General features: G+C 42.2%; 1 protein-coding gene and 1 long non-coding RNA gene across 3 annotated transcripts; both read right to left on the reverse strand.

The window, feature by feature from the left end:
- Positions 1 to 885: 885 nt before the first annotated feature.
- aipl1 (aryl hydrocarbon receptor interacting protein-like 1) lies at positions 886 to 4,810 on the reverse strand (the record flags this gene model as incomplete). The annotated part of the gene is made up of 6 exons (XM_079165944.1): positions 886 to 1,085; positions 1,891 to 2,032; positions 2,101 to 2,277; positions 2,383 to 2,571; positions 3,727 to 3,906; positions 4,706 to 4,810. 6 exons carry the CDS (start codon positions 4,808 to 4,810, stop codon positions 886 to 888), a joined length of 993 nt encoding a protein of 330 aa, XP_079022070.1.
- A 15,593-nt stretch (positions 4,811 to 20,403) lies between these two features.
- Positions 20,404 to 34,616, reverse strand: LOC306701262. 2 transcript variants are annotated; one of them, XR_013767227.1, is made up of 3 exons: positions 34,565 to 34,616; positions 33,129 to 33,231; positions 20,404 to 21,947 (listed from the first exon to the last, which is right to left on the reverse strand). It is a non-coding gene; the product is annotated as an uncharacterized lncRNA (long non-coding RNA). The 2 variants fall into 2 exon arrangements; XR_013767228.1 differs by lacking the exon at positions 34,565 to 34,616 and adding an exon at positions 33,893 to 34,164.
- Between the last annotated feature and the right edge of the window lie 16,853 nt (positions 34,617 to 51,469).

A 51,469-nucleotide genomic window follows, 5' to 3' on the forward strand; every position in this document is an offset into this window, starting at 1 on the left:
GTATTGTTTTCGTGACATTTGGCTTGAAAAAACTACAATAATGGACAATTTGTTTTCTATACATGATGAGAAAATATACCAAAAACAATATTACAAATCACAACAATAGCAAAGGAATAGTTCAACATTTTGGGGCTTATGCGCTTCTTTTCCTAGAGTTGTATCAGAAGATGTATACTCCTAGTGTCTGAGTGGTGAATATGTAACTAAGTAGCTTAGCATAAACACTGGAAATGAGGGGAAACGGCTAGCATGGCTCTGTCCAAATTAATGCAAAATCCACCTACCAGCACATCTGAAGCTTGCATGTTATAATGGTGTTGGACAGAGCCAGACTAGCAGTTTCATCTTGATTAAAGTATTTATGCTAAGTAAGCGGGTGCAATCTCCAGATACGTGTTTTGCATACAACCATGTGAGTGGTAGGCTATCGATCTTCACATCTACCTCTCTGCATACTAATAAACAAACCTGCACCCGCATTACATTTACATCTCCACATCTGTCTATATGCGTTACATTGATGCATATCTTTTTGGGCTGTTATCGCATATTATTTTTATTCTCAATACTGTGAATATTTACACATTCCCTGGATTTCTTGTCCATGAACCAAAGCAAACGCCTTGCAAGCTTCACCTTAAGTGAGATTATAAGAGTGAAACGTCCTTAATTTAATAGGTTGTCTCACTCATTGTTCGGAGGAAATGGAAAGACAAGCAGAAAGGGAGGGGCTTATAACTTCCTGATTTAATGAACCTGTGAAAGTCAATGCAGGGAGTGGGTTAAAGGCAAAATTGAAGTGTGGAGATTTGTGATTTACCAACGTTGCTCTTCTTTAGCTCGTGGCTTCTCCGGTCCTCAAACCTCTGCGTCAGTCTCCTGTCAAAACATGCCTTTGTACTTGTTCCTGTCCTCCTGGTTCTTCTCCTCCATGCGCATGTTCAGCACAGCCAGCTCCCTCTTGACGGCCTTCTTCATGCCGGGGTCCAGGTCCAGCACCCTGCTGAAGTCCTGCCGAGCCTCCGCCTCGTTCCACACTTCCGCGTGGGCCTTCCCTCGCAGGTAGTAGGCCTTAAAATCACCTGGAGGCCAAATACAAGCATGTTTGTCAGCAGCTCTGGTCAACAAGACAAAGAGTGTATCCTCGATGTTCTTAACTGATGTGAAATATCTGCAAAAATGTAATAATTTTATGTCTTTTACTTATGAACACGTACACATATAGGGTATTTCTCAAAGTCAAGGATCTCCCCTTGACTTTTACAATAAATCAACCGGCCGGAATGGGATATTGTACTTGGTAAAACCTTTTTTTTTTTTTACTTTATGGACCCCTCACTCCACCATGGTAGAAGCACACCATCTGTATATAGTAAGTGGACGTAGTCACCATGACGTCACCCTTTGTTTTAAGGAAACCGAATAGGGTCACAGGCAGTATAGCTTGTCCCGAATCGCATGTTTAGCCACCAAGATGTTAGAATTAACTTTCATTAGCTGAAAACGCAATGTGAAAGGGTTAAAGTTGTAAGACAAAAACATTGACAACGTCCAGGCTGGCAACCTGTCAATCACAAGGTAGCCCCGCCCTAAACCACACCCTGCTTTGTGGTCTATTTTACTCTAAATGGGACCATAATTTACTAAATGAACATCATGCGGCGTTGCAGAGGACTTAAACTAGTAATTGAAACCATAAACTCTTATTTACAATGTTTACTCGGGTAATAAATCGAGTGATAAGTAAGGTCATTTTCTCATGGCCTTCCATGTAATCTGACTCGTTAGATGCTGGTTTAAGACTCTCCCGCATTGGCTTCACTTTCCAGAACTGGAGGTTGCCGCCTGAGTCGCACACGTCGCACCGGTCTCTTGTCGGTGCCAAACCTGGGTGCTGGTTGATGATGTCGCTGGTGTGCTCGATGGCCTCGTAGTATTCTTCCATGCGGAGTAGACACTGGCAGTAGTTGAGCGTTAAGGTGTTGGCCATCTTCTCCAGCTTCAGCCACGGGACCTCCCATGCTTTCTCCTGAAGAGGAAAGTGGTTTAGATCCATGTCTATACGTACTGTTTTATAGACGCAATGATTCGATGTACCTTCGTCTGAACGTTCTTGATGCAGATGATGGCCTCCTTGTACTTTTGTGTGGCCTCCTGGTAGTGTCCTTGTTTGTAGAGCTTGTTGCCCTGGCCATGCAGCACGGGGACCACCTTCAGCCTCTCCTCATCGCTCAAAGCCCACGTCTCCCTGTTATACTCACTCGGCTGCTGCACCTACCAAACACGCACATTGTTTAAAAAACAACCTTCTCTCTTGTAAAAGCTTTCCTTTGACACAGATCCACACAAATCCGTGTGTCCGACTCTGTTCTTTCTCACCCGGATCAGCTCCAGGACAAAGTAGAGGGGTTTTGGTTCCTTCATCAGCTCATCCAGGTCGTCGTAGCCGAGGCTGTGGTAGGCGAACATGTTGGCCATACCACACGTATGGATGTGCCAGTCCACTGGGTCTTTGCCCTCCGCAATGCGCCGCATACTCTTCGCCACAAGTGGATAAACGCCGGTGTGCTGGAGTGGAGAGAGGATTGCAACAGTCAAAATATAAAATGGAATTAGACTAAAGGTGACTTTCGATATTTAAGCCGCTTTCAAATTCTGTCTTATGCACTTCCTTGGTGATATAGATCATACTTCTCCTGCTGCGGTTACCCTAAACAGGAATTCTGATGCAGCTTGCATCAAACTGATTAAAGATTGATTGTAATTCAAATGAGTTGTTTCACATTATCTCTAGTCCATCTCCTCAGTCTAACGGGGCAAGTTTGCCCTCTACTGGATGGAAGCGACATTGCACAACATATCCAGTGGTGTGTGTGTGTGTGTGTGTGTGATGCAGCCATGTTGTTCACAGAGGAGTGAATACACGCTCTAAGCCCCATCAAATCTAATCAGAGGAGGCGAGTCACTAGTGCTGATTCAGCCAGAATCGGAGCCGATTAGGGAAAAGTGAGGCTGCTGCAGATTAATGACAGTATGCCTCAACCCATCTGTCTCTGACACACACACACACACACACACACACACACACACACACGAGCACTCTCACACCAGAAAGAACAAATGATAGATTGCATAAGATACACCTTCAGCGACACATTCAGAGAAGGTATGTTTGCTTCATAACACCTGTCTCTGGTATAGGGGCCTATATATCAGTATAGTCTATGGGACAACATTTCATTACAGGAGGAGGTCACACAGAAACCACATTCATTATAGTGAAGTAAAACTAAACTGAAAGTTAATCAAATGTCCCTGAGGCAGTTTTCATGAATGCAAACCACGTTTATCATTATTAGTGTTATGCAATAATTGTTTTTGCTTCAGATCGCCTGTTGATCCAGTTTTGAAAAGAGCACCCCTTCTCGATACATCTGTGTTCATTTTCTATTTCACGAAGAGCAGAGTAATCAAGGGGGGGGGGGCATTATACTCTGCCGTATGCTTGAGCTTTAAATGTATAAGTGGGGCACTTACAGCACTTGTTACTAAAAGCAGGGTCTGTAACTTCCACAGCTGCAGTGTGACGTCGTTCTGAATAAAGTGAACAGTCTAACTTCTCAGAAGGGATTTGTACGAACAGACGATGCACGGTGCTTAATAACAAGCAAGAAGGAAAACAAGGCAACACTCAAAGCAGCTGGCACTTCTTTTAGCACTCACAATGGTGTCACACCAGAATTCAGCCACCTCCCCAATCCTCATGGAAGACAACAGGGTCTCCCAGATGTCCAGTTTAAACATGTTGCCGATCACTATCTCCATGGGCGTCCCCACCACTTTGCTGTCATCTATCACAGTGCGTTCATCATCGCACAACTGGGTGCGGAAGTGGAACGTCACCTGGAGTAAAAAGAACCATAGAGAAGGAGAACCACACGGAGAGAGAAGAGCTACACGAAGCTAGCTCGTTAAAACTATACAGCGTGGACAGAAAGTTGGGAAAATAAATGAAGACACTTTCAGATAACATTGTCTGCCCCGGGAAATTGCAACTACATGAATGTGCCTCCCCTCATAACAGTTGCAATAGCTTCAAATTGGCACATAAATGAAAATAAAATCCATAAATCTCAAAGTAATGAAGCCATGCATCATCAAACCGTCACAGATCATAGTCTCAGCAGGCCAATCACTTTACTGTTCCTCATTGCTTCTTAATTTGGGTTTTATTAAGAGGAGACACACCAAACACATCAGAATTAACCCATTATTAGATCATGTATCGGAAGCAAATAGCACATCTGTTATGCTTAAAATCGAGTCTACATGACATTTATGCTCTGCAACCACCGTCTAGAAAAAATGGTTTGCTCTTTTGTCTGCATGCTCAAGATGCTGTGCATAATTAGTGCGCATGTTGACTTCTATTCGCACCTCTAATTAGATTTAGAACATTTGAAACTAGCTTTGTGAGACACATTTTCAATCATTCAGCCATTTTTCCAAAGTACAGACAATAAATTTGTTATTTTTCTGAAAATTGCTTCAGTTAGATTAATTTACGACACAGCCAATGGGCTGTATAGTGAAATCGCTGTGCACTCAGACCACTTAGTCTATAACTGTTGACGGCTAAGTTGGTTAGCAGTCCAAAAGGTGAACGTAAAGACGCAATTCATCAGAACATGTAAATAAATACCTTTGCCCCAGTGATGAGTTTTGGGATGTCTCCGGTGCCTCCATGCAGGATGTTTTTTTTGATTCCCTCCAAGCCCAGCAACATTGTATCCTGCATATCCGCCATCTTTTTTGTTTTAGTTTATTACTGTGGATCACCTTATGCTACCATGCATGTGTATATAAATATCTGTGTGTGTGTGTCACAATGATGTGTGAGGTACTACATGGGTATGGATTACTTGGAGGTGTTCCTGGTGGATTAGTTTCGGTGGGGATAATGAGATTGGAGACTTCTCCTCCTCCTCATGTTTCATAATCTCTCTGCTGGTTTGAGTATTTGTCCTCATCAGCACTTTCTCTGAATACTGCCGGACCCCAGAAACATCCTGAAAGGACGAGGACCTGTGTCTTTTTGGAAAGATTAAATTCGTTTTTTGTGTGTGTGCACGTCAATGTATGTGTGGTTGACTCCCAACCCTGTTGAATATACCACGAGACCAGAATAAAAGTGTTTGAGGGGAAGAAAAGAAACACAAATAGGTCTGTGAGAGGAGGACATGGTTTCCATTCCAGAGGAAATTTCCTGGACTTATGTGGATGTGGTGATCTGAACAATGCCGAGAATACTGAGAAATGGTGGAGGAGACAATCCCTGTATGGACTCCTTGACCTTGTCTGTTAAACATCTGTCTCCCATCTGGGCTGTGTGTGTGTGTGTGTGTGTGTGTGTGTGTGTGTGTGTGTGTGTGTGTGTGTGTGTGTGTGTGTGTGTGTGTGTGTGTGTGTGTGTGTGTGTGTGTGTGTGTGTGTGTGTGTGTGTGTGTGTGTGTGTGTGTGTGTGTGTGTGTGTGTGTGTGTGTGTGTGTGTAATCCAAGGCTCCTGTTGTGTTTGCGAACAAAGTCTGCAAGCAGTTTGAGGGGGCAATTATTCTAAAACATTACCCAGTGTTAATGCCTTATTCTGTACTAATTGCGCAAGTAGAAAACCCCATAACTGCACCATTGGCAGTGCTCACAATTGTATAACTTAACAGCTTTGTGCTTTCTCTGTGGAGGAATATGTATCATCAGGCAAGGTTGCAGTCTTGCCTCTATTCAAAAAGGACCTTGTTATCCTTGGAAAGTGCTGAAACGTACCATAAAGTAAGCCTTTTCTTTCCCACTGATGTGACAAACAGGATTGGGCAACAGCTTGCTATGTACTTGGCAGCTCTCCGAGCACAGGCAATGAGGAGGTGCTGCGCTCTCCTGTGGAAGAGATCGGTACTGCAGCAGCAGTTGGTCTTCTTGAACATTTTGGGCCTGATTTTGGAAGTGCTGCCAATGTGGACGTGTGAAGCCCCTTTTGAGACATTCATGTGGAATACTGGGCTACACAAATAAACTTCATACGACTTAATAATTCATCTATAATAGTCGCAACAAATTGTGACTCCTCAGAGGTGGTAGGGGATGCTGGCTTCATGAGAAACATCGTTATTATAATAATAATGATCCTATATTAAATAACAGTAAAAAAACAGGTAAAATATTTTCTCCTTCACCGTGGAAACACTGGTCACATGGTGGGGTGCTTGGATGACAGGTTTGTGTTGCTATAGTTACACCCTTTTACATAACTATCATATCTGTGAGTTTAAAAGGAGGAAAAGTGCGACGTAATCGTTGTTGGGACCCCTGTCTGTAATATAAACCGGAAAGAACATTTCATGAGGTTTGGACTGAATAAGGTTCTGGTTTGGTGATTTTAAAGTCGTCCGTGTCTTCACATCAAGTCAGTTTTCATATCAGTGAGTGGAGGGAGAGCAGCAATAAATTCAACCTGTCGGAGAGGTAATACTGTGACAATGGTGTGTGTTCTAACTCGGGCTTTGTGTCAGAGTGACTCATAATGCTTGCGTCAGACCGCCTACATTTCTCTCTACTGCTCTGGCTGTGCGTGTCTAGCTGCATTTGTTTGTGTGTGTGTGTGTGTGTGTGTGTACGTGCATGTGGATTTTCTGTATGTACATTGTAGCCTAGGCCTAGGGAATTGAATGTGCCAGTTTGCTGAATTGCATGCACACACATCTTTGAGAGCAGCTTCAGCAACAAGCAGTCCTTCCAGCAGGAGGTACACACCGGTCTCCGTCACATTTAGCGCTGCTGGCAACCCGTCTCTGATGCATTAGTTCCACTTTGAGCAAGTCATACTCTATTTTTGGAAAGTACAGTGGTGGATTTCCTGGGGAGGAGCCATTCGCTGTGTAGAAGCCATTCATTCATATACATAACCCACTGAGGGAGGGCTCCTTCCATGACGCACAACATATACGCACATAGCATAATGTTTATGAATGTGTAAACCTTTTCTGCTTGTGCAGAGAGCAGCCATCTTTCTCTCCCTGTCAGACTGATGTGTAGAGCTGACCGAGCAGATCTAAAAGGAAGAGGAACATGCAGTAAGAGCAGTGTGGGGCTCACTGTGCAAGGTTGGAAGACAACACCACTACATGTATTTGGCAGATGTAGTCACTATGTATTTTCCTGATTTAAATTTGTAAAACCTACAATGATAAAATAATTAGCACCACCTAGACCTGCTACAACATGAAAATGCTGCATACATGTTAAATTGACAATAAACATAATCCAACTAACAATGAGTGCTTTTACTTTAAATTGCATTAAATGTTTGTTTTTTTTGCCACATGAGGGCAGTGTGACAAGCTTTAAAACAACTTTTAACATTCTTCAATTTTTGTATTTGATAGCGGTGCCTTGTAACCATGTAAATGTTTTGCATGAAACTGAAATAAAACTGACTAATAAATGAGAATGTGTTGGCAAACTGTTACATATTAACACATTTGGCGTCCACCAACTCCTGAGGGATATCTAACTCTAACTTCTAGATGCTCCACTGTGTTCACCAGTCGCTAAGTGTGTCTGTCTGTTGTTTGGTGCTGAGCAGTAAAGTGGGTATATCAGTTTTCTTTAAATGCCTGCTGCGGCTGGAAACGGGTTGATTGCTGAGAGTGAACCAACACAGTGAAGTGATGGGCCGTAAAACCAAAACGACGAGCTGAAAGATGCTAAAATGCACCAAAGACTGCACACAGTGTGATACTATTCTTTGGATCTGTCTCCACCTCTTTAACATACAAGTTTACTTGAGCAGCTGTAAGGACACTTTTGAGAGCAAGACTTATACTATTATTACTTGTATTAAAGTAAAGGATGTGAATACTTCAACACCGCTGCACTGACGCACGCACATCCGCAGATTAAGACCAAGGCACCATCTCCTCTGTGTTTGTATACGTGTGTCGTTGCATAGTGTCAGCCACGCCCTGTTCCTGCACACACACAATGACTGAGTGCTCTCTGAGAAGCACAGGCATGTGCACACTGTGCTGCCTCGCGGCTGTATCCTCAGCTGGAAATGTGGATCTCGCACACAAGCGCTCATACTCACACATCAGTAATGCATATAACAGAATTCCTAACATCAGTGGAGACATTTTGCCAGAGGTTTCATCTGCTCTGACTTTGAAAGGAAAACGGCTTCCAACCTACAGATGCTTTCCAACACTCTTTACATTAATTATGTTGTCTTGCTTGGAAGTCTTTTATTCTTCTTTTTATTTAATCAGTTTGAAGTTTTTGGATCATTCGCTGGTTTGGGGATAGCCTGGCACAATTATTGCTTTCGTTATTTTGGTCTAGCAGGGCCGTGGATTAAATACTTAGACAGATGTAATTTTAAGGGTTCTGACTGTATAATAGATGATTCGCAGTTTTCTCCTTAGGTTACATATCAATATTAGCCCTTCTTGAATTGACGCACTATATGCTGGACTGGTCATTGGTCTTTTAAATATATTTTTAATCAGGAAAAACACGGAGGCTGCTCTGGAAATGTCAATTTGCTCCTGAACAATCTGGAGAAAATCCGTCTCTGAATAAAAGTAGGGGGAGAAGATGCAGAACACACTTTCTTTAATATTTACTGCTTTGTGATAAATTTACTATCGGGAACAGTGAAGAAACGTTCCTCAACTCAACCGTCATTTGAGCATGCATACGGTAATAAATGTCTGTTACTAGAAGTAATCCAGCAGTATTGTCATGTTGATGTATGGATGCTACACCATTCTGTATTGAACAGGAGAAGAATCAGAGATTGGACAAAATAACAGCAACACAACATAATGCAGTTCTTTATTTAATGTCAATGAAGCACAAATTCATCCCTCATTAAATGAATAAATGATGCAATGTTTTTTAAAATCTTTTGATAGAAATTGCAGCAACAGTTTTTTTTTGTTACCTGCACCATTGCAATGTAAGTATGTGGTGCACAGATGTGTACTATCAAATTATCCAAAAACTAAAGAGTCATAAGTCACTTTCTTCCAATTTTGAAAATCTGGCTTTTTGATGTAACACTGCTTCTACAGTCACTAAAAAAAAATAGAAATAAATCAGTTATGCCTTTGACTCTTCTACTCCACCAGATTAGGAAGTGAAATGTGGAAGGTTTCCAGTCCATCCCTCATATTTCCTCCACAGATTTAAAAAGGATAAGCAACATGGCAGCAGTTCTATCAAGCCAGTCAAATCCTCCAGGCTCAAGATTTCATATTTGGATCTTCCTTTCCACTTTTTAAACTCTGTGTGCGCCTTATTTATCAAAGAGACCGAAATGGAGGAAAGCTGTGCACACAACTTTCATTCATACGTTACAGATGTCTGTGGAATTTGAACAATCGCTCGCTCGACTAAGCTCCCAAACAATGTATCTACAAAGTAATGGTTATATATGCCGGTCCTTCAATTGATCCAGTATTCATCACCAGATCATGCAGGTGTTCATGGTATTGTTTCTAACCCTGGTAATGTTCCACAGGCACACATTTCTAAGTCTAATTTCCTTGTAGGCTTTGCAGAACAAGGGCACAGATCTGAAAGATTGCATAACAAATGGCAGCCTCCCAAACATTTCTTACAAATTCTGCAGTGAGTCAACAAGACAATGATAATTTGTTCTGTTGCTAGTTATTCTCGGAACAAACCTAACATTAAAAAAAAGAAGTTTTTTAAACACTTAGTGTTTCCATATTTAGCTTGATGCAATCTAGGTCATGTGATAACTACTTAATTCTCTCTTCCTTGTGTAAATCCAGTCTATTCATCCAGCAAAACACAGCCCTGAAGTGTGTGTAAAGCAGACTGCCTGAGCAGAAAAGGTCAGAGGTCAGAGTCACCGTTCTCTAAACCGCTGAGGCAGAAGACTTTTGACCCTGCAGTACCGCTTATGGCCAAAAGGAAGACTGACGCATGGCTCATGATGTGTGTGTGTGTGTGTGTGTGTGTGCGCTGTAGCTATCTCGACTTGCAGCATTCTCAGGAACAGCTTGTGCGTGAGCCCTGTGAACGCATGCAGTGAGTTAATGACAGGAGAGAAGTTTCTGGAATGGCATAGCTCACATTTCTGAGATGTTGCTGCTCTTAAATTACACCCACGTTTTACTTCAGTCTCGGTAGAGGGATATTAAATATACATGGTGCACTAACAGATTACAGGCTATAGAATGCAAGAGGAAATAATCATTTAGCCTGTGCACAAGGATCTGCATTGTTTTGCTCTGATATCCATGGCTCCGTCCTAATCCTCTCTCTCTTCAGAGCTGCTGGCCTTTGGCTCTGCGACTCTTCCCAGCTCACAGCTCCCCCTGACCGGGCCCCTGTCGTCCTGCTCTCCGTCTGGCCCCGACCTTTAGCTACATACCAGAACACATAGCAGCCAGGACAAAGGGCAAATGCACACGCCACTTAAACACACTCGTACAGTACATACCGGCTCCCGGTTTCTTAAGCGCATACTAATGCAAAGGTGATTGCTGTGCCCCCAGGTCTGTGACGTGCAACAAGAGGGGAATAGATGGAATAAAGTGAATATACACACAGGGTCGCACAGCATGGTCGCTTACACAGTCTCAGGAGCTGGGTTACCCAGCGGGTACCATTCAGCTATAAGGGGATATTTTGGGATTGAACTGGGCACCTAAAGATAAGCCATCTCACACACATACAATTATATGTAAATGCATGGATCGCTGGATGAACAAGTGAAGGATCAGTGGAAGTAGTAAGAAGTGTCTTCTATAAGGTGTGTGTGTGTGTGTGTGTGTGTGTGTGTGTGTGTGTGTGTGTGTGTGTGTGTGTGTGTGTGTGTGTGTGTGTGTGTGTGTGTGTGTGTGTGTGTGTGTGTGTGCGCGCGTGTGCGCAAGTGCAGCAAAATTACTTTAAAATAATCTGGCCCACTACCCATCAGCAGGACTCCACTATGACACTTAATACACTCCTATTTAAGCATCGTTTAGCCTCCTTTTGATTTATCGTTCAAGATTTTAAGTTAGAGAATACATATCTGTTGCTGGAACTTATCCTGGTGCCTGTAAGGTGTCACTGGTATCGGTGGTGTCCGTGGTAATTGCAGTATAGTTTTGATGAGACACTGACAAAGACAAGGCAAATCCGTCTGTGCCCATGCTGCGAGCTAATGGAGCCAATTTACCTAACGCACCTAACGGCCCTGTACACAGACAAACTTAATTCTAGCATTTAGAGGTCATGACACTACTAAGACATCCAGATCTCTTTTTGTTTGCCACCTGAACGACAAACAAAATGCAAAAGAAGCCTGTATACAGGAATTTAAGACATTTTTCATGAGAACATTTGTGCCAATGCCAAATAAATGTAGAATTAACAGGTCAAAACATTAAGTATCAGGCCCTTTACGGCCTTGTTGCACCAGTAGCACGTTAACACGCCCTGATGTCTTCGGCTGTTTTTAATTTAGCATCAATTCAGCTTTTGATGCCCATCAGCTGATGACTAATATAACCCTGTACCATTTAGCTTTGTACATAAAATGGTAATAAAAATTAATTGCATATGAAATGAAGAATAGTTGCATGACGTGCATTGCAGTTGTTGTTCAACCACCTGCAGAATTACGGTAATGACATTACTCTGTCTGATGGTTTCATTGTCTCTAACAGTATCTTTTGTTCCTATCTGGTTTATCCAGTACGAAATGCCATGAAGTCACCCTATCATAAAATCCCGCCTGTGCTACCGTCATTACTCATTGTGTTGTGCGCTGTGATCAGGCTATGTGACTGCGCTGTATTGACCTTTTCTGCCGGGCCTGCAGTGGGGATATGAGAGGGGGAAATCGGATATTGAATATGATTGAAGTGCAGCCAGCAGAGAGTGACAGGATGGACCTGAGTATTTCCCCCAACAAGCTGGTCTAATCCCTTGACCTGGTCCAACCAACAGATTAAACATGTGCTGTTCAGCGGCCATCCTGTCTGACCTCAATACGCTTAACCTGGCTGGTACCTGCTTAAAAGCAGACGGATAAAGCTACAGAAAGATGCCACAGAAAAGTGTGATATTTAACTTATAAAAGGCTCAGTTGGGGGGGCCATCTATAATCAAATATCAAATGATATAATGTAGCACACCAGCAACTCGGCTCAACAATGAGCTTCGTACCAGACAAAATGTAGACTGCTTACAGGACACCTAGTGGATAAATCATCATCTTGCTCTTTGTAAAATGTGCAACCTGTAGATTGACTCCTGCACAATTTAGTTTGATTTTTGACTTACCACCTTGTGGTGCTCCATACAGCTTTAAAAGAAGGCTGTATTGATGTGGAGCTCTGGAGCTAAACCAAGTTATGTGAATAATGCATCAATCCCAGCCTTACAGTATCACAGTCCACTGTTACACTCTGCATGACTGAACACAAACCCAGTGAACTTGGAAGTCTCTGCTAACACTCCCGGGGAACATTATCCAGCCAGAAGCCGAATTTTAAATGCAATGTCATTTTCTGAGGACGAACTGAAACGGGCAGACGTTTTGACTGAAGAACCTGATGGCCAGCACGCCCTTGGGTGAGATTGCTTTAACGTGGACCATGTGCTCTCAGAGGGCAGGACGGGGCTGAGCTGGTCCTGGTCTTCATGAGCAACTATTGACAATTTCCTCAAGCATGCGTGAGATGCACACAGAGAGGCGGACACTCCCAGATACGCAAACACACATGCTCTCTCTCACAGACACACACACACACACTTTTTCCATGCTAGCGAGGTTGTCTCATACAGCTAAATTCAAAGGTCAGACTGCTCTCACATGGGTGCTGCATGTGGTGAGCAGACGCATATATATAGGCCAGACCGACATCACATCGTAAAGCGCCAAGGCCGTGGCCCCTTTTTCGGGGAAGCAGTCGAGCTGTCACATTAAGAAACAGTGAAAAAGCTGTTGTGTCGCTAACCGAGATTTGAGGCACATAAAATACGTGAATATTCACTGTCAGCGTGGTGAATCGCTGAACGATGCTGGTGACAGCTACTTTACTACTGATGGATAGCTAACGTTGCTTGAGTGGGAGGCTGCTGCAGTACAGTCATACACATTGTGGCATCAGACTGTACCAACTAAATCTCAGCCTAGCCAGTTGGCTATTAACACTACTAGCCTACGATACCTGGCGTTTCGGTCAAATATGTTTGGATGTCCGGATAAGGACAGGTCATTAGAATTGTTGGGTCATCGTCACACATGTCAAAATTACCACGTCAAATTACATTGACATCTATAGGATCTCAGGTTTTCTGTCCCCCAGGAAGGGGTGCAGCTTGGCGCTTGACTAATACACAAGATCACGTGAGAATTGCGGGATCACATATCAGACTTAAATCCATCTTGTCAAAGGGAAGACATTTTACGTCCATCGTTCCTTCTTCCCGTCTATCTTTCTTTATTTTACATTTTCTTGTAAGAAAAGAAAATACTGGTTACAGCTGATCTTGGTTGCTGAACCCTCCTGCTTAAAACCCCCGAAAGCTGCCTCTGGCCATGGGCATGCAGCCAAAGGCTGACACCAGAGGATGGGTTCAGCTTCCACTTTTTCACTCGAGTAAAATTAGAGGAAGCTTGGAGGCGGCCTACATTCACAGTAAGCAGAACAAAAGCATTAAAGATTGTAATATCTGTACAATCCTTTTGGTTGGATTGGTTGGTTGATGCCACTCTAGTGTCTTATGGTCGTATCAAACTTCTGAACTTACTCTCTGCAAGTAAAGTATATTGAATTACAACAGTTCTAGCCAACCCTGCCTTCTGTATTTGGCCATAACTTCTCATCCACATGAGAAGAAAAGAAGTCCTCTATGCTGTTGAGGAATAGAGAGTAAGGTGAAAGTCAAGGAATGAAATTAGGCCCTCGGTGTCCCTATTCCCTGTTCATGGAACTTTGTTTCTTTTGAGATGTAGATACAATTTACAGTGATTTTGCATTTATATATCTCATATTCACTGTTTTGAACGTGAATTTGGCAGTTTTTACAATATAGAGTTTTTGGTGTAGGTCGAGTTAGATTGTTCTGTTGTTTAGTTTCTGCAGGATTTCTGTTAGAAACATGTATTGCAGGTCCACATGTCTTGGAAAATGTCAATGGCCTGGACAAAAGGGAGAAATGTTGGTCAAATATCTGTTTATTGAGCTTAAAGCAATTGACAGGCAGGCTTTATAAAGAATGAGCGTCTCCTTGACTTCAGACTGTGCTATCTGAGACTCATTGTTATAACCCTAATGTTTTAGCTGCGGACGTAGCAGTGAAGTGTGTTTATAGTTGGGCCAAAGTTAGCGACAAATTTAGCCTAGGCTCACTTAAGGTGGACTGACCTTTTAAGGTGGACCAGCTATTCTCCTTTCCACACGCTGTTCCTTGTGTTGAGCTTTGTTCAGCTCTCCCCCTGAGACTGTGTGAAGTTTTGTAAAAGCAAAAGAAAACTGTAATTTGGGTAAGTAGGAAAGTATAGCAGAACAATGTGTTTGTTTCTAAGTGAATGGTTGGTATGCAACAAGCTGAACTGTATCCAAACAAGAACCTGTATATGCTGTGCTTCTCTAAGTGCTAATAAGCAACAGTAGCTTGGAAATCCCAGACAGCCCTGCCTCTCTCTACAAGGGATTAAGTTGTCAGGTTACATTGAACTCTGAGCGCTCTCCATCCAGACAAAACCGTCTTAAGGTGCCGGGCCGTCCAGTTATTTATAACTCTGTTGGGTAAGCCTCCACTCTCTACAGCCCACTCCAGCGTATAGACATGTATTGGCCTCTGTGTTCTGCTTTATTACGTGGACTCAAGGTGATCTCATTGCAGTGGTTGTGTTTTACTTGCACTATATTGTAAACCCCAGGCAGGAGACACTGTCAGCACTGTGCAGCTCCTTCAGTGACCACTGATGTCTCTTGTTGCACTGATGTCTCTTGTTGCACTGTCCACTTTGCTGCTGTAATCCTGCAAATGTCCCCGCTGTGGGACGAATAAAGGATTATCTTATTTTATTTTAAAAATGTGTGATACTGTATCGACATGTTTCAGTCTGTTAGTGCCCGTCACAGCCATTTAACAAGATTGTTTGGCCACTAATGGTCAGACTTTCAAAAGAATTACATGATAGGCCTTTACTGAAGAGACCAGACTGACAAGAGCACCTTTTACTGACGTCACCACACACACACACACACACACACACACACACACACACACACACACACACACACACACACACACACACACACACACACACACACACACACACACACACACACACACACACACACACACACATGCCTCATTTCCACTGCATGGGAATTAGTAGTAAATGCAGCAGATTGCAGACACACAATACCAGTCCTCTATTCCTTTTTGTTACACTATCTTGCGTCCCACTCTCCCACTTTCTCTCGCTTTTGCCTCCCAGCCCACCTATCTGGAACTGCCTTCTATTTTAGGAGCTCGGTGCCGGCCAAGTATCGGCTGCAATGTGTAGACTTCATCAAAGGTATAGCGGCCCTTGTGAGATGGGATGTGTTCTGGTTTAAGCAGCGTAGTCAGTGGTGGATGTAGGCTACTTTGTATGATTTCTCAATCCCTGACTTACTCAGTTTTACACCTTTTTAGGAGCATAAAGAATTACATTTTCATCTTTTATTTAGAATTAGACAACTCCTATGTTAGATATTCATGGGTAGATATGAGGTTTTTGGTGCAAATCCAACCTCCGTTTGATTTTTCCTTTTTTTTTTTTCTCGTCTCTGATGAGATTTTCACCTGTTTCCACATTCAAAACATTCATGAAAAAAATCATTACTTTGCCTTCAGTTTATATGAAGACTCTGCATTCTTTGCGGAGATGGTTGCCAGTAATGTGCTCTAGATCCTCATATGATTTATGATCATATCCATTACACAGTTAAATATGACAAAAAGCTCAGACAGTTATTGACCGTTTCAATACATTGCTTTATTCATTGTTAATTTATCAAAGCTTGGTAGTCCCCCATAAATCAGCTGAATGAAACAAAACAGAAGACCACGGTGATTGATTCCCGACATTTAAAATAAGACCGTGCAACCCCGAAGAAAGACGGGATGAGAAAAACCAGAACTCACCACATTTCAGCTGCTGACATTTCTACAATTACTCTTCAATTCTCTTGACAGAGAGTTGCTGACGTTTCTCTCCATCATTCATAAAGTGATTACTCGTATTAAATCAATGTTATTTTTAATGTATCTGGTTGGATTCTGTCATAGATCACATGAAAGCGCTCATGTGGGGCTTTCACTAAGCATTTAATTTTTGACTGTAGACCAGAACATCATCAACAATTATTCACATTTTCAGTAATGTACATAGACTTTCAATGAAAATCACTTGTACGTAAATAGGCTGTATTATAGCTTATTATGTATAAATAGTGAACTGTTCTATAATAGTTTTAATTACCATTATGGTTTTGTAAATGTCTTTGTACGCCTGGGTCACTTTTCTTGTCCTGTTGGATCCTGGCAGCTTTATACTTTGTTAAACTGACAAAATGATAAGTCACAATTGTTGCTGATTTTGTCCTAAAAACGATGGACTAAGAACAGATTAAAAGGTCATAAACAATGAAAAAACTCATGCATTGAAATATGAACCTAGACTCCATAAATATTAGCCAGTTATGTCTCTTCTATTGTGTACTTATCTTGCCTGCCAGGAATGAGACAGTGATTCATCTTTGCATTTCTCTGTTTTTACTTCCATATTCTTCTTTACTTTTCAAATCAAAGACCACAGCTGTCGTCTAGATAGTGGCGTTTGGTATATTTAGCTTTGTGGGTTGTGTAATGGCCCCTGAAATTGTAGGGTTTTTTTAAGAGTAAAGAGTATTCCAAAAGCTCCAAGAACCATAGTTTACCTCTGCTGAAAACAAACTGTCTGCTGCTGATATTCTCGTCTTCGGTTCCACCTGGCAAAGGCTCCCGTGTGAAGTATTCATTTTTAATAATACTAGCCTCGTTGGCTGAGTGTGATAGGATATGGATTTCATTGGAGCGTTGTGTTTTCATGATGCGACGGCGCACCTGAGATCTCATTGGAATAAACTTAGGAGACAGTTCTTCTACTTGTACCTGGACTTGATTTAAGTGTAAATGACCAGCTTGACAGCCTGACACATTTGAGCACACATGGCCAAAATTAACTTCCCCAGATTTAAAATGGCCAAAAGCAGCTGCCACAGATAAATCAAGAGTTTTCACATCTTATAACGGACTACATTATGGACAAAATGCAGTACAGTTGGGTCAACATAGATAATATTCTTATACCTGGAAGCTGGCAGAGAGCTGGAGCTGGACAGTGTATTCACACCGGTTGTCTTTTATGATATGGTTTACTTTTCGGGCATTGTTAATGCTTAAAAAAAAAAAAAATAAATAAAAATAAAAAATAAATAAATAAATAAATATAAATATATATATATATATATATATATATAAATATAAATTGAACTAAACACAAGGTTGGTGATGGAAAACAATCAAGGGAAACAGCATCCTATCCGTGACAAGTAAATATATTAGAATGTTGTCAATAATATGTCAAAATATGAGTTGAGTAAAATGTAAGGTTAAACATGGTTTACACAATCTAAAACACATTCATCGACAAATTAATTTATTATCTTGCTAAATTTCTTCTGTAATTGGACCACTTGATTAGTGTGATGTGTGTGTGTGTGTGTGTGTGTGTGTGTGTGTGTGTGTGTGTGTGTGTGTGTGTCTGATCTCCTGATTTAGTTCCTGCCTGCTTTAGGCCACAAGATGCACGTTTCCCTCCGGGGGCTAAAGTTCATGGAGGATTGGAAGAAGGCTGCTGTTGCGTCATCACCAGTATTGAGTCAGGTGCCCTCCCAAAGATCTCGCTGCCAGCTGCCATCGAGGCAGGGATAATCTGCCTAAGCAGCTTTCACATGATTTCACCCACAGGGAAGAATTTAGTGAAGGTTGTAAACCTCTTCAGACCTGGCCTTGGAGCTTCTTCCTGCTTTGACTTAAGAGGTGAACCATGGCTGTGCAACAAACACTACACCAGAGAATACAGAGAAAACAAACACCCTCTGCTTATATGCACACATACACCAGCCCTTGAGACTTATTTAGAAATCTAGGATTTGTGTCCTGTCCATTAGCGATCCGTTTTCTAAATTTAGCCATTAAATTGAAAGCACCACATTGAGACGGGAAGTGATAAGGACCATAGATCCGATCTCGCATAGATGTCCTGATGGAGAATATCTCTACAGCAGACATGAGAGCCCAGATATACTGTATCTTCTTGAAAAGACTGCAGGACGTCTCTGTGACCTTCTCTGTGAGGGTCGGAGGAACTTGATGAAGTTAATCTACCAACAGCCAGGGGTCAAAGTCAATGGCCTGATGACTATACATGCTGTGCAAAGATGAGACTGGTATTACATATTCCAAAGGGCACTGGCAACCCTATCCCTGCAGGGAAAGCTGTCTCGGTCAGTCGTATGCATTCATGCAAAGCTCAGACTTTTGGCTTCTGATGGCACTGCTGACATTTAAAGTTTTTGTTTTTAGAAATAAAGACCAAACTGACTTCTGTAAGACTGAAATATAAGTGAAAATCCTACTTTAATATGGCTTTGGAGTTGCTTTGGCTCCAATGCTGACATAAACATCTAAAATGAACAATCTATTGAAAAAAATAAATGTCTTTCAGTAGGCTACTTTTTTTTTTTTGTGGAATTATTTACTTATTTCTTTACTGATGTGAAAAAACCTCAGCCTCTTTCAGGCTTTCTTATCACTTACTGAGCTCAAACAGCTAAGACAGATTATAGCCTGCTGAGCTGTTGGTGCACTAACTAACCCTCAGCCTGATGTTGATCTAAAGACTGCATATGTGAAAAGGTTTACTATTCCTAAAAATGTCAGTTTTAGGAATAGTAAACCTTTTGCGCTGCAGACATTTTACCATGTCGTAGCTTGAAAAGCGTGTAATCAATAACACTAATTATGTCTTCATTTTATGGACGTATGAATACCTCAGTGATATATAGTTTGCTGTGACACCTGAACGAGCCATTGTTAATATTAACCTGCTATTAAAATGAATTGAGAACACTGTGTTCGTATGGTATCTGTGCAGGTGTTGACAGAAATTCAGCTTCAACAAAAACATCACAACAATTTTGGTCCATAAGTGCCACCTTGTTGTGCAGCTAACTGCACAACAATGCCACGTTATGGAAAAGTAGCTGTCAGTATTTGCTCTTCAGATACAGTACATTGCTTGAGTAAGGGCTTGCTATTACTGCTCGCAGAGAGGCTCACACCTTAAGAAGATTATTGTTTATGTTCCCTCTGGCTGTAAAATGTATGTCTCCAACAAGAGTGTTTGCTAAGTCCATTAGCCTGGAGCACTTATGTGCTGTAGTTCAGCTCCCACAGTCTAATGCAAGATAAACACAATATATTCACACGGGAACAACATATTTGAATTTCTTAATGGTTCAAGCTAATTGTACGTGTTTTGGCAAAAGTGTGCAAGAGATTAAGTACAACCAGCACAATCACTACTTGCACATGGCTCGCTGATCAAAATTGAGGAGTTGATTCTCAGTGAAATGGTCAAAGTGTTCACAACTTCTAACCATTCTCTCATTGTTTGAGCCATCACGGCAAGATGATTCATTTCAATAAACGAAACCTGTCAGACATGCATGTTTATGACTTCACATCCCAGGTGAATTTTCTGTTGCCACACAATTACATTTTCTGTATGAATGTTCATGTCTTCTTTCTGTGTACTACAGTATTATACAGTATTGATGATTTCAGTAAGCTTTCACAAACTGTGATAACCCCGTAAACGTATTGTCTCATGTCATTATTGTAGAGTTTTAGGACCCTCATGTTGTTTAAATGGATCACAATGAGTTGTTTTATTCATCAAAAGTTAAGTTAATGTGAGAAATCACAGAAGCTGAAAATCGACAAAAGACAAAACAAACAACTTGTGTACTTATAAGATATTTAATGTGACTGCAGCATAGTACAAATTATACATCCTTAAATCAATGATAAATTCTATGCTGTAAAATAACTAAGCCAAATAATAAATATATTATGATTGATGGTGTGACGGTTGACTCGGGGCTCCTTTGATGATGCGCCTACATCTCACCGTTTGCAGCAGCTGTCTGTTTATCTCTTTCTATGATGCTGTGCTGTTTGCTTACACATTCACAGCTGGCACAGCAGCTGGCACAGGTACAGGCCACCCAGGTCTACCGGCACATCTGGGAGGAAGAGAGGTGTGGATGCACACACATGTACACGTGACTTCAAATCTGTAAGCAAAATGGTCCCATCCTGTAGGGTCAGGTGGATTCTCTTTACTGCAGGTGCATCCCTCCTTTCACAATCTCTTAATGCACTCACAGGCAGATTCCCTGGGAGCGGATCAGGCAGGCGAGTCACTGGCCTGTAACTAACCGACACAAGGTCAATGCGTGACCCTTATATGCACTGGTGTGGCGCATTAATGCAGGTACTGGCAGTGCTTCCTGAAGAGGATGTACAGGAGAGAGTAGATTAATCCTGTGTTGGCGTTTCCTGTTTGTGTGTGTCTCACTGGAGTGAGGGAGGATTTGGGGGGGGGGGGAGAAATGTCTGCCAAGCATAAGGACAGAGACGGGAAAAAAGCAGACAAGAAGATAAGGAGATTGGGACACAGACAGAGAGCGAGGAGCCAGACCATGTTAAGGTAGTCGATAAAGAAGACGATGTACTTCAGGCAGGCTCAGGAGAGAGTCTGCCCAGTTCTTGCTTCCATCTGGGGTGTTAAGAGCTTGAGGAGTGAGAGAAGGCAACCGAGAGCATGTGTGCAAGGGAGAGTAAGCCGGGGCATCTGGTTTTGTTAAGGCCTCAAAACATTCCTTTCCTCTCTGTTCGTCTCTGGCTGGTAGCTTTTTAAAAGGGACTTGTTGGCTCTCATATCCTGCTCTGGGCATTGCCCTGTCTCTTGAAGTTTGCTTTACGACTGCTGAGGGTCACAGGCAAGATGTCTGTCTGTCAGTTTATATGTGCGCTCCTCTGCATGACACCCAGGGTTGTTACAGAGGAGAAATGTTCAATCCAATTCACTTGCATAGCATCAAATCACAACAGAAGTAATCTAGAGACGCTTTTCGTATGGAGCAGGGCTGGATTGTACAACATTCTTCTATGAGTAAGGAGTTGGGCGACGGTGGCGAGAAATAAAACTCCCATTTTAACGGCTACAAACCTTGGGCAGAACCGGGCGCTGAAAAGGCAGCGAAATGCCTCCAGCGGTTGGGTTGACAGAGAGAAAAGGCAACAACAATAATTCTAACCACAACCGCTATAATAAGAATACAAAAAGGACTAATACAAATTATAAAATAGCAGAAATAGAAATGTTTTGACGCAGACAAATGAAAGCTGAGGCATGTTGATTGTAGAAGATTTCAGGTGTCTGTTTTATTTCTTATTAGTTTTTTTCTCATTCATTAAGCAAACACGTACAGAGCACGACTAATGTCCATTGTCACCTCTAGCAATAAGGCATTTTAATACAATATTAATATAGACAAATAGCGTTTTTTAGCCTTCAACTTTATTTGCTTTGCATGTGATCAATGATCTATTGAGCTCCCAGCATTTGTGGACAGATTCTTAACTTGGAGGTTTTTGTTTGAACACCGAAGGAGTTATCTTCAAAAGAAATTGAAATCCATTTCAGATGTTTGTTTTTCCTTTTTTAAATTTCACCGAGGAGTTGTAGTCCAAATCTGAAATGAGGAAAAAAAGACTTGAATGTGACAGCTCAAGCTCAACTAAAACGTTTTTTTTTTTTAGGGATGATGCAAGCCAGGTGAAACATACAATTGTGCCAACACTGTACAACAGCATTGTAATAAGGTATCATTAAAAAGAAACCCTAAACTGCACAGCTATAGTGAAATCTAACCCAAAATGACAGACGAGTCTACTGTCCCATGATGCAATGCTTTTGTTACATGATACGGCAGGTGTCATGGTATGAATCTCAACACATGAACGTGCCGCATAAGTAACAGGGTTTCCATGCAGTGGCAGCTATGCTTATTAATTGATATGGCTGTACGAGGCTGGATTTGAAGGGCTCATTTTCCCCATGTCACTGTAGGCGATGGACGGGTCTTCAATGCAGGGAAGGGCCGACCACAACAGTTCTTCAGCTGGCAGCTTTAGCTGGTACATGAGGACATAAAGCTTGCCAGTGAAGAACTGCTGTAGGTCAGCCAACGAGCACCGTATACCCAACATGCAATTATGCACACCACGACATGAAGAAAAATACCAAAAGTAACACTTTGAGGCTTTGATTTCGGTGTGCTGCTTGCTGGCTGGCATCTGTGACTGTAACTGAAGCTAATAGGAGGAGACACCTGTCAATAAATAAAACACACCCCTAAACAAACTCCTGGTAAAGTCGTAATATCGCCTTAATGAAGCACTAATTCTTGAAATCGCCATTTAGCAAGCTGTTGAGGGCATAACTTTTTCCGACAACAAAATAATGACTTTGTATTTCCAGAGAAAATAATTTGGGACCTTTTCTATTGAATTCTATGCAGTTGGAGATTTTTTTTGGAGCCAGCATCTAGCAACCATCACTTGTACTCCATCTTAAGGCGCTTCCACATTGGCTCCAGCTTTTGGCCATGCTGGTAGATGCTTGGCACACAAACACGCACACACAAACACACACTCCTTCTTCCTGGGCTGGCTTTAAAGGGACTTTGTTGTGGTAGAGATGTGAGGAGGAAGGGACAAAGATACCAAAGAGGGAAAACTTTTATAACATTCCTTTGTCCTTAGTTGTGGATACTGCGGTTTACGGCGTGTTTAAATGTGCGTGCATGCTTAATCAAACGAACTGCGTGTGTGTAGCGGCACGGAGCTGGCCTGCATCAGACTTGCCAGCCTACTGTTTAAGCATTCTCTCTGCTTTTGCTATAATTGAACACAGAAGTATTTTGCTAGCTAGATAGCTTGGCCTCTGGTTACAGCCTGAAACGCCTGATAAAAAACAGCTCTTGTCCTGTGGGGCAGTTCAGTTTACAGCAGCCATACTGGGCTGAATGAAGGACTTTTCCTTGTTGTTCAGACACTTCCAGTCCTTTGGGCGTGTCACCACTTCACCAACATGTCAAGTATTTTGTTATTTCACTTTGAGAAAACCCCACAAATTTCCATCCAGATGAAAGTCAGTTTAAGACATTTTGGTGGAAGGATGAACCCCGAAGAGAAACTACACCGGGCCAATTTGTTCCATCATCTTCTTTGCTATGGAATAGTTTTGAAAGTTAAACCATGGCCTAATCAAGTGTTCGAAATTAAAAGTGACAAGAACACCCTTTTGTGTGATGTTCCACTTTAACATCCCCTTTCCGCTGGCCACTGTGTAATACTTGCAAGTAGCCCAGGATTTGTCTCGTCTGGCTTCCATTCAGCTGGCCTGACTTCAACTATTGCAGTCACTCAGTCTGAAAAGCCTTTCCCTAGCAGCATATTCTTACACAGTTCAAGGACAGGACTTTGGGCAAACTAGCTCTCAGCAGCATCGCAAACCCAGCAACCCCTGGAAACTCAATGAACGCCACGCTGCTCTGAGCAACAGTGGAAAGCTCTGGTCTGCAGAGAGAGACACACACACATTGAGACACACACTCAATGTGACCAAACGGTCCTCTCCCATAAAAGCTCTGAACGGGCGGTGGGTTTTGATCTCGTACTGAATCCAGTGGGATCCATTGTAGGTGTGTAATATTGGAGATGAGATCCAGGACAAAGGTTTATTTCCTTTTGTACTCAGCAAATTTGTAAAGAGGCACCTGATATCCGTTGGCCCTTGTTAGCAACGAGGAGATATGTTTCTTCTGGTGCTCAACAGATTGTATTTAAACTGAAAATGACAGTTGTGTGGAGAGAGAAGTAAACCGATAACAAAAGAATAAGAAGAGACAAAAAAAGATGATGGAAAGAGAACAGCAAATATTAACAAGGTCAGAGATCGGCACTGATACAATAAAACAAACTGGTGACCATGTCATAACCCCATTGTGACAAATGATGAAACGGCAAGACTCTCTGTGGCCAAATAGAACAATCTGGTCACTTGTCAGTTCAGCTCCAAAACACGATTTGCAACGACAGAAGCACGAAATAGTTCTAATCGAATTGCTTGCTAACCCAAGCTAGCATAAATATCTGCTGTACACTGAGGAAACAGACAATTTGTAGCATTAGCTAGAAAGGTAATCCTCTACAGGGCAGTATTTTCAACTGAACACACACATAAAGCACACTGCCCCGTTCCTTAGGATGTAGGATGGAAAAAGAACATTTTGACACCTTTTTGTTATTACCTGGTTCTCAACACTTTGTATATAATGTTAATTGTATTACATAGTTAGCCCGACGCAATCTGCGATCATTTTCACATGCTGCCACCGTAGCTTCCTCTGGAACATCAAATGCTTCTGCGTTTAAAATGAGTCCGAAAAACCTGTTTCCTGTACCATTTGGACATGCAAGGCTGAAGGGGGAATTGAAGGAAAGACAAGAATTAGCAGCAAAAGGTGAAAAGCAAAAAAAGGAACTATATGAAATATATTTGCATCTTCATTATACACCAATTGCATGCATTGGTTGTTCTTTCAAATAGCATCAAAAGTGAAGTTGAACCTCTTGTGCCTGCAGCAGCGGTTTCTTTTCCTTTTTAATATCATTTTCATCTTCTATTATTCCTTAACTGTGTTCCTTCTCAGCTCACGATATGTTAAGCATGCACAGTATACGCACGCAGAGGCCATCCCAGTGTGGAGAACACAGTGTACCAGAGGAGTGATTTATTACACAGAGCTGACTATTCCCAGGACAATTACAGCCAGCCTAAGCAACAGGCTGAAAATGGCTCCTCGGAGTGTGTACGCACAAATACGCAAACACACAAGAAGTACACAGTGTACTTGTGTATGAGCGATTCAAGCACAGTTGGCAGTGTGAAAGCGGTAACTTAAGTCGAGGAGAGCAAGGGCTACTGTCCCCAAATTGAGTCATTGTTCTTAATTAAACATGCAGAAAGAAACAACCCATATGTTTGCAATTCAGGTGTTTTTAAGCTGTTCCTGAGGCAACACAGTGACTGCTTAGGGGAAAGATGGACTACATATCTATTAAGCTCCAAATGCAGAAGACAAAGCTCTGAACACACACTTGTAATTTGATACAAATCTATGCCAAAGGGTGTGTTAAGTGTCGATGAGGTGGTGGTTAACTTGAGGTTAGGATCAGGGCAAACGTTAACACAGAAGGGAGGTTTGACTAAAGTTAAACTTTAACTAAAGTGCTCTAACATGCAAAGTCACTGTGTGACTTTTAAAAATAAACTGCAAGCTGCTGACACTTTGCAAAGCAGCCAAGTATCAACATACCCTCATAAAGAGAGTGATTTGACTTCACACAGAGTGCTCCCTCTGGGAGATGGGAAACACCCTCATCTGTTTCCAGTGCAACCTAAGTCGTTTGGGGGGGGGGGGGCGCTGGCTGGCTGTCAGTTTAGTTTGAGCCGTAATCATCTTTCTCAGGACATTTAACTGATGTCTAAGTATGAATTTTTTGGATGGAGGATGGATCAACTGTTTGCTAATAGCAACATATCCCAGCGGGCTATGCAGGGAATGACTTGGCAAACGCGAAAGAATGGGAAGCCCCATGAATCACTCTAGGAATGCCATTTCTTATCCAAAATCTCCCCCAAAAATGCATCCATCGTCTGTATTATGAGATTTGTACAATTCCAGTGTGATGGTTTTAAAGTAAGCTAAATGTTTCTCCTGCAACTTGAGCTAACAGCTAACATGGATACTAGAAACCACCATACACGGATCAAACCAGATTGCATGCCGTATGTAAATGTGGGCGTAATACCACAGTTGAGTATACCATACGGCATTTCCTATATGGGCAGGATAATCTTACATATATGCTTGTTGTGCTTTGGGGATGAGAGCAGCTTTGCAACATATTCTGACAAGCATCTTATCTGTCCTCAAAAGAGGTATCAACAATATTCGTTTCCCACAGCATCACCCTGCCCTCATCTTTTTTTTGGTATTGCAGTAATCTAAAATATTTCTCCCTTGAAAGCTGCAAGCTTGGCAGAACAGTTAATGTTAGCTTTTTGATAGCAACCTTAAGGCACACCCCAGAGTAATTAGTTCAGCACCAGCATATCAATCAAGCTGATCGCCGTTATAGCAGAACAATAAAAATAATACATTCAATTTATTTGTTGAGTTTGTAGAGCTTGAGTCCTCTGGCATTATGTTCTCCATTGTAGAACGTAATGTACCAGTGTAACAGTAACCGAGATTCTGTAAATTAATATCTGAGGAAGTGGCCATCTTGGTGATAACTAGCTCATTTACAGTTAAATTATCTGATCAATTCTTCACTTCTGTGCCATCGTCCCAATCTCAGCTGTTCTGCGCTTGATCATATGTGCACCCCCCCCCCCCAATAACCCTTCACCCATGCCAGGACAAATTGCTTTCAAGTCAAGGGTGGATCAATATATTTGCCAGTGCCTCCCTCCTACAGCCTTGAATGGGGATTCGGGAGAAGAAAGGGCGTGACTTTTAAGAGACCTATACATACACACAAACGCATGAGCAAACATTGTTCAAGGGCAATTCTGGGGGAGAGGCGTGTTAACACTAACACTCAGAGTGGATTCATCATTCACACTGCTTCTCAAAATGACCGAGCTGGAAGTGACTGGAACTGATCATTGTGAGCATATGCATGAGTTACTGTATGTGAGCGCGCAAATTTATGCATGCATGGGGAGATTGGGGGTGTGTGTGTCTGTGTCTGTGTGAGAAAAAAGTCCACGCCCTGTTTTATAGAAGCACGACTTGCTTGTTTTCTCGCAACACACTCATGCGAATTATGAAATGCCACTTGACGCTGCTGACCTAAAGACACTGAGGGACAAATAAGGGAGCGTGTGTTTGTTACTGCACATGCACGGCATTCTTTAAATGAGGACTGAAGCCCCATAAAAGGCTAATGTATTCCTCAAAGGAGGTTTTGTCTAGTTCAGCTGTTTACCTAGTAGGAGACATACAGTAATCCTAAAGTGCTTTAATAAGAGGTTTTCTTCTAATTTGGGGGAGAAGCTGGAGGGTTAGGGGTGAAGGGTGCAGAGAAAGACCGTATCAACAAAGCATTTTTGCTCTAAAATACACATTTAAATGCAACAACCCTGACAACAATTATGCCTTAGCCATTATTGATGCAAGTGTGAGATTTTTGCAGCTAGTGCATGATGGTATTTGATTGGAACAGGAAGTCAGCAGGTGGGAAAGAGGAAGAGGGAATGACCCTTCAAGTAAACTCTTGCATAGCATCTAACAGGATTTTTTTACCGAGCATCTGGAGCCAGGAACGCATGGGAACAATATAGTGTGTGTGTGTGTGTGTGTGTGTGTGTGTGTGTGTGTGTGTGTGTGTGTGTGTGTGTGTGTGTGTGTGTGTGTGTGTGTGTGTGTGTGTGTGTGTGTGTGTGCGTAGGAAGAGAGGCGGGTGGTATCTGCCCCAGTGATGTCATGAAGTGAGAATCGGACAACCTGGTCCTGGTGTTAAAACCACGCACAGCTGAGACAATGACGCAGCATGACTCTCAAACTGAGGGTGTGTGTGTGTGTGTGTGCGCGGGTGTTCGATGCAAGCTCCCTGTGAAGGACATGAAGTGTCACATTTTTTACGCATGCACGCACACACAGAGAGGGGGAGAGAGAAAGAGAAGAAATTGTCCCTTGGAAAATATAACTGAACAGGAGGGGGAGAGAAAGCTCCTGAGACAGTGAGATACAGAAACCGAGGGATGGAAGTAGGGGTGTGGACACTGGGTAAAGACGACCAACATAAAGAAAATATTTGTGTGCTTCCTCCGGCTGTCATCTCCCTTCCTACCACTGGGAAGAAGTGTCAAAGAGTACATTGTTTCTCTCTATGTATCTGTTTGTGTCCATCCCTTGCTCTGGCTAAATGCCCCTGTAGTCCCCTCATCCTCCCTCCCTCTCTTTCTGTATGATATGTCCTTTGTCAGGCTCCCCCTCTAACTAGCAGTTTAGTTAGGGTGCTGAGAGACAGGAAATGCCTGTAGGGCAAAATGAATAAGGAGTGGCAGCTGCCCATGCATGGTACGTTTCTTCATTGAATCTCCTCCGTAGCATCCCTTCATCCCACCCATCCTCCCTCGAGAGATAGAGAAAAAGACATGGAGGGCTGAAACACGCCACAGACCATCTCATTTAATGCACAGTTTCCTCACGAAAGTTTATATTTAAAAATAAAAACCACTAGTTGACTACTTGCCAAAGTGTTCAGTGTTGCATGGTCAGATTTAGAGATGGAAATGATGCGGTTTTCCCTGTCACTTTTGATTTTATGACCATGTGTAACATTATGGTGTCCCAGTTAGGGCTACAACGGTTTGTGTAATTGTTCCGAACAGTCACGGTACGGGGTTCAGGATTCCGTGCACGCTCACTATGCACGGCAGCTGGACTCTCGCGATGTCGCAAGCTCATGTGAGAATCGCGGGATCACATTTCACATAAATATCCAATATTTTAGGCTTTATGTTCCGCGTTTGTGTCTGGTGAGCCAGAGCACGGACCAATAAGCGTCGAGTGAATATACTGGACGCTACGTGCGTCGCTCAGGTGTGTGTAAGACGTCACGGAGAGTTAGTTAGTTATTTGTAAGCTACGATGACTGCTCCTAAAGAGGTTAGTGTAGATGCAACAGTAGCATCAGTTATATCGGTGTTTCTTCATTGAAATAATAGCGAAGAACGGCACTGAAGGCTTCCCTCGATGAAAAGACGGCACGAGTTTGAGTGACAGATGGTTCATCCAATCACCTGCCAAGACATTTTTGAAAGTGCCTGCGCTTTTCCAAACAGTTTCCAATGACGGCTTCCCAGATGGTTGTTAGTAACAAACCATCTGGCCGTCAGGTTAAGATAGCATAAAGGGTTACCGCGCTAATGTGAGTGGGTTTTTCCAAATAAAATGGAGACCCTAATTTGGTTAATTGGTTCCTTGTTTTATGGGCTACATTTTGAATTAGCTTGAAGAGGATTAAGAACTTCTCGTCTAGAACACCGACACAAGATTAAATGATAAACTGAACAGGGTGTGTGTGTGTGTGTGGGGGGGGGGGGGGGGGACATGGCTGGGGTATGTTAGACTAAAAAGAAATGTTTGTATAAGTGTGTGTATCTGTGAGTGAGTGTGTTTCCTGCCGCTCTGGCCCCAGCTGTACCCAGATGGCCTGAGAGCACAGTGTGCTAAGCTAACAGAGACATTCACCCCGAGTTAGTGAGCTGGAAGAACACTGTGACCACATTTCATCCACAGAAGCCACGCCCTATTGAATATCCTGTATTACATTAGATTTTGCTCATATAAATAACTTAAACCAAAAAGATGCTGGTCAGAATAGTCTTCTACTCACCTCAAATCTTTGTCTGCATTATCCTGATGAAGAAGACTTGGTCTAGTAAAAAATAAACCACAAAAATCATTTGTCTTTTTTTGTGTGTCTGTTTTGGATTCTACCGGTCTTGAATACTCTCTCCTTTTAGCCAAGCCATTGCCCCTTTTTTCTCTTAACTCCCCAACTCCACCCTGCCATCTTTCATCCCATCTCGTGCGCTTTATTAATCTCTCTTCTTCGGCCATCTGAGCTTTCATTTTCCTCCATCTCCCTTTTTCCCCCCTATGTGATCCTTTTCATCCCTTAATATCATCTTCCTTGCTCTCCCTTCACTTTATCCCTTCCTCTCCTCCTCCTCATCCTGCTCAGCTCCCTCAGTGTCTTTAGGTTAGTCAGTTCAACAAGGCTGAGTTACATTCCTGGGATGCCTGCTACATATGGTCTACATTCCAGCCGGTCTGCCGAGAGGCCCACTGCTCTTCACCGCTGGCCCTGCGGAGACCAGCCCCAAAGCTGAGCGTGCTACAGCATTCAGCCTAAAATAATCTTAACACCGCTCTAGTCTTTGCCTGCATGAGGCTACAACTAAAACTCAGATACTAAAGATTCAACCTGGGCCTACAGTGATGTTTCATTAAGCTTTCTTTCCTTGCATAAGGCTGTAATTTATTTCTCTGTACATCTGTTCCCTCAGGCTACTACCTCTGGCTCTATATGCGTGTTAGTGTGCATGCAGTTTTACATTTTTGTTGGTAGAGAGAACATTTCCAGTGGGCAGGCACACATAGTGCAACATGTGTTGTACATATGAGTATGGGGCTGGTACAGCGCTGCTGAGGAGTGGTGGCAATCTCTCTCCATTTGAGGCATATACAATATAGTCTGGGACACAGTTGCAATACTGTTAGCGCCGCATCGCTATGCTGCACACACTAAACAACCTTGTCCTGCGCATGTGTGCACACATGAAAGCACAAAGAGTACATCTGTCTCTCCATCAGACAACAACATGCACGCACCTTCGCGCAACACCTGCCACGGAGCTTTGTCTGGTTTTAACCCGCCTACAATTTCTATACTTGTTAACCTCTTTCAACTGTATACGGATGTTAGAAGCAACATTTAGATACTCGACAAACAATGCTGTATTCATCCCAAAGCGTGGAGAAAGATTTGCCTTAGCTCGTCAGAGTTAGCTCCCTAAGACTGTCTGGGTGTGGCCATAAAAATGTGCAACCTCACTGCAGCTACCGCATTTCCACCGCAGATCCTCCCCTCTTTGGTCGGCCATCAATAACGATCAATGTCCAGTCCTGCTCACTTACACAAAGTCATTTGATGGATCGGTCATTCAAAAGCTTAAGTTAGCAGAGGAGGAGTGACTCATTAAATGACACATTTACATGGTATGGTTCTGATCAATGTCGGTAACTCTTAACGGGGTAAAACTGTTCCAGGTCTCTCTGTGGGAAAGTTAAGTCAAAGGCCTTTTTGTCAGACCAAACCCTTTCCAATTTGCCAAACCACACGTATACACAAATTTGCATTCAAATTTGACAAATACTCAAAACACGCACACACAATTAGTCATTCACATGCACTCAAACTAACGACTTTCAGGATAACTTGACATTTGACTCTAGATTATAGGGCACAGAGACACAAAATGGCACAAACACCAGATACCAATCTTTCTCCCCTGTTACATGCCCTTTCAGTGTGAGTCTAGGGAGTGGCACAATGGACGTCACTGCAGGACGGCCGTATTAATCACATCTAGCCATGTAGAGATAATGACTGTGCAGGCTTACCACTAACACAAACGCACACACATACATGCATACATAGGTTAATTCAATGTGGCTAAACAAGCAGAGCCCAGACAAAGCAAACATTCCAACAAGAGGAATGAGAAAGAGAGAGGGAGCAACCCCGTAACGGTACAGAGCGGGACACTGTGCTGTACAGTCCCTCGCAGCAGGATGTCTTTAGTGGTGAATATGGGTGTCACCTGAACAGCAACGGACTTCATAAAGTCATTAAATCCTTCACAAATCCACAGTAATTACCCTTACATTGCAAGAATGCAACCACTGAGGCTGCAGATTCAGTTCCTTTTTTTTAAACTTGACGTTTAAGTGAACTTCTAACCTGGACCATATTTCACCCAGTTCACTTGGACTCTTCTAGTTTCACATCCTTTTTGTATACCAGTCTTTTTAACACACATAATGTGTCATTGTAACCAAAGTCAGCGAGGCCTTGTCAATACATTTTCACACTGCTAAATGTGAAACCAGTCGCAACACAGTGCTTCCTGCATGGGTGGGACATGTGCTGGGACTCTGACATGATTACCCCCAAGGTTAATTCTTATATGGTGGCATCCTGATAATCCAGATGCGTCCCGCGGTCTGGACTCTGACCGGCCTGCAGCATCACGTATGATTCACTATTCATACCCAAAGAGGGGGTAATTACTGCAGGCCGGGGACTCTTGAGGAAAGGGAAGGCAGTGGGGGAAGCCCTGTACAACTAACAAGCATCTCCAGAACAGCTACGGCCTGAAAAGTGCATTTCCTTTGATTCATCATTTACAATTGGAGGAGGAAAGCAGAGGGAAAAAAGGACATTCATTTTGCATTTGACCAGGTGAACTTGTCAGTGCTTGGCAGGCCGTTGAAAAAGCAGCAGCAATGGGAAGCTCTAATGAATCCCTCACATCTACAATCTGGGGGGAGGGGGAGGGGGAGGGGGGAGGCATCGGCCAACAGAAATGGCCATGATTTGCACAAGGTCAGGTTGTCCATCATGTGCTTTGATGCCAAAGATCAGAGACAACAAGGTCTGAGCTGTCATTTGGCTGACGTAGATGGGATGCAAGTGGAAAAGGCCACCGGTTGCTAAACGGAATGCGAAGACGGAGAGTTGCAGCTCAGCAGCCAGTCCTCACTGAATCATAGCCAGACTCGCTTTGAGCTTTGAGACCTGAGCTTAGATAAGTTGTTGTATTTCAACCCATTGTCTTCTTTAAAGTGGAAATCTTTAACCTGAGATTGCAGAAACAAATGTTCGAGGGCCTTGAACACTGACTATAAGATTACATAATCCCTGTCACTGGAATTCATAGAAAATGGGGGACGGAGTTCATTGACTGTCTAAACTTGCAACAGGTTGATGAGCATAGCATAATAACCAGTGTGACATTAAAAAAAACGGCAAGCAACGGAAAACAAAACGGGCAAAATGAAAAAGCACTGAAGTATTACAAAAAACTACAATATGCAATAAGAATACAATTCTTGGTCGTCATTGGCAAAGTAGACAAATAGATCTACCTTTTTTTTGCTTTGTACAATTACAATAGAGCTGTAAGCATTCCACAGGTTGACTCAAATACAACCACGCCTTACCTCCAACAATTAACACTTCTGTAGATCCCTGGAAGTAGATCCCGATGCCACGATCTAAAGTTGATGAAAAGACATGAAGATCTACTGTAGGCACCCGGAGACACTGGGGGAGAAAAAAACAGCATAAGACAAGCTTGAAAATGGAAATGAATGACGCGGAGGGAGTGACGGGGAGGAGGAGGGGGAGGAGGAGGTGGGGGCAACTCTCCACATCCATGTTGCGCTACAAAGGGTGGGGCCTTGAGGAATTCACTCTATCTGCTTTCCTCTCGACTTAAAGCTTATCTTAATTAGACTATAAGGGGTCAGTCTGCCCGTGCACTCAATTATGACTGAGTTATTGTGGTATAAACGCATCGCAAGAGTGAGGAATGTGTGCTCGATGTTCTTTGACAAGTAGAGCAGACTACTGTAAGAATATAGAGACTACTCCTTCCCTGCTGGATTCCGATTCATTCAACGCCCAACCGATTTGCCTCGGTAAAGACGCACCCGCCTCATCCCATTATAGCAGCATAAACGCGCTCTACCACAGACACGTATAGAAAATACATATTTGAAATAGGCCTCGGCAGACCGAGCAACAACCTTCACTGCCAAATCACTGCGTTTCTTCTGTTTAGACTGACATATGAATATAATGATAATAAAACATGTTAAAATGCCTTAGATATAACACCGCAGCACGCCCTCTCTTGTGGCCTTTAAATGTCACCTCCGCTAAAAAAAAAAGTTTGCAACATCTATTTGCCAGTCGCACTTACTTTGGTTTGGGTAAATCCACCGGCTCCACCGAGGCACTTGTCAGTGCGCTTATACTATGTCAAATATGCGCAATTTGTGCCGTGCTTGGATGAGATTTGAGGAATATTAGGCGCTGTTCGGACCGTTTCCCCCACGCCCAGTTTGCCTGTGGCATTCAGCAGGGCTGCCTGCTGTAAAGTTGCCACGTCCGTTACATTTCACTTATGAAACCAAATCGACCTGCCAAGCAGTATAACAAAAAATACTCGACTTACTTCTTAACTGCGTAATAGTCCAATTCATCTAGGTTACTGAGAGAGATGTGAGCCAAAAGGTGCGCACATCAAGATGGCATTACATTTGTTATGTAATATCTTCCTAGATGAAAATGACTGAACAGAATCTATAAAGCCATTGGCAGACATAGAGCCTCAGCCCCTGACTGGACACTCGAGTAGAAACAGTCGGTTTTGTACCATCTTTCAGTGCAGAAGCCTTACAGAAAACCCTCAGCCACACCTTAACTCTCAATCAATTTTTTCTAACACTTCCAGCGGTTTCGACGAGATGCGAAGCCCGCAAGTTCACTGTCTGCTTTGTGTGTCTCGTGCGCTCCGGTGTTAACGTTTAAACCCCTAAAAAAAAAGAAACGTAAAACGGTCCGATCTGAGTATCCGGTTGTCCGGACCCACCCCGTGCTGCTCGTTGCTCCTCGGGGCTCCCTCCCCGGTCTCTCTCTCCGGTCCAACTCCTCTCTTCAAACCGGCTTCTCACTCCGATCAGCTGGCAGAGCCGTGACGTCAACATCCACCATCGGCCAATCAGACGCGAACCGGAAAACCTAGTGCTGACGCCCACTGTATACGCACGATGACGATCAGGTGCCCCGACCAATGACAGCACAATTCTGTGAGGAAAAGGGGCGGGTGCTAGAAAAAGTGACCAATGGGATTACATCCGCCCATGAGAGGAGTTCTATCCTCTGACCTATTGGGTGTTGGGAAATGTTATGTGTGAAGTGTTGGGAACTTTTCTACACCAGCAGGCTACAGATAAAATTGAATATACTGTGTTGCTATTGAATAAGTATACATAGTTGGGATATGGAAATGTCTTAACTATAAAAATGTAATCAGCTGGTAATAACTGTTATTTTCAGCTTGTGTGTCTAATCAAATGTTTATGTCATATGTTGTCTATTCTGTTTCAGTAAAGTCACTTATTTGTATAGCCCGGAAATCAAAACTTTACTTCAGAGGGATGCCTTACGTACAATATCTGGCACTGTCCATCTTTAGACATTAAATTCAGAAATGGAAAAAGTCCCACAATTCTATTTTGTTTGAGCAAAGGTCTGATTTGCCTATTTTCTAACAGTCAGGAGTCAAGTTCACATATACAGCCTATTCCTGGTGCTGCCAAATGTAATTGTCTTAAGAGGCCCACAGGTCTTCCAGTTTAACTGTTCCAAGGTAAAACTAACTGTGATTGAGCCTTTGCAACACTGGCTCCTCACCGTTTACCATCTGGCTGACTAACACTGCTCAGCTATTACATTTAATCTTAAAACCAAATTTCTTTAATGCTGCATTTAAACGGCTGCTTATCCTATCATCGTCTTTCATTTTAATAACTCTGGAAAACACTTTCTGCTTGAAAAGTGCTCCATAAATGGACTATTATATTATTACAATAGGTTACAAAGGTTTTAGGGGCACATTACAAATTCACTTTGTAGTTATGCTTTATGCAACTGGAAGCAAATGCAAACGCTTACCATAATGAGAGAAAAAATAGCTTTATTTAGGCTGTTAGTATACAGTATGGTACTTTTCATTTTTACTTTTGCAATTAAATGGTGCCTTTCCACAAAAATACATTGCATTTAAAGCCAACCACCCAATCTCTTCTTCATAATATACATTTTCCATCCATGGTTTGAGAAGTCTCCATGTGGAGCCCAAACAACTAAAACTCCATCGCATTTTTAACTGTTTTTCTGCATTTTGCATCTTTTTTTTTTAAGCAAACAAAGCTTTCCTGTGGTTTGGAGTGGGGTAAGAATCGGGTTCTGCTAACAAATAAGTGATTGCACTTCTCGTAGATGGAAACCTAAATTGGAAACTTGCTTGTTGAAGTCATTACAATTCCACATTTGGTGGAGTGTGCTACATTTTCCCTGTTCGAATCGACGAAAAACAATGAAACATTTGTGTGCCAGCTGTGGAATTAACTATCTCTCGAGGATTCAAGGTGAAATGAAAATGCACATGATGTAATTTACATGATGAGATCTTTTGTTGAGAAGATTAGCCATGTGGCTGTCTGGATGATGTATAGTAACAGAGTTTTGGGACTGGATGTGACATGCAGATATGAACTGCAGAGCATATGGAGCCTTTGATACTGACAAGCAGTGCCCGGTGCTGCATAATTAAAGACACCTGAAGTCTTCTCAAGCCACTGCAGTGCATGCATGAGAAGAACCAGATCTTGCGTGACTTTCTCATGACTTTTTAATGTAGTGGATATGCATGTCAGACACACATATTGTCTCATATTAGCATGCATTTTAAGCTCGAGGGCCAATAGATGGATCTACGTTCTTGTCCATATACAGTATGAGCACACAGGTATTGTGTGCATGCACGTGTCCAGAATCTTACTATAAATGTACAGTATGTGTTCACGTCGGGAGATAATCAAAACAATGCACTTTATACAGCACCGTATCAGTCAATGTTTTGGCTGAGGCACAGTTGCATAGATCATAGGCAACGACCTGTCAACCCATTTGTTGTAGGACTTCAAACGGGCAGTAACACAATGCTGCCTCAGCACAGTGACACAGCTTTTATTCCTTACCTCAATTTATGTTGATGCATTCACAAAGCTGGGCAGGAATGCGTCACAGGCACACATCGCTCAAGAAACCAGTCCTTCCTCCCCTCAGTATTATTGCATGGGTCTAATCCATGCATTAGTGTCCCCCATCAGGGCAGGGTGCCCCACTTCTGTGAAGGCTGCTAAAATACATCCAGGTTGAAGGATATAGGAGAGACATCTTTAAACCTCAGTGATGACTGCAATGATTTCAAATACCTCCGTATAATACAGCTCGTTGTGCACCACTGGATATGATCAGATTATGTTTCCTGCAAACAGTAGATTTGATAATACGACCCGACCAACCACAAAATGTCTCTCTGGCTCCAGATGAGGAGTAATTTGAGCAGACATGGAGCGAGGATGAATTGAACCAAACCCGTAATGCCTTTGATTGCTTGAATTTTAAGGTGGGACAACACAAATGGAACACAAGCATTATACTGATGTGCAATTACATTAGAGGCTGTTAAATTTCAGTGATGTTCTCAGTCAATGTTAGGTGAAAGCAAGTGGTTTATTTGCTTTCAAAATCACCACTTTCCAAGCAGACAGCTGTCTTTTCTGCACTCACTTATAGTTGATCATGTTGGCGACCTGGAGCGAACACTGTTGAATCACATTATACAGAGAATTTAAATTGACCTCAGGCATTCAAGATATGATAGTTGAATTGTTATTGTGTTGGATAGTATTATATTGTAGGGTGGTTTGATCATTCATGAGAGTGGACAGTTAATTGAACTGATATATTATTTGTAATCAGCCGCCTTTGAGTTGCATCACATCTGCAACACATTTAGTGGCTGCTCTTTTTTTTGTGGGGCTTCAAGATTGAGAATGAAATTACTGATATTGAATCAAATAATAATAATTCGATAACAAGACTGCCAGTCAGTCATCTATCAACTCCTCTATTATTGTTTAGACGCAGAAAAGTGTTAAACTTACCACTTACAGTACTCATCAAGTGCATCAAGAGTGCGTTAATGTGTGAATTAGTAAAAGATCATCAATGGTGAGAGGATAACCTCTTCGAATGGCTTCTTTAGAGCTTCTGATGCATGTAAGCTAAATCAAATGACTATTATTTCTCAAGGGGTTGCGGTAGCATACCTCCACTCTTACAAAACTAGCCTGAGTGAATCATCGTTGTTATGAAGCAGAAATGGAGAGAGCAGCATTCTTCCTTTAGAAAAGATGTATCACGCGTCACAGAGTAAGCAAGCCTTTATGCTCTTCCTCAGATATGACGTGTTTATATTTCAGTGGAAACATAATGCTGCCACTTCCTGTGTCTCTCGTAAGCACACAGCACAGACTCGGGCACGATGCTCTGATTTAAGTGCACCAGTACGACCTGTTAATTAGAGCCACGCATTTTCCATCTATATATATATGTCTAACTTTAATACATGCTCCACTTTTTTCTCTCTCCTACCCCCCCCTTCCTCAATTGCACAGTAGGCCTACATACAATCTCTGCCAGGCAAGAGGAGCAATCTGGAAACTGTTTAAGCCAGGTAGTGGCTCTCCACAGCCAAACGGAGAGAACACATTGCACAGACACACACTACAACAGGTGGGCGACTATATGCTCCGAGTGAGCGAGAGCGACTCGCGCAGATGAAATTGAGACCCTGAAGCCATAAGTCAGAGGGTTCAACACTGACAGACTGCAGAGGATATTACCCAAACCATCCTGGCCATTCGGGATCAAGGTATTATGGTCCATGAAAGTGCAGCTCAATCATAAAGAGGTGTTAGTAAAGAACTTGGGTAGCATCACTTTTTTCTGAGTGAAGTAAACTCAGTGGGTAACTATAAAATGCTCTATTTGGCTAATTTATTTAATTATTCATTTCAATTATTAAACGTGTTTGTGAGCGATGTTGAAATTCTTTGTGCAGGTAAGAGTCGGGGCCTATGTATTGAAACAAGACAGAGTCAGTTTTGTACAGAGTCCACTTTGCTCTGTGCTCCTCCTGACCTGTTAGAGGTCAGAGATCTCACATACGCCTATTCTTCTATCACTGTCTTTACTGCAGAATGCTGACTCTTCCTCAGTCTCTGATTTTACCACCTCAAGTGTCCATCTGACCCAGACCCCCAACTCCCATCCTGTTTTGTTTTTTCTTTTTCTTTACAGTTGTCTCCCCTCCAGCCTCTTTCTTTTCAAGATCCCTAACAATTAAACCTCTATGGGCTTCTTGGGTCAGTTAGACATCAGTCACAGGGGAGAAAGAGGAGCACCTCTGTCACTTTAAGAAATGCCTCTGGTGAAAAGAAACTGATTAGTAGTGCTGGCAGCCAACCACGTGGATTGCTGTGTGGAGACCGAAGCCAATGAGAAACCCTGCTGGGTGGAGGTTACAAAAGCAGTCTGAACCCAATGACTCAGCAAAGTTGGGTGCGTGTGAGATGACACTTTGCAGCGATTTAAAGGGCCAGCGTGCCGGCTTGCAACCCTCCAAAGGAAGCTGAAAAATGCACTTTCAAAATCAGGCCAAGTGTTCACTCCCTCCCTCTTGTGCAGATCACAAAAGTATGTGGACCAGGTTGTTCTGCCGAGTCCATTAGAAGGATACACCCAGCTTGTTTCACTCAAGGGCACTGTCAAACTAGGTGTTGGTAATTGGAATATAGGTATGTTTGTTGTAGAATGATCCACCTCGGGTAACATCTAAGGGCTTTAAACCATAATACTTTAATAAGTGTTGTCTCAGTCGATGTTGTTAATTTCTCAAATTAAGAATTCATTCCATCCTCCCCTTCTTATGATTTGTTTCCACCAGTATGACTGGCAGAGTCATCCTCACACTGGTACACAGATTTGCAGATGATAATGAGTTGGCCCATTCAGCTCTGTTATAGATTGGATGACCCACATTATGATCTGGCCAGGCGCCGTTCCGTCTTCCTCTCTATACTGTAACGCTGAGCCGTATTGTGAAGGAGTCGGGTCTGTGAGCAGCAGTGGAAACTTCCATTAGGCCACAGGAGAAGTATACTCCTGAGTATTGTTCTGGTCAGGCCTGCAACAGTCAGCATAGCACAGCACACTTCTGTGACAAGACGGGGCTAAATATATATACTGTGGCTAGCAGCAATTCAGCAGCGGCAGCCATCTCCAGCATCCCAGCTACCACTGCAAGAGAAGAAGGGGCCTCTTAAAGTCGTAGTTCACAACTTCATGTCCTTGAAAGAACAGAAATAGGATATTGCCGGTATCCTGACAACAGACACAAAACAAAATGATATCATGTAAATAAATGCCAGTGTTACAGACCCATTGGCCTTTCTGGAATGTTAATTTTCTTATTCATGCTGACGATTACAAATGTACAAAAATCCAAGCGATGCTCCATCAACCAAGCCATAATTTGTAACTTTGTGGAACATACTGACACAAGGGTTCAGTACATTCTGTTCATAATTGTCAGCTATGTAAAGTCACAAAACAAGTGAGAATTTAGGGCAAAGGTGGGCTTAAGAAAAATGTATATTATATATTTATATACCACTATCTTTTTTTTCTATTCATGCTACAAGGTGAATGTATAGACCGTTTGCGTAACACTATGACAACTGCAGATAAAGGATCAATTCTGTTCCCAGTAGATTAGACATTGCTCCGAGGTGCGGTCCTCCTCGTGCTCACCTCTCTGTGCTCGTTGTACTCTTCTGCAGTCAGTGAACTGTAACCACTGCCCTCGGTCTCCGTCACCTCTCCACGTTGAGTTTGTTTGTTCCAGGAAGTGCTTTCACTTGAACCCTGAACCCTTTAAAAAGTCATCTACTTTCTTCACAGCTCGAGCCAGAAAAGGGTGTTTCCTCATTGATTCATGTGATCTACATCCAGCTGTTTTCATTAGCTCGTTGTGGCTGGGATGTCAACCGCGCTCGTTCATGTAACTCTAATCTGGAGTGACTACAAAGAGAGGGATATTAGAGGGATAAAGAGAAGGGTATTTTTATGCATAGTCACAGCTGACATTAACCTCTGAACTGTTGGTGTTGCAGAGTTTTGGTTTAAAGAGTTACTTTTGCCTGTTATATCATTCTCCTATACTAATTACCCACTATTCCCCACGGCTGACTGGGAACTCTGATCCCTTTGCATGTAAGGAGGCCAAGGCAATGTGCACTCATGCCTGAATTCCCGGAGAACAGCATTTCCATAAGGTTTATCTTGGTTGCCACATGCAGGGCCAAGGCCTACTTACTGATATGATTAGCCTTGCTGCGGAACACATTATCCTCAGACAGTCTGATCCAACCTCCATTCTTTCCAAACACCCTTAATGTCTGATGCTTGGAAGAACTAATGATAGTAACTGAAATGCAGCTCTCTCTTACTAAAGAGAACCCCCCCCCCCCCCCCCCCCCCCCCTCAAGAAAAACGATGTGACTTTTAAAGCTAATGGATGGAGACAGGCTGGCAGAACTGTGGCCCGGTGACAGGGATGACATCACTGCGAAAGGGAGACTTTGAGAGAATACGTCTTAGTGACAAGTGGTAGCTATTGGAGCCGACAGGCCGCTCTCAGGCTCTTCTTTTCTCAGTATCAAAGTGCCAGGGCTTGCTTTTTCACACCAGCGGGATAAATATCTTCCAAATCCTTTATTTCACCGAAAAATCTCATACTCATTGGATCAGTGTGTGCGGGTCAGTAAGTACCTCCAGCGATACTCTTGACATGTCTGCTTTCCATGCTGTGACACCATGTGACTGTATTGCAGCAGACACATCAGCAAGATGCCTCAGCCCCTACTGGCACTCCGTTTTCCAACATGCACTCTCACGGATCAATAACCTCTTACATAACATTCTGGTTTGAACTGGAGGCCAGATTCCAGCTGACTGGAACATGTGACGGGGCTTTGACTGTGTTGACCCACATTTTCCCTTCTTCCCGAGATCCCTCCCTCCCTCCCTCCGTCCGTCTCCTCGTCCCACCATGTCCCTCCTTCAGCCCAAGCCCCTCTCTACCCCTTCACACCCGTCAGGAAAGCAGTCATGTAGGCAGTCGTATCCAGACTTTGGTTGGTCAGGCCTTTCTGCGACGTGCCCAGACATGCACCCAGACAGAGCGAATGACACAAGCAGGGAATAGCTGGTGGCTGAGCAGTAGCTTTTACTCTGACAAATGACATAACAGGGGTGGTCATGGAAAGTGTTTGACTTTTTTGTATGGTATTCCAGACGGACACAGTGTTATGGCTTGATGCTTTGGCAGAAACGTTTTTGTGTTTTTCCTCTAGCTGCTAGCTAATAATCAGTGTTGGACAGGTATTACTTCGCGATGTATTACAGTAATGAGTACTATGGCCATTAATAGAGATTACAATTAGAAATGTTGTACTTAGTTATTTCGACAATTTGAGGGTGAACTTGTTTTCTGTTTCACCGGGTGTTTAATGGAGGGTGGGCATCAATTTGTTCTCTGTGCGTTCAGAGGACAGACTTCTGCAGAAGCATTAGCTAGTCAGGAGTAGGAGGTGTGGGGAGGTGGTTATGCTGCATTCACAAAATGTCAGCTAAATATGAAGAACAGAAAAGCCAACTGTTGTTCCGACTTGTGTGGGAGGTTCTCCACCTGCTAGTCTCCTCACACCATTTTAAGATAGCCTTAATTGTCTGATTGTTGTATGTTGTGTATTAAAAAAAGAAAAAATAGGCATTGTTACATTGGGGGATCTACATCACAAAGGTATATTAAGATCTTTTTAGGACTTTGTACAGCAATTTGGAATTCCCCGGTCTCATTTGTTCAAAAATATCTGCAACTTCGCCATTTGCTATCGGGGATCTTTGGATGTAGTACACCAGCTCATGAGGCTGCAGTTAGTAGATTAAGAACTAATGAGCAATGGGAAGGTCATGAGGCATCTCTGTCTTATTCCATGACGATTCAATGAGGCCTTTTCAGCTCTCAAGAAAACATGGGAAGAGAGATGCAGCATGTCGCCTGGACTCAGTCCAAATAGTTTAGACATTTTGGATGAGAGACACGCCAGTTAAACCACAATGTCTTGTTCTCTCTTTCAGGTGTTTCTGCAGCGTAACGGAAATAAACAACCAGGAAGCTAATGACTTTTTCAGTTCTTTACTTAGTAATTGCCGTTGTGCAGTAATGTCTTTTATTTTTTCATGAGTGATTCATCACAGTTTTCAAGTAGTTACCAAAAGGAATATTATGCAACGATGAATGTGATAGTTTCTTTGTCTGTTTGTCCAGTTTTCTGAGGTTTTGTTCGAGGTGTTGGTGCCTGGGTGACTATCGTGTTTTCATACACAACATAAGCTTGTTGTGCCTTCAGGAGAGAAGGGAGATCACACAGACATACAATAGATGCAGCAGGTTGCACACTGCATTGTCTCTGCAAAGGTCTGCGTGTTCTGACAGCGAGCAATCAGACAGTATTACAGTATGACACTGAGCTCGAGTGAGGGGAAGCCCGTTCTGTTTTCCTGCCACATTAACCTGTCTGACTTTGCATTACAGTAAGCTGATTAAGTCCCCACAGGTGTCCCATTTAAGTGTTTGTTTCGCTAAAACTTCCTCCACACAAGTGCCTCTGAATCTTGTGAGTGTTCCTGACTGATCAGCTTACCCTCAGCAGCTGAGTGTCGAGTGGTTTCTGTGCTGAGAAATGTCTTTACCTTCAGCCTCTTCATTCTGAGCAGAGAGTGATACTAAACAAGCCAGCCAAGGCTTTTCACTGACTAATTAGGCCTAGTGCTGTACCACAAATGAACGATTCCTTTCTACTGATACTTCTGCGAATACTTCTACAGTTTGGTCTGCACTAGCACATACGGCCTCCATGAAATAGCCATATGCTCGCATCAAGACAGTTATCACAATTAAGTAAAAAATACTTCTGGATTTCATCAGGTCTTCTTCAGCTTTATATTGTCAACTTCATGTTTTGAGATGATAATGAAGCATACTGCTTCACTTCAACTCAATTCCCGTGTATCATGTTAGTGTGCACCCAATGATGTTCTAAAACTTCAAACACTCGATGCATTTAGAGACACGAACACTTGAACCTGTTCTACATAACTCCACATACAAAGACCGACCGTAATTCAAATTCTGTTCTTGATAAATTGTTTATTTATTTTGTCTCTCAGTCGTCTGCTTTCATACAGTATGTGGGTAATTGGAGTATGAATTGCACTGGGCCTGCAGTTAGTTCTTTAGGAAGTAGCAGTGACTCATCAGAAGCTCGCTTCCTGCTTCTATAAATAGAAGTAATTCACTAGCTTGAACAACCGGTACAAATCAGTGTACAAAACCATCTTTTATTCTTCTTTTCTACAAACCTATAATTATCAGTCTATGACTAGTGTTGCTCTCACTAAACAGAAAAGAGGGGGTTGTGCTTCTCAGATGCAATATTTGAATTTAATCAGATCTTATTACTGTCTAAAGTTAAGGTTGCATGTAAAGTTTGAAAAGGTTATACGGGCATTTTCTGCAGTCTGAAGCCTAATGAAGGAAATTCAACACTGGGTTCTTTTTTAATTAATTCTAATCCTTCTTTAGACAGACTTTTGTTACTTTTAAAGCTGTATTTCAAGTTCAAACATCTCTCTTGTCTTACCAGCTCAAGGAGTCCTGTTTTGTCTCTTGTGGACATAAAAATGTATATATTTAAAGTTCTAAAAAGTGATCAAATTGAACTTTCTGGATGTCTCAGCTACAGACTGAACAATCCCCAAGTGCATGAATAGTTCACATTCAGAGCCATTGAACGTAAATTAAGCACAGTGACACCCTGAGGCCATGCTACTTTCTTACACTTTCTTACACTTTCTTATGGCTGTAGCGTGAAAGAAACGAGGGGACCCGGAGGGAGAAGAGGAATGAGAGGAATGAAAGACCCGGGGCAGAGGAGGAGGGCAGGGTGCTACCGCAAGGGTGTGGTGGTGGTGGTGGTGGTGGTGGTGATGGGTGGGTGTGCAGCAGAACATCCAAATGGACTGTGAGACAGCCATCAGTTAAGGAAGGCTGGTATTTTTCCAGGGAGGCTTGCTCTGCACATGTATGCACACACAAACGCTGCACACACACGCGCACACACACACACCCTTATGCTTACTCATTTTCCAGCCATCCTTTTATTTCCTACTGTCTTTCTGGCATGTGCTTTTCTCAACTCCTTTTTCATCTCATTCCTTCCTCGTGCCTCCATTTCTACTTTTCACTCTCTGCCTTGCCTCCACACTCTTTCCACTTTAATTTCCGTTGTTTACTACTAGATATCCCTCCCCATTTCTCCCTCCCTCCCCATCTCTGTCTCTCCTTCCCACCTCCCCTTCAGTCCCCATCTGGGGCCCTCGTCAGAGACGTCCAGCCTCGACAGGCACCAAGGGCGAGGGAAACATCCTCCGGTGACGCCTTGCTATCGCACACACTGATATGAACAGAGTTGGACTGCAAAAAATGTCTCAGGAAAAACCTTTTGTCTTTGTGCGCACAGTATACGAGCATGCTGAGACAGATGCAGTATATGTTTGCCATCAACTATGTACGTGCTTGCATGTGGAAGAGAGCGCATCCATTTTGAAAAGCAGCTGCTCAGCGGCTGTTTGCTTATGTAAGCCTGTACTATAAAACACAGCAGAACAAGAATAAACTGGCTGCCTGGGACAAAGGCCCTGCCCTCACTGCTGCACTGTCAGACATGTGTGTGTTTATGTCCGTCTGTATCTAGGAGACAGAAAATGAGGGAGACAGAAAATGAAAAAGAGAGACTGAGAAAGAAAGAGAGACTGAGTCCTCTGGAGATTAAGGTACTGGTCATACTACACAGGACTGTTGTCCTGAAGATGAGGGGAAACATGAGCCCTGCTGCGCCCCCGGTAGCCCACCTGCTGCTCTCTGGCCCTCATCTACTGCTGCTCTGTCATACAGCACACCACCTTGCACAGGACTCCATGGGATGCACATGGAGAGAGATGGAGAAAGAGCAAAAACAAGATCGCATTACAGGCAGAGAGAATACATTTGAGAATACCAATTAAAGAAAATCAGAGCCGTTTAAACTCTAGTCCGAGTGGTTCTCATCTGCAACTGGGCCACAGGTACAACAGTAATATCATTGGTCTATTGCTCAGTTCTGCTTAGTTTAGTTCCTTTTAAGTGTACTTAGAGGAAAAGCAATAGGAACTTGCCACGGTGTCAGTGACTGCTGATATGGCAGATATTTCTTGAGAGATGAAATATGTCACAAAAGCCACTTTGTCTTATTTCCCTGTCTTGTTTAAACTGAGTCAAAATGAATCCGGATTGAACTAGCTTGCAGGTGACTCTTGCCTTCAGGGATGCTTTGGTTTTACTTGCCAGTTCCGCTTGGATTGTGTGCAGAGACAGAGCAGGCTAACTGTCACGTTGCATTAGCTCTTCTAGTGTTAGCCGACTCAGGTTTAGCCCGAAGGAGAGGTGGTTACCCACCAGCAACCTCATCGTACAGTGAAAAGGACATGCATTCACATGCAACATGTGCAGGCCGAGATGCACACACACGCACAGCGACGCACGCTGACAAGCAGTATGACTGTCTTTGTCCAAACCCTTTCTAAACCTAATTTCCCTCGCTACTGTCTCTCTTGTCCCTTTAAGGCCCAACAAGAATGAAACTAGCACATATTAGCGCTGGTGGATACGCTAAACTAAATCGCTCCTTGCCAGCAGAGAATGGCCACACCCTGCATGTAATGTGACAGTTAAGGAATTTGCTGCAGGCTAGCCACAAATACTTGCAGCCTGAGTCCAAGATACTTGTACGTCACTTGCGGTGTAAATTGTGGAATGGCAGTCAGGCTTGCTGAAAACAGTTTTCAGCATGTTTGCTCCTTGCTTTCTTCTCCTTTTTTTTTTTTTTTTTTTTTTTTTTACTTTCAAAATAAATGTTTGGCAGTGTTGAAATATATGTATTTGTAAATGGGGAAACACCTTCTGAATTATTTGCAAAGTAACTGAGATTTAACCCCCCGACAAGTGATTGGAGCCATTTCTATGATTACAAAGTAAAAACAAACCAATCATTTAAAATGTATTTGTAACATACTGTACCTTAAGTTCGTCTGACTTCTTACCCACTCTACTTTGGAAAAGTACAACACAACACCCACTGAGTCACATGACCAGCATACTATAAACCTCACAAAATACAAATGTTCTGTGCAGGTTCAAGAGCTTGGGAAATGTACACTTTGAGCATTGCCAGCAGGTCTCCAATAGGTGTTAATATTACACATTGTGATTGCGCTTCTTTCTTGTTCTCCTTTTAGGAACATGAGCTTTTGAGTCCAGTGCGATGACACACATTGTACCACAGCTCAAGGGAAAACAGCAACAAGAATGCAGATGAAAACCCATTTTCTGTAAACATTCAGTATGAAACGACACAATACTGCATAAAGTTTAGACTTTGAACTGGGACAGCTAGGACATTTGCTTTGTGTTCATTGCTGGAGAACATGTATCTTCACACTTTTTAACCAGTTGATCAGCTCAGATTTACACTGACATTTAATCTACTAAAGCTGAAAGCTTATCAACGTGCCCCCTTTTTGAAGCGTGGCACACACACAGCACAGAAAAGACATTTTTGAATCTACATTGTATTTATTATTCTTTGAATGTAATTGAACAATGCAACTGCTGTACAATTCTTTGATTAGCCACAGTTATGTTACAGAGTAGGTTACTCTCATATTGCTTACTGGTTTTGCGGCATTATTACAGGGTTTGAAAAAGTGATACTTGATTATGTTTATTAGACTCTACTCCTCCCACAATTGCCAAATCATGGGAACACATTCTTTTTGTTTTTGTTTTATGGAGCTTTTTAGATTCTTAATGACTCAATCTTGGTTTTGCATTTTAAGATTTTGTCAGTTTTGCTTACACAGACCAGCCACATGTGGCTCATTGTCAGTGATCAGGCCGTAAATTATCTCTTGATTTATGGACCAAAAGCATACCCAAAATGAGCAATCTCTGTCAAATAGTCTCTATTGTCTTTCAGATAACATTTAACTGCACAGACGCAGTTAAACACAAGTTTATATTTTAGGGTTATTTAATGAAACTATATTGCTAATAAGTTGCAGCATTAAATAAACGTTAAGCAGGATACAATGCCACTATCGGACCAATCCAAGGTGAGCACCCACACAGAGGCTCAGACTTCATCCACATGGTGCAGTAACATGCCAATGAGCACCAAGGAACACTGTTCACGTGAGCTCTTCACGCTAACACATGGCCTAAACAGTTCTGAAAATTAAAGAAGAAGAAGTACTGAACATAGAAAAAAATCCAGAAAGTTTATAAACAACTCACTCGAAAGAGGAATGTTTTAGAGCTCAGATTGAAGAACTCATTATTAACTAGTTCTCCTGTTCTGCTGTCATATGTTTGACTGTTTTAAATATTGTTTTTTGGTTTTTACTTTGGCAAGTGTGCTCCTTACCCATCTGTAGAGTGGAAACAATTACATTGGAGTCATGTATAAACAGCGGATATATAAACGGTCTGCAATCAGTTGATTAGGTGGTTTGTATCAATGCAAGTAACTAATCAGTACTTCCTGCAGGCTCAGTTTGTTCACATGTCTTCAGAATGGACCGTGTGTCATGGTGTAGCCTAACCTTTGTCACACATTTCATGAACGCAGAATTTCTATGTTAGATGATCATAAATACAAATGAGGATAAATATGCGACAAATTCAGAACTTCGTCAAATGCTTTTATATTCCATTACACATACATAGTATTTATGGACGTACAGCACAGTCCCATTTGTGTGACTCTGCATATATCTATTTAAACTACCAGCTTAATACATACCCCCCCCCCCCCCCCCCCCATCTGCTGAGCTCTAGTTTAAAACTAGGTGCTAAATATACTGTCAGTTTCCGAGCCAAAAGCAGAGATAGCTGCGTCATTGTGTCTGTCAGAGCAGAGTCAGCACCTGGAGAGGTCTGAACATTTCGCGCAGGGACCTTGTTGATGTCGCCACCTGCTGGCTACTGCAGCAGAACAGGTGGTCTCCATGGTAACCCCAAATGACATGGTTGGATAGTTTGGATGGGCAAGTAGGTCGAGTGATCTTGATAAAGGCATCATTGTGAAAATAGGTCACAGGGATGCAGACAGTGTTTTAAGTGTTGTGGATGTTAAGCTGCACTGAATAATGATGTGATCAGAACACTGCAGTGGCCTTTGCACTTTTTCCTGAGTTCAACTTTTTCTAAATGGACATTTGCTGTCATGAAAATGGCTAAATAAACTAATTACTAAAGTCCTGTTTTAATAATATTACTGTAGTTTCTGTTGGACCCAATCATTCTACAATCTTATACTCCTTGTAATACTGTACCTAAACTACACTAAAACAATGAAACGATACATTTAATTAATGCCCAATTGGGACAAATATGTACAACTTATTGTTTTTATCACAAAGTAAATCTCAGTATCCATATTTAAAATAAGGAATAAGATTTCATTTTAAATTGAACACACAAACTTGCTATTGGGACTAGAAATATCCATCCTTTACCCCATAATGTCCACAAGATGGCGCTCTGGTCAAAGTCATTTTCTGTGTGATATCTCCAATTGTGTTGGCTGTTTCTTTCCCCTTATCTGGCCTTTGAAATACTTTTTTAAGAGAACAAAATGAAAAGTATGAAAAAGACAATAGATACCAAACACTAATGATTAATGCCTGACCAAAACCCAAATATGAATCCCATCAAGAAGACATATGATATATATACAGAATATATAATGATACATTAAATGGAAATAGCATACACTTTTCCTCCTATAGTAAGAGCTATTAAAAAATACCGTTTTCTGAGTTCTGAGCAGCTCAGTGGGCCAGCAGTCTGAGGCTGTGCAACCTACATTAATGAAACATGATTGGCCATGCTCACTCGAAAACCCAACTGGACTGTCTTGTGGTATAGTAAATAAACTGCAGGTGTATTGTAAATATTTCACAGCCTCACATTTCATAAAAGATTGATAGTGCCAACGGCTTCTTACTGTATGTAGTAAAAGAGTAAATATCCCCTGAATCGCAGAAGACGGTGATGGGTTAAAAGTAAAATGCTACACTATTTGAGGTCCATTTATTCTGTTTATTTCATGTGTAAATAATCGATACAAACTCTTTTTGAATGTCAAAGACCATCTCCATTTCTTTGTGCTAATCTATAAAGCCAAGAGCCAACACATCACAAATAAATAACAGCAAGCTTAATGTATATGTACCACCATAGATCAAACTTTTTTATTACGTCTTGGCAAACATGGGAACCTGAGATACAATACACAGAAAACTGAGAGTGATACAGCACATTTAAGGAAATACAGTAAAAGCTTCAGTAGGAAAGAGGGGGAAGGTTTCTCTCTCTCTCTCTCTTGTCTGTCCACAACACTGTCTCTGGTGTTTTATTTAAGTTTTGCACATATGTAAGCTCCAGGGAGACAAGAAGTCCTTCACCGTAATCATTGCCTGTGTATGTAGTATACCTCTTTTGGATGCTTACAGAGAAGCAGAGCTGGCAAAGAAACCCCAAAACACTTGTTGATAACTATCCAAACCAAGTACAATTAGAGTGTCAGTGACCCAAACCTAAACATCTGTTTTGCATTTTTGCTGGCTTGCTGCTTGCTTGCTTCTCTCTGATCACATTTAGTTTTCTTGGCTCTGGAGAGACTCTGATAACGTAATGCTTTGAGCTAAAATGCCTCTAAAGTGAATGTACAAAATATTAGGCATTCCTGCTCTCTTCTATGAACACAGCTTTTCATTTGTGAGATGCACAAAAAGTTATGTCTTCTTTTAAAACAAATGACACAGTCTTGCTTTAACATACACATCAAGTATTTCATGTTGTATTCCGTCCGTCTGGCAGTTTGCTGATAAGTTTCCAAATCGAAATATTGTTTGTTGAACTCGTATCTGGATGCAAATATTTCTTTGTGTATTTAGTATAATAATACATTAACCAGCTTCTCTGAATTCCCTTAAGATTATAAAGCACCCATTGTGTATTTATGAGCTGATACAAACCTGTTTTGTTCTCGTTTTCCCACTTCAACACATGCCCAACAGAGCGTGAGCTTCAATTTAGAGAACCTATGATTTAATGTAATCAAAGTGATGGGAATGTCAAGCTCTTTCTTAATTAAATATCAATCACTTTAATTAAATCAGTCTCTGATCACTGAGGCAGACTATTGGGTCTGAATTGAATAAGCAAAGTGGGAAAGGGCAATTCAATCTCAACGGCTTGATTTGCTAGAGGCCAATGAAAGCCAGCGTTTATTGTGAGGGGAAATAGTGTCTACTTTTGGCCATAAATTATGAGGCTTAATGTCAACAATAAAATAGGACAGGTTGTATGAAGCCCGTTTTTGAATAGTACCCCTGCTGTCACGTATGGTCTTTTTCAGCATGTGCTGGCCAGATTTAATTCCAGTAATAAAGAACCACAGACTTGCCCACTTAAAGGTCCCTGAAGTTTACTGCTTGTTCTGGTTTTTTCAAAATAAGAGTTGAATAATGTGAATAACACTGGTCTCAAACACAATTTGTAGATTTAAATGATTAAAAAAAACAAATTCACTGCAATGACCAAGAGATCATACTACATATGGTAAACTGGTTT

The sequence above is a fragment of the Pholis gunnellus genome (genome assembly GCF_910591455.1).
Source record: "Pholis gunnellus genome assembly, chromosome: 9".
NCBI lineage: Eukaryota > Metazoa > Chordata > Actinopteri > Perciformes > Pholidae > Pholis > Pholis gunnellus.